The sequence below is a fragment of the Pundamilia nyererei genome, unplaced genomic scaffold, assembly GCF_000239375.1.
Source record: "Pundamilia nyererei isolate P.nyererei 1_Seehausen unplaced genomic scaffold, PunNye1.0 scaffold00066, whole genome shotgun sequence".
Classification (NCBI taxonomy): domain Eukaryota; kingdom Metazoa; phylum Chordata; class Actinopteri; order Cichliformes; family Cichlidae; genus Pundamilia; species Pundamilia nyererei.
Window position 1 is genome coordinate 1864826 of NW_005187467.1, and position 50528 is coordinate 1915353.

Consider the following 50528-nt stretch of genomic DNA (forward strand, 5'->3'; position numbering starts at 1 on the left):
AAAAAAAAAAAAAAAAAATTTGAACTGAAGCTTACTTTACTTTTGTTATTAATTAGTCACTGAGGCCCATCCCGACACATCTGAAATTTGAGGAACATACACAACAGTTGAAAATGACTGGATGAAACAATGTGTGGGAATGTGTGTCAGCAGAAAGCCACTCCTTCTCATTGTAGTGGCTGAATGACTAAGATGTCGATGGAAAGTATTAGTCACTAGACCTACAACTCACAACAATAATATTTAGTATGAACTCGAAGTTGTCTGCGAAGGTAGATTGGTGATTAGTGGCTTTATACGCAGACTGGGAGTGGCTGTGACAAAACTGCTAGCCTGACATCATTAATCCATCCCAACCCACACACTCTCTACGCTAGACTGGTAAGGGAGGTGCTGGCTGAAAGACAGGCTAGTAATTCAGTCCAGGGTAAGGAACAGAACCAGAAAGATCCAGATTGGCCACACGGAAATCTTTGGTGTTGGGTAACTGGGAGCTTTTGTGATGTTTTACAGGGGGGGGGGAAAGGAGTGTATGTTCTCAGAGACTGATTTCTGCAAAGTCATTACATGCATGGTTTGAATTTCTGAATGAGTCAAAAAGAGCTGGTGTTAAAAAACAAAACAAAAAAACCCTCAATAGAAACATGTGAAATATACTTTTATTGGTATTATGTTAGTAGTAATATCGTTTTTAGGTACACCTATTCAACTGTCTGTTAACACAAATATCTAATCAGCCCATAACATGGTATGCTTGTTGGTGCCTTATAGACTAGTCTGACTATTTACTGGGATTTTTCCAAAGAACCATCTCTACAGTTTAAAGAGAATGGTCTGAAAAAGACAAAATATCCAGTAAGTGGCACTTCACAGTTTGAAAATCGATTGTTTATTTCAGAAGTCAGATGAGAATGTCTAGACAGCTTTGACCTGACAGGATGGCAACAGTAACTAAAAGCATGGGTCAGTCCTTCCTCGTATCAGTGGTTAAGGCTGGTGGTCTGATGATGTGGGTGTGTGGGGACATTAGTACCAGCTGAGCCTGGTTTAGATGCCACAGCCTCCCTGACTATTGTTGCTCACAATGTCCATTCCTTTATGACCACAGTGTATTCATCTTCTGATAGCTGCTCATGCCACAAAGTTCAAATCATCTTAGGCTGGTTCCTTGCACATCAAAATTTGGCCTCCATAGTCACTCAAGCCAATAAAGCACTTTTGGGATGTGGTGGAACGGGAGATCATGGACGTGCAGCTGACTAATCTGCTGCAACTGAATGATGCTATCATACCAACATGCACCAGAATCTCTGAGCAATCTTTTCAGCACCTGGTTAATCTATGCCATGAAGAAATAAGGCAGTTCTGAAGGCAAAAGGGAATGCGACCCAGCACTAGCAAGGTGTACCTAATGAAGTGGCCTGTGAATGTATTTCGGCCAATAAAGTTTCCAAAAATCTCCATCTCTGTCAATCAAGCAGATGAGTCATGTGCTGTTTTTTATGGAAAACGGTAACTATGTTTTTGCAGCAATATGATGGAAATCAGACGTCTGAATGGCATGACTTATTATAGCCCAAGCAAATTTAGGGGAAAAAACATGGACAGTCAGACTGTGAAATCAGTGCATTTCTATCCAAAACTTCAATAGCCTTGTGGAAGTTGTAAGGTCCTTAAAACTTTTATTATTAAGTACAAAATCACTATATAGAATTTGAACACATAAATACATTTCATTGGTAGTGAGACATTCTTTCTAATATTAGTTAAGAAAGGAAACACACAAGCTGGCATAAATGCAAACGCATCATTTGACAGTGACGACTTTAATTAGTAGGGATAAATTCATAGGAATGTGTCCTAAGAATAGCATCGACCAATCAAAAAACCCAACAGAGACCCATAAACTGGACTCTAAATGATAGTAAACTGTGAAGCTGTGAATGTAATGATATTAGGGAGACACAAAGCAGGTAAGAAAAAGAAGCTGGGAAATGTCCTACTGACTAAGACTAAGAAAAGACAAAGACTTTAAAAAAAGAGGAAAATAGCTGAAAGATAAAGACTTACACTTTCTCTGACGTGCTGATCTTCTCTCTGTCATCAATACCAAGAATAAGGCAAAAAAGGAGCTTATAGGGATTTTTTTCTTTTTTTAATTAACAAGCATTGTGGTCAACATTGATTCAGATTTCTCTTTGCGAGAAAAGAGCAGTAATAAATACCCAGCACTCATGACACATGCGCTCGTGACGGCAAACAGAAAGCAAAATATGTATACCTTTTGTCTGGTTTAAAAAAATGAGGAAGGAAAGTCTTGACTTGTCTTTTCTTTTGAATCTCTTTTTTAAAAATAACGTTTTCATGGCTTTAATGTTAGATGCGCACAAAGTATCTATGGTGTACACATAAAACTGAGTAATCATTCAAATTTACAAATCTGGCGTGAATCACTGCTGTATTGAGGTTGAAGCTCAAGTTCATGGTGTTGACTCAGAAAATGAATCATGGAACCTGCAGCGGGTCCAGATCATCTGAGCAGCTGTCCCAACAAGCTGGCTGCTGGGGCCAGATCAGGCCCTGTTTTCACAACGGCGGCAGTGAGTGGGGGTGGGGGGGAAGCGGGGGGGGGGTCACTTTCATATCATGGAAGCAAATCAAGTCTGTACAGAGAAAACAAGCTTTGGTATTTAACCTGAGAGCACAGAAGCAAAGAAAGGGTGTTATTATTGAATGACTGACTTGGTGGGTAAACTCTCCAGCCATTTCCTCCCATTCATACACCAAAAGGTCTTGACTTTCTCTTAAATGATATCTTGGCTCCAACCTACGAAATTCTCCGGATTGATCAAGAAGTAGGAAACTGTGTTTGACTTGAAATAGGAAATCGCAGTAGGAAGTCAGATAAAATGAAAGAATGGAGGATCAAACTGTCACGAAGCACTATTTTGTATGTCTTGCAGTGTGATTTATGTGGATTTGTGCTGTTCTGGTCTTTGTCGGGGCCCAACATCTGTAATGGCATAATGCCAAATTATTACAAACATCTGTTTTCAAAGGTTTTGACATACAAGGCTTTGTTGGTTCAGATTAAGGTTATTCTTGTACCCCTAGGTAGATTTAGTTTGCAGTAGAGTCATTACTACTCACATGTGAAAATGATGATGGTCTATAATTTTTTCACAAGGCTTCAAAGTTCAGTTTGATTTCCAACAGATTCCACATACTGCACATATACTGACCTCATATGAGACTATTTTCTAAAATCATTAAGAAAAAATTAATTGCTTTTCAATATTTTTAACTGAAGACAGAACTTATCACACCGTTCAGCAACATTGTGGTGCTCACTTGTTCTGCTGTGCATAACAGGTGAACAATGCTCATTCTCAAACTAAGCAAAACTGCACCATATATGTCAGCCTGAAAGTTAGTTTCTAATTGCACTTTTTTTGCTCAACATGAAAGAAAAAAATTGTTTTGAGGGTATAAATTATGGTTGTCGTGGAAACAGTGTGTGATTTTTAGCTTGGCGTGCTCAGACGTGGGTGGCCCAAACATGTGAGTCAGCGAAATAGACCACTCACAATGCATCTGCTGTCACGATATGAGAGATTGTGAACTCTATGTATTTTTTTATTCCCTGATGGGAGGCCATATGGTCGAGCCTCTTTTTCGGGTGGTGCATCCTTCAAAATTACTTTGCTTGGTTTGGGTTTCTCTAGGTTCATCTCAAAGACGATGCAAACACCCAGTGAAATGAATCATAAAAAGGCATGTGCACTTACATTATACACAGTAAGGCTCGAGTTTTGGTAGTAAGAAAGAACAATAGGTGAGTATTGCAGCTATATAAATCATCTATAGTGTGTCCTTTATGACAGCAGTTCAATACTGGAATCCCAGTACAAAAAGATTTTCCTTTCCTTCATTTCCTCTCAATAGGCTTTTGATAGTTGATTTATTGACCATAACCTTGGACTGACTCAACCGATGGGAGCTGATTACCCTCTTTTCAGCTCAGCTGTTAACTTCTAGATAACAGAAAGTGAAAACAAAACTGAGTATAGAAAACATTTAACCTCAAGTGCATGGGTCATTTTCAAAAATTTACATTTACATGCTTTCAGTCACATGAGTCCTTTAACTTAAATAAGGTAGACCAAGCCTGACACTAATATCACATTGCTTGTAATCTTTTGAGATCCTACAATTAACAAATGTGAATACAGCATATTTTTTGTCATTTATAAAAAAAACTTCTTTTTTTTTAAAATTTAGACAAAAACAAATACATGAAATTCAGATTTTTTTTCTTTCTGTAGACTCATGTTTATAGTGTTTTAGCAGAAGTGTCTAAGTACTGGGGGCTATTTCAGCTCACTGGGATAAGCAGGGGACCATATTCCATGAGGCTGAGAGCAGCCAGCCCAGGTTCAAATCTGACCCGCAACCCTTTGCCGCATGCCTCTCTCTCTCTCGCCCTCTGCTTTCCTGTCACTCTTCACTGTACCCTATTTAATAAAGGCCAAAAAATGTTTTTTAAAAGACAAGTGTCTCAGTGCCTACCACATCAATAACCCAAGATCTTTACTGCAGATGCCCACTGTGTCGGAATCCCAAAGACTAATGACCTTCAGATCAATCAGCTGATTGCCTATGACCAAGCACTAGGCAACAGTGGGAAGGAAAAACTCCTTTTTAACAAGAAGAAACCTCCAACAGAACCAGACTAAGCTACCCGCCACAACTGGTTGTGGGTGAAAGTGAAAGACAAGCGGGCAGAGAGCTACAGGAGAAAAGGAGTGGGAGACAGAGTTTAATAATTGCTAATGACTAAAAATGGTGTATAAACATACAGAGATTCAAAACTGTGAGTGAAGAAGAAACATACTTCATACACTTTCAATCACCAAGTGATTGCACAGGTTGCCTGGTAGGAAACAACCTATCTCCAAACAATTCCAATCTAACTCAGGTTAACATCAGTGAAGACTTGCTACTTGTAATCTAATATAATCTAATTTATGAACACAGATAGATCGCTAACACATTGCAGACAATGAAGGTCAGTCTAACCCAGGGGTGCTCAACTCCAGGCCTCAGTCCTGCAGGTTTTAGAAATCACCCTGGGTCAACACACCTGAATCAAATGACTAGTTCATTACCAGGCCTCGGGAGAACTTGTTGAGGAGGTAATTTAGCCATTTAAATCAGCTGTGTTGGATCAAGGACACATCTAAAACCTGCAGGACACTGGCCCTTGAGGCCTGGAGACACCCCTGGTCTAACCTAATGAGGATAGTGTCATGGTCCCCGTGCCTGCTCGGCTGGCCCTGTGTGGCTACATGTTATGTTTTGTCTTTTTTCTCTCTCCTCTCTCTCTGCTCACTGCCTGGGCGGAGCTCATTGTGAGCTCCCGGCCTCCACCACCTGTAGGCAATCACCTGTGGCTCCTCACCTTGTTTGCTCCCGCTACTTAAGGCAGTGACTGAGAGCACCTCGCCGCTGGACTATTGAGTAACGCTCGTCAGTGCTACTTTAGCCTCAGCCAGTTTTGAGCTCTGTCCGTAAAAGTTCCGTGCTAACTCTTGTTCTCTGTATGCAGATTTCTCGTGCTTGGTTTGGTGACTCTGGACGCTTTTCCCGACCCCTCTCCGCACCCCTGGGAACCCTGGCCCCCCTCTCCTTCACCTGTATATAGTGCACCTGGAGTGTGTAAATAAACCTGTTTTTCTGAGATTTCAGTCTGCGCCGAGTCCTCCCTGCTCCTCCGTGACAGATAGCCCATCTGGGATAACGCTTTGTACTAGGGGACTCAATTCAACTGCTTGCCAACTGGTTATATTCTGGTTATATAATATATATCCTGCAACGGCTACAGCGCCATTGTGTAGGAATTTTTGAATGATGTTGGATTCTGACTCTGTAAGTAGTTAAGTAGTACTAAGTTAATTTGTAATGTAAAGTTAATCTGTAATGCAAAACGCAACAGATTGCAAAATTGCATCTTTGCAATTTTGGCCAATTTCTCACAGATTGCAAGTAATTGCCACCTTTATGACATTCACCTGCAAACTAACAGCACACTGACTCTGCATTATTTTTTTTCTTTATTACTGTCTTTACACAAAGTCACTTTGAAGATGGTAAGACAACACTGCATCAATGAGGTGCAATAGCAAATGATAATATTGTATTTATATTGATGAATATAAATGAAGGATGGACTGAAGAGGTGGACAGCTAGACGTGGGTATCCCACAGGCCAACGGGAACCATGAAAAAGATCAACCACAGCCAAAAACATCCAAACGACAGGTGCTGACAAGCCAGCTGAACTTCAGTTTTTCAATTCAGTTCCATTCAATTGTATTTCTGTAATGCCAAATCAAAACAACAGTTGCCTCAAGGCGCTTACAATAGAAATAGAATCCAAGCCATCAATACATGTGCACTATGAGATATCAAAGTCTCCAGCTGAAATAATAAGCTGGCCACAGAACAAGATATCTGCCCCTGAGAAATGTCAAGACATGAAGACTCCTCACAATGAGGTCACAGTGATGTCCACCCGAAATCCAGCACCCTGAGGCTCTAGGAGCAACGGAAATAGGCAGGGGTGAAGATTAGTAAGCGTCAGAGCCAGGATGAAACACAAAGCATCTGCAAATACATCAGATGACCCACTGAGATGAAGTATGCGTCAAGCAGCTGAAGACAGACACTACAGGAAGAGGAACTATCATAAATGACCAAGCTCCTACATGGGATATACCACTGACACATAAAGCAATGGCTAACATCATTAAATCCTACCAGTGCCTTGAAATGGCCGACTCAAAGAACAGCACAGAGGTACTGACCATGGCAGCACAAAAACAGGCCCTGAGCACCAAACCAAGTGGCTGGAATAGTGTGACTTCCAGTTCCAGCATCATCTGTTCAGCCAGTCAGACATGCAGGTGAGAAATTATTTGAAAAATCATATCAATAAACTACGCAGGGTGTGTAAAAGTTTCGAATGCCCGTTCCAAAGATAAGAAATTTCAATTAGAAACCTCAAGCGACGAAAATATTTATCATGAATAATACATTTTCTGTTACTTCAAATCTCAATCAAAGAAATGCACTGATTTAAAGAATGTGCAGGAAATACAATCCTGTTGGAAGGCCCATTATCTCCTAGTCGGTAAAAATCTCAGGACACTAATGAGCTCAGGGAGTCAAAAAGGTAGCTGTAGCCTTCCACCTGCTCCCTAGCACAGGCACCCATGGGAGCAGGTTTGGATCAAGCCTTGCATGAAGCTCTCTAGTCTCAGGAGATGTTCCGCTATACAGAAAACCTTGTCCAGACTTGCCAGCTTGCAGTCGAAGTGACTCCCACAGTACAAGTCAGACCTGTTTTCCTCTGCTTAGCCTGGAGCCTTGTAGGGGATAATTAGCAAACTTTCAAATGTGTATAACATTGGCTTAACTGTAACAACTGAGCCACCGCTTTGATATATGTGATCTTGTGCAGGATAGAATATGTGTAAAACCAGTCCAGCATCTTTTTTCACATTATTACACAACTTTTGAGGTCCTCAGTTGGATTTTGTCAGTGAAAATCCAACTGAATTGAATACAGTGAGTTCAAATCCGGATGGGATTAAAAAAAGGAAGGAAAGTTGAGATGGCTGGTTGGATGTATAAGTGCAGTCACTTTGGTAGAATGTATGTATATTTTTTCATTATCCACTGAGTCTGCAGTTGACTGGGTTGGTGGACTATTTTAGTCTTGTTTGATTGTTTGTTTTTTATAATAAAGTGTCAGTTTTATTTTTTTATAAGGCTGTCCTATTGTATAAAGGTAAATATGAAACTGTAAAATGTGAAAAAAAAAAATCCCAACAGCAAAGAATAGCTTTTCTCCACACCTTCAAAGTCCACCTGATGATATAAATCATGGTATTGCTTCCTAGGACACGGCCTACAGGGACTGACAATGTCGGGCATGCATTGTATAATATTACCTCAAAAATGAGAGCTGTTCCTCGTTTTTGTGTGGCCGCGATACACCGGGGCTGTGAGCATCAGCTGGGAAAACAAGCTGAGGCTGATAACAGATCAGGCCCACATTCCACATTCCTTCTTCTGCCCTGCTGAGGGACACAACAGCCCACTAATTCTCACACACATGGTGATACCTGTAAGCGTGAGGCCTGCAGAGGTGCAAGGTCGGCAGCATCTTACAAAACTCCTGCGCTTTGATTACGTATCTTATTTCATGGCTAAGTTGCGCACGGCCGTGTGAATGTCTCTTTGAGAGAAGAAAACAAAAACATGGTATCTTACTCACTTTGTTTGGGGAGAGTTTAGGCAAGTCTGTTTTCAACAATGTGAGGAATGGTTTGGAGCTGTACGGTCCAGGTGCTGACAGACCTCCCTCAATGCTGAGCAGACTTTTTGGATCCATGCTGTGCAGGCCTGGCTGGGCTCGGCTGGACGACTGAGTACAGGTTGCCCAGCAGGCTGTGTTGTCTCAGCCTTCAGCCGTGGATGATAGATGGAGCTGGAAAGGCTCCCAGAGAGGGGGTGAACATGTGTGGCAAGCCGTGGCAGGTGGCGAGCGCTGACTTGACAGCAATTAAATGTACAAATCTTTGATTAAGCTCATGGGAAGGCAGTCATTAGCGACACTGAATTGACTCTCGCACACATGCAATTCTCTCTTTCCCTCAAAATGTACACACAGGAACATTTTTCTGTTTGCGTAACAATAATAAAGATATGTGAGTAGGTCTGATAGCACTCATACACTGTTGGGAGACAAATGAAAGTAAAAACCCAAACCCTTGATCCCTACACTGAGTGAATCAAGTGGTTCTGCTACAGTATTTTTCGGACGATAAGGTGCGTCGGATTATAAGGCACATTGAGCAAAACAAAACAGTCAGATAAGTCAAACTTTACTCAGCTCATTCTTCTTGCTTCCTCCACTTCTGTACCATTGATTATGTTGAATTCTCTCACAGCTGCTCTATTTCCGTGTTGTTGCAGTATATTAATGACTAATTTCGTATTGTGGATGGATTATCTCAGTTGTTCTCCCGACTGAATTTTGGTCCGTTTACAGCATCCTGCAATGCGATTGTATTTGTCCCTAACCATCGGGAACCCTCATGTTAACTTTAATCGAGTGGAAAAAAGTTAGCATTCACCCTGCAGCTTCACTGTGTTTATGTTATGCTACACATCATTATATACCAGCTAGTCCAACTTCAGTAACCCTACAAACATCACTGCTGTTTAGTTTTCTGTCTTCATTTATGTTGGAAGTGATAGCAGAGCTGTACGTTTTAATTTGTTTCAGAAATCTCTCAGTCAAATCATGTTTAGTTGGAAACTAGCGAGCTAATTCCCTGCTAACTTCTAACTCTGTTAAATTTAATAAATTCTGTTTTCATGGATGCATGGATGTAAAACTTAATTGTTACACCTGGTAAAGCAGCAACTCTGATCATTTTATTAAAGATGACAGAATTTAGACAGTTTTTAACTCTTAGTGATGCTGCAGTGTTTGTTTGACTTTGGGACCTGAAGCGGACGGAGTCTTAGACCCAGATTACTTCGCTAGGCTAATGATCCGACAGTCCATTAAGCGGTGCGGCTTCGTAGCTTATCAAAGTCATACTAAAACATTTTTTGACAGTTTTGAGCGCGGTGTACCACATAAAATCGGTTCAAGGTCAGTAAGCACAACCGGGAATTCATACATAAGGCGCGCTGTCAATCTGAGAAAATGTAAGGATTTTAAGTGCTAAGGTGCAGAAAATACGGTGTGCTGTTGTGGGTCTTTTGGGGGGAGAATTTGAGTCCTTTTCTCCCCTTAGAGGGAAGGGTAGCACAAATCAAACTTTATCCCAGAAAACATATCTGTCCTGATATGAGTGGTCTCTCCCAGGATCACAATACCCGCATTTCTGTTTTGTAATTTAAAATTTTAGTTTAAAAATATTTGGAATCACAATTAAAATACAACTAAAATAAGACATATTTCTGGTGCTTCTTTTTAACAGGTACATTTTATATTGCACTTTTGAAACTGATGCAGCAGTCACCACTGTTGCATCATAGCATGAATCCAGGTGGCTGGGCCCTTTGTTTGGAATTATATTATATATCCTCCCTGTACAGTTGTGGGTCCTCTCTGATTATTCTCTGACTTCCTCCCACAGCCTAAGGACATGCATAACTTAGGGTAATTGGCAATTCTAAAATGGCTATAGGTGTGAATGTGAGCATGAATGTTTATCTGTTTCTCTGTGTTAGCACTGTGATAGAGTGGCAACCTGCCTGGGGTGTATACCACCTTTTGCACCATGCCAGCTAGGATAGATGGATGCTTAAACTGAACAAAAAAAATGCTTTTCTAATGGCAGCACCAACACTGCTTGTCCTGTCCTTGCTAAACAACGGTGCAAAAACCTGTTTTGTGCATTATTTCTCACATTTATTGGATATAAATGTTATACCACTCAAGCACTCAACTCAAAAGCACAGCACATTAAATGGAAGTGGAACAATGAGTACTCTCCATAGCCTGCCCCCTTGAAATATGCAGTATATATAAGGTCAAGTAAGCGTGTTTGTATGTATTTGTGTTAACATCATTGGTTTTCTAATGTGGCTGCAATCCAGTCTCCATTTTCATTCTCCTTTACCACGTTTAAACTGAAAGGTAAAAAAGAAAATATTAAATGGGATTATTTTGCCTTGTCTATCAACTGATTTGAGGTTATATGTTGAAAAGCCACAATAAATATAACATGGTCAATTCCCCTTTAGTATATAGAGCATATAATACCAAACCAAACCCACATAAGGAACCTTTCACACTGAAGACAAAGCTTCACCTTGACATACAGTGTAGCACACCTAACAACACCCTTTAGAGTTGCCACTGTCTTCCTGAGGGACTCAAGAGTGGTAATTGCTATCCTCTTCCCAGCTCACTAATGAGAGAAAAGCCATTCCTTATACCCAGGCTACCACCAGCACCAGCATGTCTCATGTTGTATGTCCAATAACCCCACTGTCTAGGAAAATGAGGAAAGCTTATAGCTTAAAACCTGACAGCTCTCTTGTGAATGTGCTCTCAACTCAGAGCAAAGTAAAAGTTTTAAAAACTTATTATGTACCTTAGTGTACAAAAACACACTTTTTTTTATTTATACAGGATTTTGCATTTAGACTTTATAAAATACATAATTTTATACTGTCTATGATCCCATCTGTTCAGGAACTGAAAGAAATATTTCCATCTCCCCTAAAAATAAGTGGCTCCACAATTTATTTAATAAGTATTTTGGTTTTTGAAGTGCTGTAAAACAGAACTCTTTTTCTTTAGCGGCTGTTTGGTGTGCTGCTCTGCTCCTTTCATGGGAGCCTGTCACCGTGGAGATGTGGAGGTGCTCCCACCCTGCCAGATCCAGGAGAAACTGCAGCACATCCCACTGGACCAAATCCATCCTGAGAATTACACCAGTTCATCTTCATGATGAGTTAATCAAAGGTGTAGAGCTTAATGTGACACATGGTAGTTATGCTTCTCCTGATGCAAATTTCAGAAAGTCACAAAAACACCACAATAAAAGCATTGAAACAAACAGCTGGGGATAGTTTATGAGTAAACTAACTTACCATCAACAAACCCTGTACATTTTTTGTTATTCATGACATCAAGCAAATAGAGGCAGAATCTAAATTTGAATTTCTAAGAAATTTGTACCAAAACATGGACTCAAATAATCGTTAAAAATAACAATGAATGTTTACATAAATAATTTACAGATGTCCAACATTCATCATCAAAAAGAACATGCTAAACCCCCATGAATGGATCCATAAATGCTCACTTTAGGTTTTGTGTTTATTCTGAAAGCTTTTATTCGATATGTTGGTTTGCAGAAAGAAGAAAACGTACAAAACTCTAAATCAGCCTCTTGATAAAGCTGTTTCCAATTTCAGTAGTGAAACATGAGTTAGGTTATCACTTTGAAGAAGCTATAAACATAAAAACAATGTGGAGACAAAATGGCAAACTCAAACTTGACCTTCATATTTATAAATGTACACAAAGTAATTCTGCAATCTACAGATACTCTCAGCTGTACCAAACTCTACACTTGTTTTAAACTATGTGGTCTGCTGCATAGCTCTTATTTTTATTGTTTCACACACACTGCTCTTAGTGTCATTTTTGGCAGTGATTTTCAGATAAATAGCACTGCAATATTTCATAGTGAATAAAGTTTTAATTCAAACAATTGAATCAAAATTTGCTTAACATGAATTTTGGTTGTTTAAAAAACAAAAGACTTTGTTTAATAAGACTGTTAAGAATCCACTTAAATGCTACACCAGCTTTTCATCTGTATATAAATTTACCATTAGAAAGAAGGTGTTATAGTTCACAGAACATGAAATAGCATTAGCTCAGGTTCTTTAATTTCCTTTTAAGGGCTTCTGGTTGTAGATTGACATGGCTCAGCGGCTGGTTCTGGTACTCGGGATGTATTTCGCCCTTGTGTCTTTTAAAACTTTCTGCATCCAATCTGTCCAGCTCCAAAACAGCATAAAGCTACAAATATGTAAGCCAACATTTATGAATTAGCAACAACTGAAAAACAAACCAAATAAATAAATACCTCTCTTTAATACTGTATCTATTATTGTGCGATCTGTCTTGAGGCGACTTTTGTTGTGATTTGGCGCTTTATAAATAAAATTGAATTGAATTGGACACAGTAAAAAACAATGATTAATGGAGCTTAAAGTGATATTCAAATTACATTATATTTATCTGTTATTTATAATAATAGCCAATTGCTTCAGGAAAATTGCTACCTGTGTTAAACCGATAATGAGAGTGCTTTATTTGGTTGCTGACAATCAAATAATGAGCTGATGAAACATAAACAAGGATTTCAAAAGACACATTTGTGGTTAAAACTTTTCGGTGGTATTTTTGTTTTGGTTGGATGTTGCTGTCAGACCATATCACGCCATTATATTAAGAAAGACCATGTCAAGCAATCAATAGCCTTTCCTGGGTCTTGTTTCATTTCCCCATGTTTTTGTGCTCCTCCCCTCTTCTAAGAATACGCTGGCTGGCCTAATCACAGGAACCGACCCAGGCTAGAGGTGCATGCCTTTGCACATGGCAGCACAAATTAAAATGTCTCCTGCCACCCGCCTCTCTAATTCCCTGGCACTATGCCCTGGCCTGTCCCACGAATTACAACCAGACCTCGATATGCTGGAGCCAGCATGGGGCAGGCCTGCTTATTGACATGAGCTCCTCCCTGAACTCTCTAAGTCAATAACTGAGTATCTCAGAACACACAGAACGCCTGCCACAGAGGGCTAACCTTGTAACACTGTTAGAGGCAATAGCAAAAGGACTTGGATAGGAGTTGATTTTTTTGTCTCTTATTTACATGAAACTACAAGTTAATACCACAACATTTGTTACAATGAGCAAGAATGAGACCTTATGAGGTATACTGTGTGGTTGTTCACAGTTCTAAAGAGTGACTCTTGGACAGATTAATTATTTTTTCTTCTCCCCTGTGTAATAACCAGATAAGTATAAAGATCGCTCAGTTAATGAAATGTGTCTCTAATGCTCAAAGAAATGCTTCAAATGATCTGACTCAGTCATAGATGTTGCTATATTTGGTCAAACCAAAAACCAGACTCTGAAAGGAGAATAGGAGAGAACAATGGTGCGCTATAGGTAGCAATACTTGAATCATAATTGTAAAAGGGTCCATTAAAGCATAAGTAAAAGTCTGGAAATCTTATTAGTAATCTCCAAATGATGGCAATAATAGAATAAGAAAATTGGTTGAAGTATAATAACAGGAAGTCAGAGAGCAGCGACTGAAAAAATTAAATGTAAAAAAACGATACATATATTCCACATATTTAAGACGCAACAGAGCCTTTGAATATTTGGACTTAATTGAAAACATTCTGTTTCCGTGTTTACACAAATGCACTTTTATAGCCTTTTATGCACATAAAGCTTTCAAAAATAAAGATTTGCATTTTACATTTTCAGATGAAAGACGATGGGGAAGTTACAGTCTGAGCCTACATAACTGATAACTTGAAATGTAAATGCAAAAGCGGTTACCACAACAAAGCTGCGGCATGAAAGAAAAATACTTTTGGTTGCTCGAAAGATTTTTAAAAATAGTTTTGGAAAAAAATGCTGTAAATTTGGAAAAAGACGGGTTTGGCTCCCATTTCTTTTGCTTTGATCTCTGCTGCATGTATCACTACTTTTTCTAGCGCTTATTGTTTTTCCATGTGGTTACGTCCTCACCACTAGAAGGATGAAGAAATTAGTCCAAAAAGCAGAAACTCAAAATATGCTCTTTCTGCAAGGCAGTATTGACAATACAGTAATCTAAATTTCTGAAATTTAATGGAAAGGGATTATTCAAAATAAATCAATGAAGCCTGTGGACAAAGGGACAGCTCAGAGGCCCAACTGTCATCCTGAAACCCAAAACCTCACTATGATGTTGTTGATCGTATCATCAGAGAGCAATCACAAAACTTGAGTGTAACAGGCATGAGATAAATCCTGTGGTTGGAACACAGTGAAAGACTGCTTCCACCTGCAACTCAGCGCCAGATTTTTCCAAACACACATGCTGCTTTGTTAGGATCAGCAATCGGTGTTTGTCAGCCACGCTGAGTGCTGTTGATGGTGTTGTTTTCAAATGTCCTGCTGATACTAGGTTCTCGCCCACACGTACCCTGGATGCATATTATTAGGTCAGGGCTCAGGTAAACGATATGTTCCTAGATAAAACGTAAACAAGCCTGAAACACTTTATGGCACGCACGAGTAAAGGGGACACTGAATCAAATGCGCTAATGAATAACTGCATTGCTAACTGAATGAGAAACTGCAGGTTCAGGATACATTGTCCTATCCCGTGCCATTGAAACTCATGACTTATGGCAAAGTAACACACTTGTTCCTGCGCTCGTACACTGAAGACAACTCTTTTATTAATAAAATCTGAGATTATGAAACAACAAGTTTAAAAGTGGTATAATCCTCTAGCTAGATTGACCAGTTAACATCTGTTAGGATGAAAATCTCGCTCACTTACAAGAGAAAACCAGAGAATCATAACTGATAGATGAGAGCAGTCTGGAGCAGATGTGCTGCATCCGCAAGAACTAGCAGATGATCTTTGTGGCTTCACTGGAATGAAGTTATGACTTGCAAGTTGGTGCTATTATTCCAAAACAATAAAAATGTACTATGCCGAAAACTGCAACCAAGAAAAATACAGTTACAGCATCCTGTGGTTTTTATATTTTAAGCTGTGTAGAGATACAAAGCCCTGATCTGTCTGTAACACTGAGGATTTGTTTCTTTGATATAAAATACATTTGATACAAATTATTTTCATTGTGTGACAGACCTCATACTGGTGGAATAAGGAAGTACAGGAAAGTATTCAAAGGAAAAGGTTATAAAAGAAAAAGCGGGATGGTTAAGAAGATGAAGAAAGTAGACAGGAGTGCTGGGAGGCCAGCTGTATGACAAAGAGAGACATAGCAAAGGCAAATGAAAAGTGAATTGTATGTGAGACTGGACACTAAGGAAGGAGACGAAGACTTGTGTTGATTGGTGTAGAGATCAAACTAGAAAGGATGTGCAGCAGTTAAGGATGATTAATGATATAGAGGAAATGTGCTAAGGAGTGAGCAGAGTGTGTTGAGAAAGTTGAAGGAGTTCTTGATGAATGAATACAATGAAAAAGAGGAGGAAAAATGGAGGAAAGTGAATTAAGAAGTGCAGTTGATTAGAAAGGATAAAGTGAGGGCACCTATGAACCAGAAGAAGAGTGGAAAGACAGCTAATACAAAGGGATACCTGTGGAGGTGTGGAGAAAGGACAGATTTATTTTCTTTCCTTTTTCTAAATCAAATTGTTTAACAGAATCTTGAGTGGATGCCTGAGAAATGAGCCATACCATGAGGCTATGGTTAAGAAGAGAGGTGACAATTAGTGAGAAGCAAAATGACTTCTTGAGAAAGAGCACTAGAATTGCAATGTTTGCTTGGAGAGTGGGAAGAGTATATGGAAGATCAGACAGAACTGCACTGTGTCATTGTGGATTTAGAGAAACCATACGATAGAGGTGCTAAGAGAGGAGATGTGGTACTATATGAGGAAGTCAGGAGTGGCAGAGATGTATGTGAGGCTGATGCAGAATGCATGGGGACAATGAGACAGCGGTGAAGTGTGTGGTAGAAGTGACAGATGGTTTCAAGGTGGGGTTGGGATTAAATCAGTCCCTTCTAGTTTGCAGTGCTGATGGAGAGGAAGAGGAAGGTAGAATGGAAGTCAGTAGGCACAAGACAGAATACATGTGTGTGACTAAGAGGTAGGCACACGTAACAACGAAGCTGCAATGCGTAGAGATAGTGAAGGTAGATGAGTCTAAATACCAATGTTCAGTCATCTCCACTTCTATTGGTGCACAATAGAAGTGGAGACGAAGAGCTCAGGCAGAAGGAAAAGAGGAAGACCTTTAAGGAATCACGAGATGAAGACCAAAATGAAGAAGAAGATGTCTGGAGTTTTGCCTGGTTTCTTTGCCTGCAAATGTTAAAAAGGAACTATTCTAAAGTGCTTTGTAATGTCTTTCTGTCTGCTAAATGTCAGAAATGTTTCTTTTTGCATATTTTTTCTATTTTCATGTAACTTATTTTCTCCTTTCTGTAGATGTTTTACTCCGTGTATTTTGTCTCTTTTCTCTTTCTTCTTCTTCTTCTTCATATTATTGCAACTTTGCCATAGAAACTTTCATGTTTACATCCTGTGTGCCTTTCAAGACTTTGTTTATTCTTGAGCGTGCCGGTGTGTGACTCTCTTACTATCATTCTGGAGGAAATACCATGAGTCGCGTGCCAGTCACAGCTAACCACAAACCCAAGCTGGGTGGAGAGGGGCATTTTTCATGTAAATCATGGAATATGTCTGTGGGCGAGCCATTGCAGGCTGAGTGAACAGCCACAAATAGACTCCCATTGCATGTAGTAACAGCTTTGAGCAACACAAAGAGAGACTGTAGTAACCATTGCCTGTGGTATAGCTGGGAAGAAGGGCTCGTATTGTTTCTGTGCATTGCAGGGTTAGTCATAAGATACAGTACTGTGCAAAAGTCTTGATTCACCCCTCATTTCTTTATACCTTGCTTCCAAAAAGGCCAGCTTTTCTTGTCATTTTTAAACTGGTCTTGGGCAATAGTTTCCAGTAATTTTAAAGTTCTTTCAAAGTTTTTCTTTGGAAGTTGGCCGTGTTTTCGCTCATTATCAGTCCAGTCTCCGTACCTGACCATATTCAGAGGAATATTTTTACATGTTTCTTAAGCCACTTAAATATGAGTCATTGAAGCATAAAAATGCCCTTAACTCAATGGTTGACTGTTTGTCTGCACACAACAGGCAACTTAACAGACATACTTGTAATTTTCCTAGTAAAATGTTAAGAACTGAGGATTGGCTCAAGACTTTTGCACAGTGCTGTATTACCAGACAAACCAGAAGCAAATGTTTAAAATTTTCACTTAAGGCTGTTACTCCCAGCACCTGCAAGACTGAAAACATGACCAAAAACACACCATATTTGAGATGTTAGTGGGCCGGCTCTGACACATGTTGGCCTTCAACAAAACACTTCCAGACTGTTCTGTCTAGCGCCCACGCTCCAGATTTCATACATCATTTGCTATAAGTAGAACTCCCCAGAATATATATCTAGTACTGCCATAATAGACACTAAAATAGAGTATGAGGTGGAAAATAATGTCAGAGGTGTTTAGCGAGGTCTTCATGAGCAAGAATATGTGACAGTACAAAGGCGCAGGGAGCAAAGACTGATGTGGAATGTAACTAACCTGGAAGCTGAAGTCATATGGGCTTAATCGGTTCCAGCGATGCATAAATTACAAAGGAGGACCAGCGATGGTCAGCAGCACGGGCAGAAACTGTAAAGATAAAAAGAGAAGGAGAAAAGAAAGCAGCATGCGTGTGTGTCATTCGTGTTGGGTATCTTATCGGTGCTGATGGAAGGGTCAAGTCAGGACACAAATCACCCCCCAGGCTGCTGTCTCTTCTCAACTTACCCAGCAGTTAAGCTACATCTGTTTCTGCTTTACTCTCTGTGTCTCCCTGTCTTTCTTTCTCAGCCTCTCTTCGCACTCATGGAAGTGTGCTTTTTTTATAATAGTGATTTTTATGGGCCCCAAAGTACAGCTGCTTTGATACAGTTTGATGTGATGAAGTGCAAAGGAATACAACTAGTGATGTAATTGATGCCATGCACAGGTTTTTTCAGTCAAAGATGGAAAAAGTGGCAGCTGTATCATGTACCTTGGGAGGTAAGTTTTATTTGGCTAAAGGTTAGAATAGAATAGCATTTAAACAAACCACAGAATCGTTTTTGGTCACCAAGACAACACTAACAACAAAGTTTCTTGCCCTTACCAAGGAAACATTTGGAACAAACCAAAGACAGCCAGATGGGGTCAAAGAGAACAGAAAGAAGATCTGGGCTAGCTAGAAGGAATTTAAACTAACAATAAGGACAGATGGGAAATCAAAGAAAAATAAAGGAAAATGTTTAATTTTACAGGCTTTGTGGATTTAAAAACAATAATAACATGATAGATAAACTGTAATAAAGGTTAAAATGAGTCATTATTATGGGTGTGGCTGCTTTAACTGACAGTTAGATGCTGTCATAGGTGGCTGGGCTGCTATATCTATCTCTGAGATCACATGGGCCTACCAGTGGACACTTAGAACAACAAGTGTGCCTTGGTTGTAAATTTCGGTGAAAATAATGTGTAACTTTACAACTGCTCGATAAGTTCTCAACATGTAGGAGACAGGCTCAGCTGATACTGGTGGCCCATGGGTCTGTCATCCACACTGGCACTTCACTAGTTACATGCCCCTTTGCTCAATGTGCTCTGTGCCCAGAGTCTCTCTGAGACTCATTTGTATCACCTACTGAGCCCTAAGGACAAACCTCTAATATACAGTCACACGCACACTTGCGTGTTCAGGCTTGATAGCCGGAAAGGATAAGCATGATAAATGAAAGACGATACAGCCTTGTTGTTAGTAGTGTTTTGTGTTTCTTCTATATCCGGTTTGATCAGTGCATACCACACACTTAACACACCGTATCGCATTAATAGAATTGTAAAATAGTACAAAATTATAAATGTCAGTGTCTGAAAGCACAAACAAGGACATTGTTAATGTAAAGGTATCACAAGGTGGCTTCGATAAAAGGTTGCATGTCGGCTGTGGTATTTTTGTTGTGAGAGTCTTATGACTGCAAATCTCACAACCCTGCTATATAATAACAGCTCAGTTTTGACAGTACAGTTTCTTTTAAATACATTCATAAGCCCTTCAAGTCTTCAAGTTAAAACTGGGGCTCAATGAAATACTGAGTGGAAACTGCAGGGGAATTCAAAATCATGCACAGTAATAGGAATGAACTCAATGACATTTTACTACGTCCTCACACTACATCTGTGTCCTGACATTGCCCCAACTATTTAACCACATTTTGTCTTCTGGCACCCAGGGGAACATAAGGATCACATATGCCTTTGGCAGACGTCCACACCCACATTCTTCAGCTATGTGCTCACAGGCATTCTCTTTCTCTCATCTCCCTCCCACTTTGCTCTGACACCAAAAACTTGGCCCACATTGGTTTACACTGTAAAGAAATGCAAACACTTTTTTTCCTGGACACAGGGGGAGTGACATTTAGAGAGCCACTTCATCTGTTAAGTTTAGTTCCAGTTCTTCCTGACATGTGTCTTTTGTAAACCAACATTTTGCTAGCTGATTATGTAGGTGATGATGGTTTTTGCACAGAAATTTTCATTAGTGTTAAATTCAATGTTTTATTTACAATTTAGAGCCAAAGACCCAGAGAGGCTGTGCATTTTTCTTTCTGGGGTGACTGGGTTCAGTGGTAGGGGGTGCATGGTGTGGAATGTGGCTGTAAGAAAAAGCCAGGAGGAACCATTATAGGGAAGAAATGAGACGCCAGAACTGGGAGTGCAGCACAAGATGAGTAGAGATTTTTAATCTTAGTTATAAAAGTCTCTGCGTATGGCATCAATCTTCTCTTCTGAGGGTCTTTTATCTTCCTTTGGCAATGTGTAGGCAGTTTTTAAGTCTGATCGTTTGTCATTATTGCACATAGATGCAACTCTTATTTTCACATTTTCATCTGTAGTTTTTGCCATCTGAGTTTCCTCACCAGGGATCCATTCATCCATCCACCTGGCATATTACTAGAAAATCACCTAAATTATATTTTTTTTAAAACAGTCATGTGGGGTCAAATGTATAATTCTGAGCTTTATTGAGCATGAGGGTTTCGAGCTGTTTAACCTTATTTAACCAAGAAACATTGACAGTTTGTGTGAATGTTTAGCGTGCATGCTCATGACCAAAAGTCCAAGATTCTGACATAAAAATTCTGCTTCATGCATTATCATTTTCAGCCATGTGAAAAAAAGTTTTTGCAGGGCCCTACACAGTCCTGTAAAAAATGAAGTGTTTCCATAGCAATTGCAATGGCAGCTTGTATCATCTATAACTTCTCTATAAAAGCAGACGTTTGAATTCAAATGTGTTTTAACACAATGCCACAATCTTCCCAGGAGCGGACATCCTATCAAATTTACAATCAGACAATGTAATGCTCCAAGAATTTCCAAAATACTTAAGAGCTACATCTCAGCATCCGTAAGGCTGAGTCATCATGGTAATGTTCATGACACCACGTTTTGAAAATGCCTGAATAAGTATGGCTTGTTTGCAAGGGTTACAAGGAGAAAGCTTTGCAACGTTGCATCTGAACAAACCACAACACTTTTGGAACGATGGAACAACCAAAGCAGAGATGTGTGGCCATAATGCACAGCACCATGTTTTCAGAACAAACTAATTTTAGGCACAGTAGTGGATGGGGTAACGATTTGGTCCCCCTAGTGAACCTAGGCATGGTGCAGTCATCGAGTCGACCATGAAATAGTCTAAGTATTCTTGAGTCAAATGTGAGGCCATCCCTCCGACATCTAAAGCTTGGCCGAAATTGGGTCAGACCTCAACCCGACTTTAGCGCTGCACCGAGTTCTCAGGAGAGCTGGGCATAAACAAATGCCTGCAAACCTCAATGAACTGAAGTAATGTTGTGAAGAAGAGTGGTCCAAAATCCCCCCACAGTGATTTGAGAAACCGGTAAGGCGTCTAAAAGCATCTGGATATTGGGGTGTACGTTGTTTTTCGTGGGACTGTAAGGAGTTGCATGAAGACTCTCTTATATGAATATATATTGACGAATGACAAATATGACACATCCTTTACACATAAGTACATTTATTTAGGTTTTAATACATTAATATTGAACATGTTACATATTTGTATTGATTGCATATCACACAGCACAATTCCAATTTATTCCTGTATACCTGCTCAAGGTAAATGTAACAGATTTTCATTTAAAATATGTAATAGGAACTCTTCCTCTTGTTACGAGGAGCCCTTAGTTATTAAATATACAAGTGAAAGTGCAATATCTGAATTGGTCCAGGATCTGCATTTTGAGCAGGACTTCTCTAATGAATAAATATTGTGTGTTTCATTTTAAAAATGCGATAAATCTTTGACATTTTTTTTTTCATTAATTTGCTTTTTGATGCCATTTTCTAAAAACTGTAGCTGAATACAATAAAAACAACATTGTCAGTTTACAAAAGCTTAGCATATCAATCACTGCATTTTCTATTTTCTAAATAAACTTCATTTTTTTCCCCATAGACTATCTGAAACATAGAGTCTTGACAACACCATAACATCTCACAGCACTATGTTACAATAAAATATCTCTGTTAAAAGTTCAAAGAAAAGGAAAATAGAACAATAGCAACATAAAATTAAAGAATACAATGCATAGATTAAATCATTTAAAAATGTAAAGATATAATTTACTTAGTACAACTCTTTAACTTTTAGAGTGAACCTATGTGGATTCATTACAGTTTATCCTGACTTGAGTGACCGGCACAAATATATATATGTTTATATATATATATATATATAGTTCTGAACATATAACATGATAAAAATGCTAAATATATCACTTTGACTTCAAAGGCAAATTTGGCTATAGTACATTATGGCATGTTTGGATAAGAAAAGGCAACACCTGGCAATAAAGCCCAAAAGCAGCTTCTATATTGGCTCCTCTGCCTTTTGAAATGTTAAGCATTTAATTTGACTCTACATAAACTTGCTTACTCCCTGGCTTCAAAAAAGAAAAGAAAAAAATCTACGTCACTGGAGTCGGATCATTTGCTGGTTTGGAGTTTGCAGGTTTTCATTTCAACCAGAGAAAACTTAAAACTAATTCAAGAACCTTCACTTGTGGCTGAAGGTAAATTCATTAGCGACACAGAATCGCCTGCTGCTGTGTGCGGTTTCTCCATCATAACATCAAGACTAATGTAAATAGGTGACTTTCAGTTTTTGCCTTTGTCTCTCTGCCACCTAACCAGTCAATTTTATGAGAACCAATTATGTTTACAGATATAATCTTGAGTATTACTTTTGATTCTGCTTAATAAAAGTCAACGACGGGCTGAAAAGTTTGTCGCTAGAACAGCAACGACTGGGAAACGACCGTTTGAAAATGCAAATATACAAGCTGAGATAAAGAATCAGACACGTAACACTTAGTGGCAGTTTGCTTGGAAAACGAACAATAATTTAAAACAGACCTGTTACGGAAATGATAATTTGCGCTATCAAGTCACGTGATACCATAATATCAAATGTTTAGAAGGACACGATGATATGTAGAGGTAGGAGGGGCAGTGAAAGCAGTAAGGCTGTTCCTACTGACAGCATGAGAGGGCTCTTTTGGACGCTGTGCTATCTAAATCAGTCACAGTAACCTTTTAAGACACAGAAGAAAATACAAAAAAGTTGTGAAACTGAGCAGGGCACAGGCTGGTTACTGGCGGCATCTTCTGCAGGTGTTATGCAGCCTTGGTGTGAAAACAACAGTAGCGCTGAGAATATCTTTTATCCAAACCGTCTTGACCTTGTAACATTCACAGCGCCGAAAAGTGTTCAGGAAACCATAACAATAACAATTTACAGTCACTTATTTCTTCCCGACTTCTAAAGAAAAGTCAAAGTAGGAAACTGACAAGAAAGAGTTCACCGTTCTTCAAGACTGCTGGATTTGAGTATCGTATGGACCGTAGACATTTACAATATAAAACCCTTCAAGCCCGCAGTCTAAATTTACTTTGTTAGGCACAATAAATAGGCCCCTGTGGTATTAAGGTTCAGAGTGACGAATGACCCAGAACAATTCTCATGTCTGAGTGCAGGTTATGCACCAGCATAAATCTCTATTAACCACAAATAATTTATGCTGAATCTAGTAAACATCTAACTGCATCATTTTTAATAGACATTCTTAATGTATTTACAAGAAATCAAAACGCGCGTTTTCATTTTACAGCCTGATTGATCTCTAGCGCAGATCTGTCCACTTAGCACGGTTGAAAAGAGTCTGATCCAGTTTTCTCTGTGGGGCTCATTTCTGCTGCCTCGATTTTTGCTTCCATTCTGTAAACACTATTTACAATTGTGAAAAATACATGACAAGAAATGATTTCACAAACTGTATGATTACAATATCTACATTCAAGAAGTACGTTTTTATGTAACATCACTCAAGGATCCGTTGAGAAAGATCTCTCTTTTTTTTTCTTGTTTTAAATCATGTCTGTCAACATAACCCATTCGCCAGATTACCTTCTTTGATTTCTCCGCAGCAGTAATCGATCACCATTACAAAAATCTTGATTGATGTGACACAGTAAACAGCTTGGTGTGAGTTTAAGTTCTTAAACAGACTGCTCTGCTGCTGCTTCTGCAGATGACCATGATGAGATGGTACTGTAGTTGGCAGTATTGTCTGCAAAGATTACAACTACTGTATAGTAAACCAGAGACGTGTGTTTCAGTTTGGCTCATATGTTAAGGCAAAACGTTTGGCACTTAGTTTGCACTGACTTATTTCAGAAAATAATCCTGACGTCACCTTCAAGAACTCTGGTGGTCATTTGTCCTCAGCAGATCAGGACCGGTCAAGTCTGCTGCAGTGATCTGAGAAGTATTTTTTGAAACAGAAATGATGGTGGAACAGTGACTGCAGGTTATGTCCAGATGAGGAATGTATCTTCAGATACATTTTTAGTCCGATGTCAGTTCTGATTGTGACCATGTCAGCAACGGGAATTTAAGTAGAAAGAACTTTTTTGTGAATCACAGTCTCTAACCTGATACCCAGCTATGCGTGGTGGTCTTCACCCCATGTGGGAAACCTTGTTGGGTCACCACTGGCTCAAAGTTGAAGTCCAATGAGTCCCCGTCCATTAGAGTGTCATGGAGGACTGTCTCCATGTCAAACTCAAACTTCTCAATGGACATGTCATCCAGGTCACTGGGCAGTTTTTCTTGATGCGAGGGTGCTGACAATCCTGGTCGACCATATCTGTTGGTGTTAAGAGGACAGAAGCCGCCGGGCATGCCTCCCCCGCCGAGGTGGGCAGAGAGGTCATAAGGCATCTGCATCTGGCTTTTGGCTGTCGGTAAACGTGCGGCGCCCCCGCTGTAGTTCAAGGTCATGAGCAAACGGCCATTCATAGCCGATGATGTGGCTGAGGCTGGGCTGTGCACATTGTGGGGATGAGTGTGAGGGAGACCATGTGGATGACTGCTTCCTCCTCCCATGAGTTTGGCCGCATGCTGGCTGCTGTTGTATGGTGGCAGCATACAGCCTCCGCTGGACTGAGACACAACAGTGTCCACTGATGGCATTAGCTCTCCGTGCTGGTCCGTATCGGATGTCAACAGTTCCTTCAGAAGCCCTGCGGTGCTGCAGTACTGGCTCATACTGGGCCCGAAGCTGGATTTATTCTCTGACAGTGTCTGCAGTGGCATAGATGACAGGCTGTTCATTCCTGCTTGGCCATACACACACTTGTGGTATTCCTGCTGAGACTGGGAAGCCATGCTGGGCGAGCTGTAAGAGGGGTACCCAGGGCTCGGCTGCATCATTGGAGAAGGGGAGGACTGGGAGGAGCCAGGGGTTGTCGCCCCTCCTCCAACCTGAGAGTTATTTGGAGAGAGCAAGTTCAGGTTGTCCAGGAGGTTCTCCATGACATTCTCAGAACTGTGTCCCAGAGAGCCTGTCATCTCTGTGAGACTGGGCAGCGTGCCTGTCATCTTGGCCCCGGGGGCTCCGGGGTAGCCCATATGCACGTCTGCCTCTCCAAGGTCATCCTCAGGCACAAAGGGCGAGAGGCGACCGCTAAGAGTGCTGGCGTTGGAGCTGGTCCGAGGCCTGAAGCTGTTCCATGCATCATAGTCATCATTGCTGTGGGAGTTGGGGCTGCCAGGCCACTTGGAGTAGGAGCCTGGGCTGTCTGCACCTCCATCAGGGCCGCCCTGCAGGGACAGCTGAGGGGAGACAGGAAGACTGTCAGTGAACCAGTAATATTATGCATGCCAGAGACGTCAGTTTAAGTTTGTAAGTGAGGCAGAAACCATTGAACACAGGGCTGACTATTACTAAGCTGTCAGTGTCCATATATTGTAATATAAGAACAAAGTTAAAGACATGAAGAATGTGACTTTACTTTTCAATCAATAGCATATTTTTCATGTTAATCAGCTTCAATTAACCTTTATTTAAACTATGGCAGATTAACACATTATCTCAAGGTACTGTACACATTGCATACACAGTGAGTAAACAAGTATTGAAAAAAAATCAATAAAATCAATATGTAAATCAATAAAGAATTCTTTCTGACCTCGCAAGCATGAGTTACCTTTTTCTTTGCTGCTCTTCCTCTGCTCTTGGTGAACTTGCTGTTGTTGTCCATGGAGGCTGCCCTGCGTCGCGGGGACTTGCCGCTCTTCCCGCCCTCCGGGTTTAGCATCCACCATGAGCTCTTGCCCGTCCCCTCATTCTGCACTCGAATAAAGCGGCTGTGGAGGGACAGGTTGTGTCTAATGGAGTTCTGGAGCAGAGGGAGAAAGAGAAAAGCTGGGTGAGCAGCGGACAAACAGAGGGTTTTAAGCATGCCCTTTACCGACAACACCTCAGATCTGATTCATCATACAAGTGCAAATCCATCTGTACAGGTGGTCCTTTGTAAAAACACGCTCAGCTTTACAGCCGACTTACAAGGAGAAAGCGGAGATTTTAATGTCACTCAACAATCTAATGCCGCTCGCTATTCAAAAAACACATGTGCACAAGCAAACAGACAATAGATGTCAGTAAGTTTACTCCATGAGCAATATCCTAAACAGAGCGGGGATTAAACTGCAGACACTCTTTTCTCCAAATTCACTGTAGGTGCGGGCTTTCCCTCACAAAAACAGAAGGGCCTATTGTAAAACGCTATTATACCACATTCCTCCTAACTATGTGTCTTGTTTAAACCAGTTCAAAATCAAAGGGAGGAAATAGACTAATCTTTCCTCCTTACAGACACACTTATGCTGCGCTCTAACGTTGCTTAGTGACACCACCAGTGGAAAAACTAATTTTTGTGCAGGAAGCTAGTGAAGCGTTGTTAAAACAGAGCAAACAAAAGAGCGAGAATATTGAACAAATGTCTGCTAAGCACAGCGCAGAGAGTAAGACAGCACGTCGCCCCTGCTTTATTGGAAGTTGGAAGTGCACTGGGACGCTTGGCTCTTCAACATCACAGAGTTAATTTGCTGTTCAGCCCGTAATGATTTTAAAACTCTACATCAGCCTAAGCTGTCACTGAAGTGACCATTTAACCTCAGATGATAATTTATAGTCTCTAGGCTCTGCATCATTTTTTGTCCAGGTCTTAACATGAAGTAATGAGCCTTGTCCAGACATTACTGTGCATGCGTAAAGCTTGTTGTTTTGGAAGAAAAGCTAAAACTCCCGGCACACACACACGGCTTAGCATGCATGGTGTCTAACGTCATCAAGGCTGTTCCTGCTGTGAGTCACCGCTTCACATCTGGTTCACAGTCTGCCCCATGCTCTGCCTTCACCTCCGCTTCTCCTCATTTCTACCATCCCTTTGGAATCTGGACACTAAAATCTACAACCAGTATAATCTATTACACAGTTTTTATTGCTAGTGATTTTTATTTCTTTAAAGTAAGAGATACAGGACTTTCTCAGCATTGAAATTTATCTGTTGGAGAAATACTGAAAAAGTGCACATGTGATTTCATAGCATTTAGTTTACAATGATATGAAACAAACAAACAAACAAACAAATGACTGCTTTTCTGTAATTAAAGGCAAACTGCACTACAGATCTGACTGGTAACCCTTGGAGGAACTCGGGGTCTAAATTAAGTTCTGGCTAATATTTTAAAAGTATTCCAGTTATTAAAGATCTCTGGGGTGATGACTGCAGGACTAAATATTGATACAGTCTAGAGGATTTGCAGTATTTTTAGGCAGTCAACCTCAGTCTTCTCATTGTCAATCTACACAGTTGCTTATTTTAGGTTTATCATTTCATGCATTTTCATCTGCTTTGCTACTATTACTGGTTTCTTTCAGCAGACTATCACTATCAATGATCCCTGTTGCAAAGCAGCATGTAGTACCTGCTTACTATTGTTTCAGTGGTACCTGTCCTTTGCTTTCTACAGCCTCAGCATCACCTATTGGATTGCAATTGAGCATAGTCACATGTAAAAATGATGTGTAAGCATGTGACACTTTTTCAAGTGTCAGCCGGCTAATTTGACCAATTTTCATGTATATTTAGACAGTGCAGGAAACACACAATAGTCTTTATCTGTTTTTAAAAGGTTCAAAGACTAAAGGTTTGTGGTCATTTTGGCGAAAGCTGAGATGCTTGCAAGACTGAAACAAAAAGAATGATCAAACGCTGAGATGGTAATATGGGTCAACCTCTGAAGCCCAGACTGAGTTCATCCTCATGAAATTGCAAAGTTATAATTTGATTATTTTCTCAAACCGTTAGAGCCATAAAATACATTAGTCACAGGACAAGTATGATTCCCCCATCACAGCTGGACTCACTTCTGTATCTCATTGTACAACTGTATAGTGACAATAAAGGCATTCTATTCTATCCTATTCTATTCATTATGAAGTGATTCTTTTTTAAATAACATAAATGTTGCTGGATATGTTAATTGGAAAACAGATACTTTCAGAAAAAACACGCCATATTTTATTTCCCTGTCCTTTATTTTCCTTCAACATCTTCTGTTCCGTGTCGTACTTTTCCCTCTTTCCCCTCCTCACTGGAGGACTTGAGCCTGTTGGGCACATGAGGGCCTGCATGAACACTGGTGCTTCACAATAAATGTAATTACCTCTGAATCAAATGACCCAACTGCTTCAGCCAATAGTTGTGGTTTAGTTTGCACGATCTGAGGTACGTGACAGCCCTTCCGTGATTCTCCAATAAATGCTTTTCTCCCCCTCCTCCCCCTCCTGCACATCGGTAGCTATGACAAAACTCAAGGAGTAAAGTCTGGTCATGAGCCTCTCTTTCCCATGACTGCGACGAGTGCTGCTGATTTCAGCTCTGCCGGGACAAGGAATGAACGCAATGTGTGCATCGACGCCGGCATGTCCTGTTGCAGCCCTATATCATCCCGGTGACAGAAAGTAGAAAGTCACAGCTAAAGTCTCTTACTTTAGTGACCCAGGTTTCTGCTTTGTCAAATGTCACGGTTAGAACGCGGGGTGTAATAATCCAAAACAATTTAAAACCCAGTTTAAAAATATTGATGCAAGGCAGGGAGTACCAGCAAAGGGTCATAAAAGCTGCTCTGATGGGAAATGCCAGAACTCGGCAGAACTTGGTGTGCCGTGTGGGGAGTGTGGCTGAGTGCGTCTGGTGGGGCCAGTGGAAAAGCCTCGTCTCACACTGTGTTTGTGTGTGCGCGCGAGTGTGTGTGCGAGAGAGTGCCAGCTCATGTTTTTAGTGGAATGGCAGTAGGACAAACAGCAGCACAGTATGGTTTTGATTTTGTAGCTCACTCCGCTGCAACCAGTGATATATTGGTTTTAAACACACGCTATTGGGAACAAACAGACACGCACACAGTGATCCACTAAGACAGAAATGCAGATGTACAAATGGAAATCCCTTTGCTCTCATAATTATGAAGCCTTTCTTCTTTAAGACCAGGCAAGTATTATTTCTTTCCTGTTAATATCTTTTTAATTAAAAGTATGCGTGTTTTTTTTAGGTGTGTGTGTCCATGTGTGTGTGTAGGGGAGGGGTGGCTGTGGGGTCCTCTGACTGAATGCGACACTGGTTTATCTCTGGCTGCAGTACACAGGAATCTAAACATTCCAGCTAATCACTGTGTGCAAAGTTCAATTGTAATCACAGCCAACTTGTTAGTATCTCTTAGGAAACAGTAAAGGCAGGATTCCCAGCCAGGCAGCCATCACAATCAACATTCCTCAGCAAGGTTACAAAACCCATAATTTCGCAGAAGTGAACTCTTGATTACTGTCGCTGGAGGACGGTCCTATCTTATGTTGCATGAAAATTTGACAATAACACTTTGTCATTTCAAAAGCAGAACATTCCGTTTCTTGCCACACACACACAAAAAACCCACCATCTGCACTTACAATGCTAACACATTAACATGTGCTTGAAATTAATATACAGTTAACGAGAGCAGAAATCTTCTTTGCAGTGAGTAATCATAATAAATGTTGACTGAAATACACATGCGCGCACACACTGTAGCCTTCTCTCCGTTGTTCCCGAGCTCGCCGTGAGGAGCACCACCTCCATTCACGGTCAACACAGCACAGCCGTACTGGCAAAACACAAGGAAGTGACCACATGAAAGAGGACTGTGACAGGAAGCAGAGCTGACTTCCTGTCTCACAGGAAACATGGCGGTCAGTAAGCAGAGAAAAAGGCATGGAATGTGAAGTCGTGAGCCAAGTGGACACCGCAAAAATCGCCTCCCCGAAACCCGCTGCCAAAAGAGTTTATGTTTGACAACAGGCGATAATCCCTGATGTCTGATGTCACACCACAGTCATTAAACGAAAGCAAAGTTCACGTTGTCGTGTGACTGCTGAAACTGAATTACATGACTGAATACGTCACGACTCGGCAGGAGGCTGCAGCGTGGCTGTCTGGGCGGTTTGAGTCCAGGAGAATGTGTTTTGAATGTAGGCTGTTGAGAAATGCAGAAAGAGGAGCTGTGTGACAGAGTGGGCTTGGATCAGTAAAGAACAAACTGTGCTGATTTAAAAACTCCTTCTCTGGCAGCACTACTGAAAGGCCACACTGTTCGGTACATCACCCTCCCTTTGCTTCTGTCCTCAATGTCCTCTTCCTCTCGCCTTGTCTACTCTTTCCTACTCCTTTCATCTCTTCTTTTCCAGTATTCTCTCTCCTCTTTATCTTGTTTCCATTTCTGCTCTTTTGTTGCCTACCTATCCTATTCTCAGCCTGCTTGCTTACCTCTCCTTCTACTTGCAAACTGCAGCCAAATACCTGCAAAAATCTAGACACGGTGCCACACAGGTGTTTCCGATTGACCAATGTGCTGGAAGCTCTCCGAGTCGTTCAAATGTCAACTTGTCTAATGAAAAAATCCCCAGAAGAGCGCAACACCACCTACATGCAGTGCTGCTTTGAATAATGTAAACCCGCAAGTGAAACCTCAGCTGCAAAGGCCATATAGCTACACGTATAAAGTGCAACATTGCTCCCACCTCACTGACTGAAAGCGTGCAGCATCTATGATCTCACACGCCAGCAGCTATAGCTTCACACACATTTACCAGAGATACGGAACACATGAAAGTGAAAATGTGGTTTCCATGCACTATTTCCACTGAACTCATTAGAGAAACGGTGCTGTCCTTACCGTGCATTTTCACCTTTTGTTACGCAATTTTCAGCCTTAAGAGGAGCTCTTCACTGTAACTATCTATTGTATGTGTAATGTCTGCACCTGTGCGTGAGACAACAACCTATAGAGTATGCGCACAATTTCAAACCACCAAGATAAGTAGCCCTAAAAGCTGCAGCTGGGTCACGTCTGGAGCCTTGTGCTGAGTCTGGCAAAGGGCGAGAAATATGGTCAAGACAGAAAATGTGTAAACCAGCTATTAGCCTAACACCAGCTTAGCATGTCTGCCCGCTTAACAACAGGATGGGGTTGAGAACACAGCTCTAGGTGAGGTGATGGGTCAACAAACCGAATGAACTCTCGCTTGCTGCGATGAAGTCATCTAAATATATACTTGCGATAACTTTCTCCACTCTGTGTCAGACACACTTACCACTCTTTCGTCCAGAGTCTGACTCATTTGTTTTGTTTTTTTGTTTTGTTTCTGGGTTTTCTTGTTTTGGTTTTGTCTTTGGATGGGTGGGGTCTAATACCTGGGGAGATTTCTACTCTAGTTGTAACTGATCAGTGTTTCCTTATGTGCATATAAAAGCCACATTCCCTACAAAAGGCTTTTCCAAAAGTATCTCAAATATTGTCACAAATTTCCAAACAATGCAAGGATTTTTCATCTTCATAATCACTTTTTTTAACTGTTAAAATATCAGAAAATAAATTACTAAGGTTATATTTTGTCCCATCTAGTATTATGCAATTAAGTGATCTTGATCATTATCATTGAAAAATACTTTTAAGTGTTTAAAAACTGGGTTGCTATAGCTCACTTCGCTGAGCAGGAGGCCTGTGAACGGAGGACTAGACTTTTCACTGCAGGGGCCAATCATCAAACCGATAAATGCTCGTTTTGGGTTGCTCAACCTTATCCTCACAGTCAAAGTAGAGCATGGAGACGGAACAAAGTGAAAATGGAGAGTCAGACATCAGTATCTGTGGTAAAGAGTGGTCTTGCAGCATCTGGAAATAGTTTCGATTTCTAAAACTATAAACACTAGAGCAATATCTGCCGCAAGATAATTTTTCCCACCATTCCAAAGGGGGATGTTACCATCCCATGAGTACAAGAAAGAAAACCTGCAGTCCCCAAAATGACCCACTTAGCAGCATCGAATGCTTGTGTCTTCCTTTTCAGCCACATCTCTCCTAAGAATTGGGCTCATAGCTCATTATCTATGTCTTTGCATATTATCAAGACATTTAGTTGTATGTAATACTTTGTGGTTGTTTTGGTGCTCTGTTAAGGTGCTGAATAGTTTACACCATTGGATTCATTTAGGATTTAGTTCTAAACCAAGTCAGCTATTACTCCTTGAACCTAAAATTTTGGAGGCTCCTTCTTAAGTCTTCTCGTTTAAGGTCTAACAAACACAGTGAATGAGTTTCATTCCAGCTATTACATGCATATTAAGACCATTCTTTACATCAAGATGATAAAAATATGATAATATTTTTGCCCAAATTGTCAAGCTACTTACAATGAATTTGTTTGTCTCTGTCTTACACACATATACAACAATAAACCAATACAAACTCACATTGCCACATTTGCAGAGCAATCTGACCAGACCGTGATGACTTCATGTATTTGCAGTTTGATATGTTATCTTCAGCACCAATATTGAATTGACCAGTGATAATCACTGACCTATTTACTAAAGTCAATAAAGCGATGATTATAAAAGGCAGTGGAAATAAAAAGCAGGGCACAGGAAATGTAAAGCCTTAGAACTGGGTTCATTATTTATAGCATCTTTTTAAAAAAGAAAACATATTCTAAGGAAAAGGAAATGATTGTTGCCATTTATTTTGCATAGCAGCAAGTGGCACGGCACAACACCTTAGGTCAAACTAGCTAAGGAAAGCACAAACGTGTTACTGTTGCTAGCGATATAAAAGGAAATCTATCTTGCCACAATTCAGTTAAAAAAAAAAAAAAAACGAGTCTCAGATTAAAAATGGAAATTGACCCCAGGAAAAGGTTCTAGCTAGAAATAGCTTCTTTTTTGCCCTCTCCCAACATCCTACCCCCTTCCTAGTCTTCTATTCCTCCCTTGTCCTTTTCACTTGCTCCCCAGGGACATCATGCATGCATGCTACTTGCCACAGCTGATCACAGACTCATGTTGCAGCAAGAACAGTCCCTTGCTCACCCGTTGACGTCAACTTTCAATAAATCAATTTGGCAAAGAGAGCTGAGTGAGAAGGCCAATAGACAGAGCACTCAGTGTGCAGCTCCTCAAATTCACTTTAGAGTTCTATGAGTCCAAGTAGCACTCTATGTCTTCCAGGAAAGTACCTCTTCAAAATGGTCATTGTCAGATGCTGACTTATATGAATGTCGTAAAGTGGAGAAGGAAAGGCAGAAAACGCGAGTCACGCAGGAGAAAATCTGTCTGCAAATGTATTTACTGACGCCTTTTGGCAGGATCGCCTTTTCTCAATCCTTTGCGAGCAATCTTAATGCAACTACCCCCCTTCGTCCAGACACACACACACACACACACGCACACGCACATATACAGAGCTTGGAAGCCCGAGTGGATGGTGATTGGTTAAGTTGAAGGTTGATCGATCTCAGACGCTGCAGACAAATGATAAATAGTGTGTGAGTGGTTTTGTGCATAGAGGCAGAAACAGCAAAGCTACTGACACTCGAGGATCTTTCATCACCGTCCGATAGTGTGAGACAAGTGGCGAGTGAGATGAGTGGCAGAGTGGCTATTAGTGAACTTCCTGCTGCATTGTATCCGCACAGGAAGCGCTGGCCAGTCCTGATACTGATTCTTCTGGTTTATATGCAAAACACCGCAAAATGAGACCCTGGTAGGTACAAAAGCAATGGACCAGCTGGAGAAAACAGTGGGTTCAAGAGCCACAACTTCCTAATCACAACTTTCCCGTCTGACTGCACAAAACAAGAGGAAAAAGGAAAGAGTGGAGCCTTATCCAGGTAGGCTTTTCCAACAGGATCACAATGGTGGATAAAACTCTTACTGCACATTTAAGAAGCAGTTCCCCACTTAGGATTTGCTCTCATTAAGGAGCCAAACACACATAGCTTGGTGAGAGAATAACATATCATCTATCATTTCCTCTACTTTGGACAGGCCTCATATTTGGACAAATTACTCCAAAGAAAACTTTGCGGAATATCCGAGTGAGTGACCAAACTTTAAACTATATACTCTAACAATCGAACGAGCACAGTCGAGCATGCATTCTCAATTCCATTATTTCAAAGGATGCAGAAATCCAACATAAATCTTGGCAGCAACACTTGATGGGGGTCTAGGTGACATTTATGGGCATAAGACACTTTGAAAATAATGACGCAGCAAAAAGAGCAATGGCAGCTTTCTGTTTACATGTTGTGCTCTCTCTTGTGCTCGTTAATTTCTTGACTCGGGCTTGTGCAGCATGCTGCTCATGTGTATAGACAGGGACTAGGTTGTGCTGGCTAAGCTTACCATGCTAAAATATGTGCATGTGTTGCTATGTGCAACACAATGCGAGTCTGTAAATGCACAAAGCAGTGTCTGTGGAGCGAGGATATTTTTTGCCTCTGATCGGCACAACTACTGGGCTGGGCTGCTGCCTGCTCTGCATGGATAAAGATGCAGTGTGTGGACCACTGCTGGGTGCCTGTTTGGTGACCTGCCTCCATGGGCCTGGCCCACCACTGGATTGACAGGGGGTGGGGGAAGTGTTTTGGGGGTTATATTTATATGTTTCTTACCCCAGTTCAAACTAGCAAACACAGGGATATCCCAAAGCTATTTTATGGCTTCCAGTGGAAAATCTCAAGTCAGTGACATAGTTGAGAGGATTTCTCATTACCACAGGTCTCCTTAGTGGTGCATAATCAGACTGTAAAACACTGATACATTTCTAAGATGTCTTTAAGAAAATGGCTACATACAAATACATTGGACTGGAGTCTCCGCTCAGAAGATTTACCAATATGTGGAAGAAGAAAAAAAAAGAAGCTACATCTGCTAAAATTCAAACATCAGCAGAAAATCTGAGAAAAAAAATGACCGCCCACACTGTCTGAACACTGTCTCTTCTCAAAAGTAACCTTCTGAAGCAGCAGGGAGATTCCTGTTACGCACTAAAAATGTCACCAAAATTAAAGGACATCACTTGGAGGTTAACACTTCAAAAGTGCAAAAGAGAGCATAATGTCAGCACTGTTACTGTGGGAAATCACTGCTACCATCTTAGGCTGAAACTAAAGTCACAGTAGCAGTCTTTTAAACTTTTTCTTACATCTCTTTCCATCGTCGAGAAAATGTAGTTGCTGTACCGAACACATAGCTGGCTACAGTTCGTTAACATGTTTTTAACTGATCACAGTTTAACGGTGAAAAACGCAGGTCCTGATAGCTTTTCTTGTTTTAGCTTTATACACAAAATCTAAAACAAAACAAAACAATATGCACATCAATCAGACTCTGTACATCTGTAATGCACTTACCTGTTTTCTAGTTCTAAAATTGGCGTGATTCACGAGTGACTGTTTTCAGAGAAAGGAAATTGCTAAAAAAAAACCTTAAAAGATGCGCTGGAACAGTTATTCTTTTTGTCACAAAGTGGGTTTTAATGGACTCACTTTAAAAAGGAAATTACAGTGACACATATGAAAAAAACATATAAACACATACAGTATGCAAATGGAGCAGGAATGCAAAAACTGCAACAATGCAACTTTAAGAAGACACCAAAGCAGCCAAATATTTTCATGGTTATCTTAAAAGTTATTTCCATCTTTTCTGAAAATTAAACCAGAGAGACCACTAAAAGACACACACTGTATACTTTCAATATCAGCGTCTTCTTATGCTATATAAAAGCATTGTGAAGACGGCAGAGGTAACCACAGATAGAGTTAAAGAACGAGAGTTTGTGAAGGGCTCTGTTTTCTCATGAGGTATAAAGTGAAACTAGACTGATGTGTCCCACACTGTTAGGTACAGCGAGAGATGGCAAGTATGACATTAAGTCAGCTTAGACTGGACTCAGTCATGGCGATCATTAAAAAGCTGGCATCGGTACAGGTCAGGGCAAGTCAACATTTATACTGTGTCTATTATTATATTAAGTCTAAACCACAACAAACCACGACATTTAAGTATTTGAAAAGAACATGTAAAAAGTTTGTGTTGAAGGATAATCAGCAATAACACTGACTCACTTCCAAGCACTGAGCAGTGCGGAAGAAAGGAGAAAAATGAAGGAAACGCTGGAAGAGGAAGAAGCCACTGAATCTGGCGTCATTCTCAGTGTTGCTTCCTCTCCTGATGACATCACTATCCGTGTTGCATACCTTGTAGTGCTTTCAAACCACCCACTTCCTGTCAGTCTGAGGCTGAAGTTTGCACCTCTTAAAAAGAAAGGTTAGCAGAGATAAGAGTTTCTAGAAAAAAACATTATTTTTCCATAGTTACGGCAGCCAGCTGACATAATATCATTGCTGCCTTTTATTACTTTAAGTTTATGCAACAATACATTAATCACTTTTTCTGAGAGTCTAATGTTTGCACAAAGCAGATTGGGAAATTCAGACTTTTTAGAGTGATGGGGAAATTAATAACTGCCTAAGACATGTATGCCAAACAATTAGTATTAAAGCGTCAATATTAGTACAGCGCAAAATATCACAAAAGCAGCTCGATGGTGAAAGACAACAAAGGAAGGATTCTCTCTTTTGATTCATAGAGCATCGGAACATTTCCCACCATTTTCCCAATGGCTCCCTCTTTAAAACAACAAAAACGCTTCTGAATTGCTAACAAATGCCGGTGTTGTAAACAGACCATTTTCTTTTCAATGAAAACTTGCTTGTCAATCACATCAACCACAGTATGAATGAATCACTGACAGCAGAATGTGTCGACATGTCATTACACATCAAATTGGCCCGACTTACACGGCAAAATTTCCCAGAATCCAACACAGCAACCCTGAAAGCTGAGCCGCACTAGGAGGCAGAGATGTTACCCACAGACTGCACAGCAATATTCACCTCCACCAAAAAAAAAGCAAAAAACACTGATGTTTATTTTGAGCAGACGTACGACGTGCTATTTATACAGGCAGTTACAGGAGAAAACGCATTTTGCACCTCTCACATAAGCCAACAATGACAAACTGATATCCTTCTTTGATAGGGTTTGGTTGGTACATTTCAGGTTTTAATCCAGTTCCAGTTAAGGTCAAGTAACCACTGCCCTACCCACTGCACCCATAAGCACTTGATCAGACAAAGGCCTTTCTATACAAAACAGACAAAAGTGCAACAATGTTGCAACAGCAATGCAAATCTAAAGGGAACACTCCCAAAGGCAGTTCAGTTATAGGTTTGTGCTCTTTGGCCTTGAAATAACCTATGTTCCTATGACAAAGAAGCGGGAAACCTGCCTTCAGATGTACAGTCATAACAGCACTTCTGATTTTAGTGTAGATTTTAATTTCCACCCATGTCAGCCAGCTGTACAGTTCCAACGAGTGTTCATGTATGTGACAGAAAGCCAAAATGGATGTGTGATGGTGTGATAATACCAGTCCAGCCTGACAGGCACCGTGCATAATCGCTTCAGGGCAGGAATTGCACAACAATGTGGGTCTGGGTAATGCCTGTGGTTTGGGGCCCTCAGCAGTGAGCCTTCCCATTAAAGTGTTGCTCTGTTCACTCCTTGTGTGTCTGTAGCTAGTTCACACTCATATATAAGCTATGAGAAACGGATGGGATGCGAAATTTGCAAGTGTGAAGAAGCACCGTGGGTTTTCACTTCTTATTTCTACGGTGAATTTTTTTTTAATCCATACCACAGTTCCTCTTCTCACACCATAAAACAATGCTGAGGTCTTAATGGTAACCCCACAGAGGATTTTTTTCAATTTTCCTGACTGGTGAGAAGTTGTGAAAAGAAGAGGGAAAAAAAGATCACGTGGTTTTGTCTCGCTACTACCAAACCCATAATCTTAAAAACAAAACATTCTGACTCATCCTAAATGACTGTTTACCTGACAACGACACTGGATGTCAACTTCATATTTTCAACTCTAGCGTAAAGCAACCTGCGTGGGCGCCACTCCTCTGTAAGGCTGAATGAAGCTCTAGTATTTACTGGTATCTTTTGTATATCACTTCTACTTACTCACAGTTACTGGACACTACAATCACTGAGTGATCTCTCTCCTGAATGATCTGGTCCTCAGCCAGAAAAAGAACTGACAAAACAAAACTCTGGCAGGAGTGCTGCGGAGCTCTGTCATGCCAGTGTCTGAGGCGGTGGAAACAGCCGTGTACACATTTGGCATGATTTGTTTGAAATCACGAAATGAAAGGGGCTCTTTATGGGGTTTTCCAGTTTCCTTTCCAGCGAGATAAAGGCTCTGTAAGCAACTTAGCAATAAGTTACCAGTTGTGGTCCTGGCTACGTCACTAACTGAGGACAAAAACATCATTTCCAACCGGTGTAGGTGTAGATTCACATTCAAAAGTTGCACTTACTGTCATAAAATGCATTGAGGAAGGATTATTTTTTCTCAAGTTTTTCAGTAAAATTTCTCATTATAGGCTCATTCCTGGCTGCATAGTTTTTGCCAGACCATCTGGAACATCTTGCCAACCCAAACACTTAAAAATGTTGCTTTTTTTCTGCTTTACAGAGAGCAGCAAACTGGAAAGGCTGTTGGACTGAGACAGACAGACGTGAATGCAGAGAGAAGCTCCACGTGGGATCAATTGTTGATACTCATGTGAGGTTAAAAGGATGTGATGCGATAGAAACAGAATTACTTAACTCCTAAATAAAAACACACGTGCTCCACGTGCAGATTTAAACATCCAAAAATCATTTGACAGCAACGTTGCACCACATTGCTTGTTATTTCAGTCTGGTGACCCCTTAATATCACAAAGTGTTTCTTACTAACAATAAAAGACAACAGAGGGTAATGCTAATGTCGGGTCTCAGAAGAAAACAAATATGGAGCAGGACAGAAGGAAAACATGGCATTGTGAAACAATGTGTGGAACTACTAGTTTCACACTGTTGCTCAATCAAGTTTGAGAGGATGAGCACAGTTACATCACATCATGTGTATCACGCTGCTATACTACGCACAGCCAAAACCACCTCAAGTGGATCTACTTACGTCAACCGAAAAGGACAAACATTTACTGCCTCTTTGAAATGTGATAAATGTCATTCTTTTTCAGGATTAGATATTCTAAACAGCCTTCGGTTTCACCAGTGTCACCTTTGAATCTTGGAGGACAATTTGAATTGACAAAATGGGCAATTAAAGGGTCAAATGACTGATATGTTAACTGATAACAGGTATAATTACTGCTGTCCTAGGCAGAGACAGTTAAAGACTAACAGGTAGCAATCATCAATACTCACAGCTACTTTCTAACACCTCTGGTGCGCCAGCTATGGTGATTCACAACTTCAAAGCACTAAGCGATACAAAAAGTGAAGGGGAGAGGCGGTCGTAAGTGGATACTGGATTAAAATCAGCTGGGGAGAAAAGGAAAGGCAGAGTATCACGCCACAATAAAAAAAGATATAAAAGCCTGCGCTGGAATGTTCCCTGTGTCAGCCTGTCTGTCTGCCATCATGTCTGCGCATCTGCCAGCAGCAGGGCTTTAATTATGAGGCCCAGGTTATGTGCGCACACACAGTAGACTAACGTCCCACATATCTCTAACACAGTGCCTCACAGTTCCGCTGACTAACCAGTGGCACCAGACTTTGGCCTGCGGCTCCCTGATTCCAGTAAATGTCTTGTTATGCAACTCCTAACAAGTATCACCCAGACTGAACTTAGAGCATTCTGGGTCCTCTGCTGTGTTTTCTCTCCCTTTTCTTAATTTTCCCCTAAAGACAGTAAGCAGTTAGCTCCTTGGGGGTTTGCCATGGCAGGGCTCGGGTAGTGGGGTGGGAGATGGAAGTTAGTAACCCTTCAAAACACCAAGTGTGGCCCGCTTTGTGCTGAGGCAGAAAACCAGGAATGGAGAGGCAGGCGGCGCAGTCAGGAAATGGGGAGGAGGGTGAGGAGAGCTCCTTCAGCTCTATGCCTGAGAAACACAGCTGCCCCTCATGTCTTGGGGCAATGCCAAGGTTGGACTCCCTGATTGCCTCAGGGGGGTGAGAAGTGTGTGTGTGTGTGTGCGCATGTGTGTTTGTTTCCAACCAGCAAACACAGGAGGACTGCTGTTTTATCCAGCTATCTGTCCTACTAATACACATTCAGACCCAGAGAAACAAACCGCCTGTGAATGGTGATAAAGCACCACCAGCTTTCTGCTCACTCAGCTAGAATACCTAAATTCTCAGCTTCTCCCTTTCTTTGAGCCACACTCCTGGTAAATCCATTTTAGATAGCAAGCAGCAATCTGATTCACCTCTGCATCATCTGCAAAAGTTAAGACCATTAAATAAGGGTGCAATGTGACTCTAAATCCTATTACTGATCAATTAAACTTAAAGGCGTTGTATACTGCAAACCAAAAGACATTTCTCAGACCAGTAATCCGTTTCTTTTAATAAACCAGCTTTGGGTTAAACCATTTCTAGCAATGAGCTGGAGCTCATATTATACTGGAATAAAACACACTCACACACACTAGCAATTTGAGTGCAGAGCAGTTTTTACTACAGTCATATCATGACTGCTGAAACACAAGATAATATCAGATTTCATTCATATCGTTATATCTCATATATTCTACATCACACTGTAGTTCAAGCTCAAGTAATTTTAACTGAAAGGCTCCATAATATACTTGATCTGTTCAGGTGCTTTCAACAGCATTATGTTTCATTTACGTATTCTACTTATGAGATTAAACTAATAATTTAAAGATTAGCCAATACAAGTTTGCAAAGGTATCAGATAATAACTAGAAGTAGAGCTTTCCAAGAGAATTCTTGAATCCTTTGCCGTTGTTTATGTCAACAATTTAAAAGTAGTATAGAGAACCAGGTGTCACTGTTAATGATTCCACGTGTTCCAGAGAGTTTATGGAGGGTTTCTTTTTTGTCTTGATATTTTTGAGGTTCATTTTGTGACAGAATAGGTTTCTCTGATCATAAAAGGAAAAGTGACAATGTTCATTTTGTCAAACTGGGCTATTTGAAGTTTCACAATCTACATTATTCTTTACTCTAAACAGGTACATGGGATCCATGACCCTTGATTACTTAACTACTACACAACCTATGTGGTGCTAACCTTGCTTACTGTAAGACTAAGACGGTAAGAGGGATTGGAGTCAACAGGTGCATTTACATGGTAATGACCCTCGTGTCGCTCGCTGTACAATCTGCTCGGACCTACGTGTTTGTCTGCTTCGGCACAGTTTGCTTTGAGACCCGTGGGAGTGTTTACCAGCGTAGGCTGAGGAATTTCAGGTCAAGAGAGCATCGAGCACAGAGAACACCCATGGCCAAACTGATCTGGTAACTGACATCAAAGTGTACCTGAGCCATCCATCTCCATCAGTGAAAAGCAAATATTTATCCTGTAGTGACGTACTTATAGTAGAGAAATACACAAAAAAAACAGACTTTTGGCATATATGCAAGTGTCTGCATACATAATGTTTATAATATTGCCCACCTAATGCATGCATATGTTTGTGTGCGTGCAGCAATATGAAATCCTGATTGTTATGCTTATAGTGACTTAAGGAGCATGATTTTTTTAAGTTAGGCAGTCTGTTGGAGAACTGGACATATTAGGAAAAAAATAAGCAGTTCTGCAGAGAGGTTTGGTGATGCATCATTTGTGCCATCTGTTCGTCTTCCTGTTGGATGGCATCCTGTGCCAGGGCCAATGTCCAGTCCACTCTCAGAGCTTCTCCAAGCTGGTCCCACCTGGCACAACTGTCCTCAAAATTCACACTGTCACAGACGGCCTGAGAAGTGTGGAGGCTGTCATGACTCAGTTCAGACACGACCAACTGTGTAGGATCAGCAGCGCTGAGAATCAAGCTCAGCGTCAAACAATTAAGAGTAGATAGCTCTAATCATAGAGACGTGCTTCAACCAGTTCACTTTAGGGGAGCCACGTTACCTGAAAGATCAGCAACATTGAGGAATAATCTTTAACAGGTTCTGAGACACTGATCCAAAGGTAAATTACAACTAATATTTTAAGGTGTTGAGCAGTCAACGCTTCCTAGAAACAAAGAACTCGGGTTTTGCTTTTGTTGTTGAGATCTATCTACGTCAGAGGCCATGAAAAAGCTTAGTCCACGACTTAGTCAACCAGTGTTTCAACCCACAAGCCGCAGAATATGTTCTTATTCTGAGTGTTTTAATATTATCATGAAACCTCAAAGGATAAAAATCAAAAGTTTATTTGGCAGCGCTGTAGTCATCAGACTGACCGGTTGATCGATATGCTCTCATCCAATATAGCCTCTCATTGTTTCGACAATTGCTGGTGTCATTCTCCAAGGATACAAGTGCTACATCAATAGCCATTCAGGATTAATCTATTCTTTTTGGTAGGGGGAGGAACAGGAACAGACTACCTGAGAGAAACAGAATGGTCTGAACACACCTAACTCTAACTTAATCGAGATGGCCACGTCTACTTTACAAATGTTAACAAATGTAACTCAGCACCAAATTATGGCCACGTTTTGTTCAAATGAATGGCCACAAGTTGTGTGGAGACTTTGCAAATAGCTTGCATCTCACAGCTCAATGACTAATGAGGCATATTACCCAAAGCAGTATCTTAAAAGCTCTGCCTCAAGATTTTATGCAAACTTTCGTGCTTAACACTTAAGTGTTAACATATGAGAACATCAGTGTTTGGTCTCTCGTGTAGTCAGAAAAGAAAAAATGCAATTTGGCACCACTGACACGAGGCCGATTAGAGCTATTCCCTAATAGCTTTTGTGCTGATATAGCTCTATTGTCAAAACTCATAATTATAGACAGGTGCGCTGGTTGACTCAAGCTTTTTATGGTTATTTATTATTCGTTAAAACCAATGGGCAGATTTGTTTTCCCTTGTGATGAATCAGTTGTTTAAAGACTAGGCACAGTTTCAGCAGCAAAGTTGTTCTCTGATTAACTACAGTCCAATATTTAGCTTGAGCGCTTTTGTTTGTATGTCTACAGTCCTTCTGGAATGACATCTGCCACACAATTTACATATTTTCATACTTCCAACAGGTCATTTCACCCATTGGCAGATAATACATAGCAGGACTGAAGATCACAAAGCCTGGTCTCAGAAAAAAGACATTTTGCACATTTTAAAAGGAAACAGTGACAATAAATACCGATTAAGTGGATTAAAAGATGATTCTATGTAAAAATAAAATTAAAAAATAAACAAAACCCCCCCCCCAAAACGCATGACTCTCAAACGCTATATTTAAACATCATCATCTTTGGCACAGATACTTTCTCTCTATCCCACCTCATGAGTGTGGTTGCTTTGGAGAGACAATGTGTGATGGCCCCCCTGTGTGGAAGTGAGAGGAGAGCTTTATGAATAACTCCCCTCGCAGCCATGAATGGCACTTTGCTTTCCCACAGTATTACTCAGTTTACACCCCCACCATGGCAGGATAAGCCGTGAGCCCAAGCGGTGGCTGAGCCGCCAGTCACACGCAAAAATGTCACACGCTAAATGGAAGCAATAAAAGTGAGAACCTTGATTTTTTTTGGTTTAGTTTTATTAATGAAGTCACAAGGACGTATTAAGACTGTGTCACTGCAACTCTGCTGCAGTCAGTCACTTGTCATATCCAGTCTCTGCTACGCAACTTCTTAAAGACATTACAATACAGTGCTTTGCTCTAAGAAAAAGGGTGTGTTTTATGGTCACTGGAGTACTAGTACTAATGATGACGCACACATAACCAAGTAACCAGTTTGCTCATCCAGTTTTTAAAAAAAAAATGCGTTTATTGATAATTTGCAACCTGAGACTTAACATGACTAACACCATGTGGGTGTTTCTGCTTCGAGGTTTCAGCTTACCACACACTGCCTACAGATTCTTGACTTGATTATTTCTTTTAATTTCCATAAAAATGCAGCATTTGGATTTTTGTTTTACAAACAAACTACAGAGTATTAAGGATGACTAGCATCCCTTGCTCATTGGGAAAACGTGCTTAAAAGCATGGTAAATACGGAGGAAATCAACAAGCAACCTCTTTCACAAACACACCGACACATTGCACTCAAAAGTTTCATTTGTTGTCTCACCGATAAATAAAACACACATTTTATGTTAAAAGCACCTTGCCTACAAATCACAACAAAGCCAGAGAGCAGCACAAAGCTGGAACCTTTTAGAGTATGAAGGCATACAAAGAAGAAGTGAAGGGGAAAAATGGCTTCTGGGACAATATCACCACCCTAGCAACACATCTGTCCAGTGCCTGCTTTGTTTACTGGGGGATATTTCACTACACTGGAGGGGTTTTTCCACTCTCATTTAATTTGTCTTCACAGGACTACACTTGACAGCCTAACATGAGTTTGTGTCCTTTCTGCAAACACTAAAGTCAGATGAATGGATGAATACGCGGAAGGCAGTTTATTGTGGTAGTTTTTGGCAAAAGTATGCAGGTCGCGTGTGAATGATTAATTAGGGAAAAATATCTGTCTACAAGTCCGATTCAGTGCAAACCAAAGGAAAAAAAAGAAATTATCTTTAGCCTTTGTGACTGATCTGAATGTGTCATCTCTCAGCACATGACTCAAACATGGGATCCTGCTGACACGGGAACACAAAAAAACAAAAGCTTTAAATTTCATCGGCAGCCCAGACAGCCTACAACACTACAACAGAGGCCACTGTGTGGCTACAGGCTCAATATGATTTCCTGCTGTGAGAGTAGACTGTCATTAATTTATTGTCAGACACCAATGAAACTATGTGTCTCCAAAGAGAGGTTTACGCCCTTCACTAGTGTTCAGTGGGAGGGCCTGTCACACCACATCAGAAATTTTAAGTCCCCTCTTGCGTAATGTTTGGGACAGTTCCTAGGACACATGAATGCTGGTATCTCCTTACAACACAGATGTATAAATAAAGCTTCATTCAGTGCTCACACACTCTGTTATGGAAAACTGTGATTTAGCCTTAAAAAAAAAAGAAAACTGAAAGAGTAGATCTTTCTAAATGATTTTAAGTCACAACTCAAAACATTTTCTGAGGGAAGCATTAATTTGGGGACAAGAAACATTCAGTTTAGTTAGGATATTCATATAAATCATCAAGTCAGATTACTGCCTAAAGTTATGGTGACATAAACGGTCGTTAAGTGGATGGATAACAATGGAAGAGGACATGTGAGCATGAATGGGACTAACACATAGCAGCTACGCAACTCTTTGTGCATGCTTTTTGTCAATCCCGGGGAAAAGTATGCATAGGGAGCAAATCATGTATTAGCACAAGTCTCTGCAGATGATGATAACCCTCGAAATGATGATGGATGATAAAAATAAACAACCCTGACCAAATGCATTATACAGTCACAATAAACCGACTATTGAACACCACAGACAAGCCAGAAATCCCTGGAGGGGTATTACAGTGATACCACAGGAGATAAAAACATAGCATAAAGCACAATGAAGCCCCTGTGAACCCACTGTTAAGTACCCACAGACACACCAAAACTCCCCACTGAATAACATTTTTATTTTTCCTTTTATACAAGAAGTACCACAAGCAAGTGCTTTATCAGACACACCCGCACGCACGCACACGCACACACACACACACAGTTAAGAATAAGAAAACAAGTAGTTACCTTCCATCCTGCAGAGCTGTTGCTGTCTCCTTTGTCCTTGAAATAAGGCACACTCTTCACCATCCAGTCATAAATCTGAGAGAGAGTTAGTCGGTTCTCGGGAGAACTTTCGATAGCTTTGGTTATGAGGTCTGCATATGACATATTCCCCCATGCGTTTCGCCGGGAGGAGCTGCTCTTCCTCTGGGCAGCGGCAGCAGCGGCGGCCGCGGCCGCTGAGGACGACGAGCCGACCGGGGTGGAGAGCAGAGGCACCTGCTGCTGCTGCTGATGCGGGAGTTGCGGGTTCGGGTGCTGCTGCTGCGGATGCTGCTGATGTTGCTGCTGCTGCTGCTGTGGAGCTTGCTGGTGGACGCAGTTCTCCTGACACTGGAAATCAGTGCACAGGATGATGGGTTTCTGCTCTGTGAAGTCCTCGGTCTCCTCCAGCAAGCTCAGGTTGTTGATGAACTCGGTGTTGTTGGCGGGTTCCTGCTTGACAGATGGGACTGGTGAAGAGGTGTTGGAGTCGCCCGGGTTGATAAACTCCGGCCGGGGCAATGGCCAAGTGCACGACCGGGGCCGCGACAGCGGTTCAAAATCCGGGTCGATTTCCACCAGGTGTGGCTGCTGAGGCGCTTCCGCCATGGTCGAAAGGTGAGTGAGAAAAGTGTTACAATGTCATGTAATTGTGACGAACCTGTCGCTCCTCAAAAGCAGCAACTTCGCCTCGGAGACGTGAGCGAACGCAAGATAAAACTGACCGGGAAAAGAGAGCTCCGCTTGGGCGCAGGAAACAACACTGAAAGTTACATCCCAAGTCGATAAAAAATTAAAAATAAATGTAAAAAAAAATCAGCTGATTAAAAGAATGATTCTAAAACGTCTTTCAAGTAAAGTCGAGTACGTGGTCACAGTGTGTTGACCCGCTGGTTTGTTTTTGTCCAGTCCTACAGACGTTCCGTCTGCTCCTCGTACAGCCTGTTGACTCTGTTGTACATACAGCTTGTGAGGACTTACTGGAAGTATCATTTGTCAGCTGACACCTCCCACATTTGACTGACAGCCGAAAAGCACCAATAAACTGCATCGAAAGACTAAATGAAAAAAGTAAACCTGTGGAGAGCAAATGTGGAAGATTTCTCTGTTTACTTTTTAAAAATTTTTTTTAACATAATTTCTACAGAAGAATTATATCCATTGCTTTTCCCTAAATATCCTGTATTTAGGTCAAAACTTAGCAACTCTAAATCATTCATTATTTACGATTAAATAAGAGCAATAAATATTCTGTTAGTATTGAAAGCAGACTACAGACTCTGTAAGAGTAATTGTAGCGTGTGTAGTAACATACAGCCAGAGTCTACACTGGCGCACCATCAGAGCGTCTTTATAACCTGGGGTCATTTTTGGTTCACACTAAAACTGGACGATGCCAATTTTAAGCACTGAACTGGAAATATCGCGCTCTGCGGGCTGTGTGGCTGCCTGTTGCTCGGGAAACGTGATTAGAGAAATGAATGGATTCCGCCGAGCATCCGCAAGTTTTAGATCCAAAAGTCACACAGTGAGTCAGGAAGCAGACCTCAAAAATCCACGAGGACGGTCACATTAGTTGAACATTACTGAGAATCCGTGGGTAGATTTTACATGTGCTGTGTGTGCAAGCTGTGATAACAAGGAGCAGGGGAATTACTTACCTGATGCATATTCGTATTTTCGCACATATCGCAGCTACTTTTACTTTAAATTCAATATGTGCATATGTTTATTGTACTAGCATATAAATAGTATATAAATGGCTGCACTGATGGCTAAAACAGGGCTATTTTTAATGCTTGTCGGCTGCAGGCGGTACTTTTGTTTGCTCAAGCTCGTCCTAAACTTTACTATTAACCAAAAAAAGATTCCATAATTAATTTGATACTTATGCCTCCCTGGATGACCTGGTAATAAGCTAGATTTGTCACAGAATCTGCGCTGTGTACACATTTTATAGTTTTAATTATCATTTCATGAGCAAAAATGCTAATAAAAGTAAGGTCTTTATAAAATGTTCTCAAATGGTAAAAAGGAAAATACAAACTTGGGGGTTAAAAAAATGAAGTAAATGGACTCGTTCCTTTCATGATCTGTGGCTCTACCACTTTGAGACTGTTTGCTGGAGCAGAAGCTGTCTGGTGTCTTAAGCCAACTGTGGAGTAGGGGGACACCTTGTGGTCTTCATCGGGTATTACAGTCAGACGGGGCATTACTGGCATAAATTCGGAAGTACAAGATGAGTAAATTCGGGGGAGATAATTCCGTCAACATTGCGCAATTATTCGAGTACGTGAGTGGAATGAATACACGATGGATTTAAGTTATCACATAAAGTACTCCACTGTACTAGAATCTTGGGATATCTTCCTCTTAATATCACGACAAAACTTGTAATAGACACGCCGGTCCGCATATTCATACCGCTGTTAAATCTATCGAGACATCATTCACAGATGATGTTACGATGCAGAAAGCTATTTCATTCTAATCAGCGAAATGTCACAAGACTGAGTTTAAAAAAAATAGAGCCTGTTGCCAAATATGACTTTAACTCGGTGATCAGTAGTGTATCATATATCTAATCTATATCTCATATAATTAAACTATTATCCAATTAATTAATTTTAAGAATGAAACCGTGTGTTTAACTGAGTGTGTCTTTTTCTCTGTAGCGTGAACTCCTTGAGCGTTTTGCGCTCGGTAGGACGGGACAAATATCCGCCAATGAAATGAACTTATCGACAAAACGGTAATACTTTATGTTGTTGCATCAACTAACACTGAGCTCCCACGGACAACAGCACGGATGAATAATATTACGTCTGAGTTATGTCCTGTGTTTCTTGAATGTGCAGCTACCTCCTTTCTGCGAAGTCAGATCATGTGGGAACTTGTGTCGTAAGGTGGAGTGAAAGTACAGCGACGCGTTAAATGCTCCCACTGTTCTTTGCGAAGGATTAACCTACGCTAAAGAGATTACAGGTAAGCACCACGGGCTCCTTCTAGGTGCTTCATTTTACTGACTTCCTCTGTTAAAACAACTTATTTCTCATCTAAGGCTCGTTTTTAATCTCTTTTGCGAATAATGTCATGTTTTGTGATTGCGTGTGGAAAAAAGGATTAGGGAAAGGTGAAATGAATGAAAACCATGTGGATATTTTCAGGCTCGTGTCCTTAAAGTCACGATGGCTCCACATCCTGTAATTCAGGCGATCATCGACTTCTCAGCTGGAGCTGCAGGTGAGTTTAACGTAAAGACACGGCCGTATTTCACGCCACTCGCATCAGATTGAAGATAATCACTTGGACCAGCTTTGTGTTGCTTTAAAAGTGACCCAAACCCTGGCAGCAAAAGGATCACAGCATAACACCTACCTGATCCCATCAGTGTGGGGGTGAACGGTTTAGTCCAAGCTGTCATTCAATTATTAACGTAAAGAAGTGAGGAAGGTTAATTTTGCAAAATTCAAAAATTGGGATATGCTCAAAGATTGGAAGCAGGCCACATCTATTTCAGTATTGATCGTCTTTAACACCATTTGCTGTATATGTCCAGTTATTTATCTAAAGTTTAGTCAGAGGTCAGAGGGTTTATATGCTGTACTCATCATTGACATGAATGCCATGGATATTTTCAGCTTTTAATGATTTATTTGAGCTGGGTTTTTTTCTGGGGTGAAATAACTGCACAACATATGTATTTAATGATTTTTTTAATAAAGCAGTAATTATATGGATAGGCTTGGGTTTATTTGGGAGTTCCTCTTATCTGCACAGGTTCAAAAGTATACATAGAGAGTGATATGCTAAATCACCCACTAAAATCTGACTTGTTGAAGGTTGTACAATGTCTTTTAACCTGACAAGGACATGGCCTATTAACTTTTCATTAGTGATCATGACTGACTACAACTGGTTGTTTCTCTTTGCCAGCATAAAAAAGGATTTCGTTGACAGCACCCATTAGATTCAGTAATCTGTAACTGATTGGTGCAGATGTCATGTGTGCTTCAGCATCTAACTAGTGATCATAAAAGGAGTAACATTTTTTAAGTGGCAGATAACTTCAAATGCAACGTTTCAATCGGCCTAACAAATATCAGCAAACACACAAACTGTTTGTGAGCAGTCTGTCACACAGTGTGTCTGCAAGCTAAAGGTACAGCTGCTGTATTTCCCAGGGAGAATGAGAGATAACTTCACTCAGAGATGGAGAAAGATGTAAGAAAGAAAAGAAGGGAGAGGAAGAAGACAGGTTATATTTAAAGGTAAGGACTGCTCAGTGGCCTTTGATAAAGTGGAAATTTAAAGCTTAGATGTAATGTTCTTAATTTTAAATCAGATAATGGATCTGTATATGATTTGAAGTTATATATTTTAAAAAAAACACTGCTAAGTGTGTACTTTTTACTTTGTGTTATTCAAAGGTTGCATGAAAGTACAACACAGTTTCATGCAGGATAAACCAGTTTGCTTTGCCATACTGTGAATTTACAGTAAAGCACTGTGTTGGACTGGTGCACAGCGGCTGTGGTGTTTATGGTCAGTGTTA

At 40.7% G+C, this 50528-nt stretch overlaps 1 protein-coding gene across 1 annotated transcript; it reads right to left on the reverse strand.

Annotated features, from left to right (window-relative positions):
- Positions 1-22729: 22729 nt before the first annotated feature.
- On the reverse strand, positions 22730-46928 carry foxo1a (forkhead box O1 a). Its single transcript, XM_005735975.1, has 3 exons — positions 45956-46928; positions 26037-26228; positions 22730-25662 (listed from the first exon to the last, which is right to left on the reverse strand). Exons 1-3 carry the CDS (start codon positions 46580-46582, stop codon positions 24475-24477), a joined length of 2007 nt encoding a protein of 668 aa, XP_005736032.1. The 5' UTR covers positions 46583-46928; the 3' UTR covers positions 22730-24474.
- Positions 46929-50528: the final 3600 nt, after the last annotated feature.

Coding starts and splice junctions, on each gene's coding strand:
- foxo1a (XM_005735975.1), bottom strand. CDS start 46,582: ATGGCGGAAGCGCCTCAGCAGCCACACCTGGTGGAAATCGACCCGGAT. Junction 26,229..45,955: donor ACAGCTCTGCAGGATGGAAG/GTAACTACTTGT, acceptor CCTCTGCTCCAG/AACTCCATTAGACACAACCT. Junction 25,663..26,036: donor GAAGAGCAGCAAAGAAAAAG/GTAACTCATGCT, acceptor GTCTCCCCTCAG/CTGTCCCTGCAGGGCGGCCC.